This window comes from Phoca vitulina, unplaced genomic scaffold (genome assembly GCF_004348235.1).
Source record: "Phoca vitulina isolate PV1807 unplaced genomic scaffold, GSC_HSeal_1.0 scaffold2, whole genome shotgun sequence".
Classification (NCBI taxonomy): domain Eukaryota; kingdom Metazoa; phylum Chordata; class Mammalia; order Carnivora; family Phocidae; genus Phoca; species Phoca vitulina.
Window position 1 is genome coordinate 94,391,443 of NW_022589705.1, and position 70,446 is coordinate 94,461,888.

Below are 70,446 nucleotides of genomic sequence, written 5' to 3' on the forward strand. Positions count from 1 at the left end.
TGGTTGGTGGCCCTGCGGCCGCCTTCCCCACGTGCAGCACCTGAGAACAGGGGGCTCAGGGGGTTCCAGTCTCCTGAGTGAGGGCCGCGTCTCAGGCACGCCCCTAGAAGACGAATCCCAGCACACAGGAGGTCTGCAAGTGTTAGAGGAACAGGCTTGGCGGGTGGGCCCGTGGCCCCGGCTTTCACGGTGGCTGAGCCTCCGGCCCCCCTGACGTACTGTGGGTCTCTCGTGCGAGGGCCACGCTGAACCCTGGCTCTGCGCCTCCTTCCCGGAAAGCAGGGTTTGTCATCCTGGTTAACAGAGGAGGAAACGGGGCTCACGGGGGTCAAATCAGCCCCATTGCTCGGCAGCCGAACAGCAGGGCCCGGATTTGAACCCATATCTTTCTGACTCCAGTGGCCAACTCTTCACCTCCCAACGTGCTGTCTCCTCCCAGGCGTCTTGCAAAGGCCAAGGACAGTGGGGATCCCGTGTCCTCGCTCCCGACACCCTGCTGAGGGGGCAGAAATGTGCCCCAGGCAGCGGGGGGCATCACCCGCTGCTGGGCCCGGCCTCGGCCCGAAAGGAGATTGGTGTTGGCAGCTTGGCGTCTGAGAGCAGGAGCGGGTGGTGTGGGCAGAGCCGGCAGACGCTGGCCTCCGGCTGACGCGAAACCCATGGCCACGTGGCCTGGGGACCTGCTACCGATCCAGTCACTGACAGGGTCGGCAAGCACCTACTGGGCGCCAACCGTGTACCAGGCAGCGGGGGCCACAGCAAGGAGGAGTCGGCCCTTGCGGGGCTGATGGGGCGGGTGCCAGGTGACAGGTCACAGCTTGGTGTGGAAAGGGAGGCCCCGGCCACCCCGTTCCCGGCCGGGCCCCCGACGTGCATTGCTGTTTGTAGAATGAATGACTTTGGGGGTGAGCTGGTTTGGCAGCGGGGCTGACCCCCTTCCTGGGGAGCCCGCACACCACAGCCAGACCTGGCATGAGAAGCTCCTTGATGAGCCCCTCCGCCCAGGAAGTGATGCTCAGACTGGCCCCCCAAAGCACCCTCAGCCACCTCCAGTGGGAATACTTTTGAAGTCTTGTGTTTTATACTGAAAAGGGATGGAATTTTGCTTTTTGCCCAGGGTGGGTTGTTTTAGCATAAAAATATTATTTTTGTTCAATTCTTGCAGCAGGTTGTTTTTTTTTTTTTCCCCTAGGATTTGGTGTTTCATTGGTCCCATGTCTTCAGGTCTTCCCAACTCTGGAGGTGACCCAGTCTGAGAAGCTGGGACCAATCTGGGAAAATGTCCATGCTCCTTGGCTGGCTTCAGGGTCTGAGGGCCTGGCCTGTCACCTCTGCTGTCCGCATGCACCGCCGGGATGATCTTCTCCGGGAGCACAGGACTGCATGCGCCTCCCCCCCCAGTTCAGGCTGCTTGAGGCCCCCTGCCTAGAGTTCCCTGGGTGGCCCCCCACCTCCTCTCCAGGCCCATGTCCACTCATCCTTCAAGACTCAGCTCAGCACCCCCTCCTCCAGGAAGCCCTCCTAACGCCCAGGTAGGGCTCAGGGTACTGCCTGTGTCCCCCGTGATGCCCTCTAGTATCGGGCTTCTAATTTCATTTTAGAATGATGTTTCCAATCTGTCCACACTGCATTATGCAGGACTCTTTGATTGCAAATGACAAAAGTCCAATCCGATTAGTTTAAGCTGGAAAAAAGGTGAGATCGGGAGGCTCACAAAACTGGCAAAGGCATGGGAGGAACAAGCCTCCGGGCGACAGGGATGTTAGGACCCCTCTATGCCGCTTGTCTAGCTGGCTTCTCTCCCTGGGCCAGGGGCCCTGGCTGCCCGCTCCCCAGGCAAACACACAAACAGCTCCTAGTCACAGGAGAAAACACTCCGTTTCCAACCAGCTCCAGGTAGAAAAATTCCAGGGACGGTCTATCAGCCCAGGGTCCAGGCTTTGGGTGCACACGCCTTCGGGTAATTTGAGCAGAGCCGTGAAAGCAGCTCTGTAGGAAGGTCTGGGCCCATCGTGGAAACCTTGGGGGGCTGGGCAGGCCTGGGCTGTGGGTCGGGGAGGACGGCTGTTCCCACCCCCCGGGCCTGAAGGGGAGAGACACACGGGAGACGATGCTGCACCAGCACGGGGACCTTCCTTCAAGGACGTGGCCGTCCTTCGCAGCTGGGGTGATGAATGACCCACCCCACTCTTGTCCTGTGAATGGACCCGGCTGGAGCCAGAGATGCAGCCTGAGCAGACCAACCGCTCAGGGCCTAGGCTGGGTCGGGGGAGGCCGGGAGGCCGCTGGAGGCGGGAGCAAACAGATGGAGGGTGGGCGAGCAGAAGACACCTTGCTGCATCAGCCTCCCCCCTGGTGGGCCCAGCCTCCGGCACCTGCCCTCCCTCTGGAACGGGTGTGAAGGGGTGCTGGGAAGGTCGACGCCACAGTCCCGCAGCCCCTCAGCGCACGCTGGGCCGCTGGGATCAGGGCCTGCAGGGGGGCCTCCTTTCTTCAGGGTTTGGCACAGATAAATACACAGCGGATGAGGCTACAGCAAAGCCGGGCAGAGCTGAGCGCCGACGTGGCCGGTTGCCTGGTGGGAGGCCTTTCTGCAGGGTGTGGGGGCAGGCTGAGGTGTCCTGAAGTCAGGCCCGGGGGTCGCTCTGCTGGGCTGAGCTGGGCCGAGCCATCTGGGGGACCTGCCTGCCGGAGGGGAGCTGCTGAGTGAACCCCAGGATGGGCGCGGGAAGACAGCGCGGCCTGCAGCCCGCTGAGGGAGAAGGGAGGGCAACACAGGAGTCCCTTGTCGGGACGAAGGAAGCCTGTTTCTGGAAGAGTCACCTGAGCGCTGGTTCTCGGGAAGCTCTCCACCCAGGGGCCCTCGGTCGTGGCCTTCAGAGGGGAGGCCGCAGCCCAGCCCACAGCTGCCTCCGTGTTCCCTGAGGTCCTGCCCAGGGGGCTTCCCGCCTCAGGGGACCGGCCGTCCGAGCCGGGAATGTCGCCCCGTTCCAGAGACAGCAGCTACACCTCCTCGGTCCTGGCCCCCTCTGCTGCGTCTTGGGGTTTGTGAAAATCCTCCCTGGCAACGCCCGGGGTCCCAAACCCCAACGTCTGCAAGGATCAAACCCTGGCCAAGAAGGGGGAAGGTGCGGAGGCCTTGTGTTGGAGGCACCGAGGGTAATCTTAGCAGTTTGCTGCGGGGGAGCCGTGTCTGTGTTGGAGACCGGAGGCCACTCCCGGGTGTCTCCCCGGTCACTCTGCTCTCGGCACTGGTGGGTGTCAGGGCAGGCCGCCCGCGGCACTGGGCCTGTAAACACGGCCCTTGGTCTGGGTGTCTCGGGGGATGACGGCTTCTGAAATAACTTTATAATTAGCAAACCTTTCGGGTGGCTGTTTCCTTCTCTGGCACGCGGAATAACTGCTGAAATTATTATTTCTATTAACCAGACTGCCCTGATTTCTAAGGACCGACAGGCACCGAGTGAGACGTGTAAAGCTTTCCACAGGTGATGGATCCATGTGGGTCTGGGGCCATCGTGTTCTTGGGGAGTGACCCACCGGGCTGGCACAACACCCCAGGGATGAGCCACACCCCCCATCCCCATCCAGCCATCTGTTCAGAGACGGGCCCTACCCAAAGCCCCATAAGGAACGACGGGGCAGGAATCTGACGAGGAGAGGGAGTGTGGGGCTCGCCTTGAAGCTACATCCACGCACGACTTGACAAAGTCTGAAAACATCTCAACTCACCACATCCAAGAGAGGGTGCGGGGGGAGGCTGACGATGGGGTCGGGGGAGTGAGAGGGTTCTCCAGGCACCTCCCGGTGGATCCACCGCGATGACCCACGCTGGACACACCAAAGCTGTCCCCGGGCTCCGGGGCAGAGCCATGAGCCCCACACCCTCTCTCCCTCTGGAGTCTCAGGCCGTCCAGACGCTGTGAGCTGCAGGGGGCCACCTTCCCTCGCAGGAAACCTGTCTGCCCACACAGTACAATTGGCCAGGTTAGACCCAAGACACCCAGGTAAATTAGAATTTCAAATAAACAACAAATAATGCTTTAGTATTCTATGTCCCCAATGCTGCATGGGCCATATGTCTACTAAAATTGTATTTTCGTTCTTTATCTGAAATTCCAATTTGCCTGCATGTCCTGTAGATGTCCCTGCTGACTCTGACGACCCTAATGAAAGCGAGCTGAACTCGGTCGGCTTATTGGCGACATGGCCTGACTTCCCCGGATCTGGGGCCTTCCACGGACAGGAGCCGGGCACTTCCTTGTTCTTTTGGATCGAGTCTGAGTTGGGTTTCTGTCACTTGCAACCAAAGGAGTCCGGGTCGAAGTAGCCCGTGATGGCCGCAATTCGGGGGAAAAAAGTAACCTGGGAGTCCAAGGGCTTGAAAACCCAAAGAGTAGCACCAGGGGCTCAAGAGCACTTGCAGGAGGATTTCTGGGGCTGGTTCCCTGGCCTGCAGCCTGGCAGGTGACCCCAGCTGACCTGCAGCTTTCCCTCCTCCTCCTGCCTTCAAACTCTCCCCTCCTTTTCTTCCTGGGCCGTTGATGATTGCTGTGGTTATCACTGCTGTCCTATCGGAGTCTGTTGTCCGATTACAAAATAATTCATGTTTACTGGGTCATTTTAAACCCCACATTTCCATACATTTAAAAGAATTTTGCTGTATAAAAACCTCTCGTTACAGCATTATCTCCAGAGGGCAAATGCTAGAAATAACACCCATATTCAGTGACAGGGATAGGAACGTTCATTAGGACGCTTCCGTTCCATGGGCTGTAATGCACGTGTGGAAACCAACTATGGAGACATGAGGAAACATGGAGAATGTTCGTGAAAACATGTACATACCATAAAGCAGCATAAAGAAGCCTGGGATGGCAAAGATAAAGTGTCCTGGGGGGGAATCCTTGAACCCGAGAACAACAGGTAGAGTGGCGGGCAGGCATTGTGGATAATTTTTCCCATTTCACGGGTTTTTATGGTATTTTTGATACATAATTAGAAATCCAAAGGGTAGAAAATTCACCTTTATGAATTGCTTTCCCTCTTGGTTCGAAGTGGGAAGGGAAGAGCCCTCAGCTTTGCAGCCCTCGTAGTTGAATTAACGGAGGGGCTAAATGAGGAGGAAGTGACAGCGGTGAAAACAGGAGTCACCCTCCTGCCCGGCCCCTGCTTTGCTCTCAAGGTCAGTGGCCAAGTCCCCCTGAGTTTGGTGCAGCCAGCAGGTCTTGGTGACAAGGGTCCCCACCTGCTACCTCCCTGGCTTAATGACATTCTCTGCTGTGATCAGCTGGAACAAGCTCTTGGGAAGAGTAAGTGAGAGCCGGCCAGAGTGGAGCCCCTCTCTCAGCTGGAGCCCGGGGCCGGGGGTCTGAGGGAGGCTGGGGAAGTGCAGATGGCCCGGCCGCGGGCTGGCCACTGGCTGAGAGCTGCTGGTTTACCCAATGGCAGCGTCTTCCTTCCCCGGAGCACCTGCTCCTGAGATGACTCCCTAGTTAAGGGGGTTGACTCGGGTCGGACAGACCTTAGGGGCTTTGCCACTTGTTAGCTGTGACCTTGGGCAAGTTAGGGAACCCCTTGTTGCCTTGGTTACTCATCAGCGAAACGAGGTCTTTTACCCGAGCTTCGTTAGCTGCTGCTGCGGTGACAGTGGCCTCTTACTGTGGCCGCGAGCTCCGAGCCGTGGCCGTGGCCAGTAGGAGGTCACTAGTGACCTTCAAGGGCACGTCTAATGGAGCAGCGCAGGTGGACGTAGCTAGGAGGCCACTAAGAAATCTGCTAGTGCGGAGGGCATTCCTGCAAAACAGTCTTGGCGTTGGAACGGTGAGAACTGCAGAAGGAGGGGGACGTGCTTCCTGAAGACGGGGTGTGAACCCCAAATAAAGGAGAGAGGGAGGACTCGAGAGAACGAGAAGCACAGGCTCCGTGATGGCAGGGTCTTTGGTCCCTGCGGGGTGCCCCGGGCTGGAACAGAGCCTGGCCTTGGGCCAGCAGCTGCTCAATATCTAAACCAAGCACCCCTTCTCTGGGGCCTGGCCCCCTAAGGCTGGGCGGTGCAGGGCTGTGGGGGCAGCTTGCGCCCCCCGAAAGTGCAGGTGGAGGGATGCATGCAGCCAGCACACGGTGGAGCCCCGGCCTCGGAGAGAGCGGGCACAGAGAGGGAGGGTGCACATTCAGGAGACAAAGGAGATGCAGTTAAGCCTCCGTGTTCCCGGACGGGAGAAGGGGAGTTTGGGTGTCCGAAGTGTGATGCGGTTTGGCAAGGAGCCCACAGGAGGCAACATCAGACAGAGAGTCAACTGGGAGAAACAATTAGGGACCCTGGACAACAGCAGGATAAAAAGCATAGAGCTACCAAAATCCAGAGCCCGGAGGGGGGGGGGTGGCAGGTGACGGGAAGCTGTGTGAGAGCCGATGTCTCTACCTTTCGAAGTCAGCAGACCCCCAAATTGAAATTGGGGCGTGGAGTTAAAAAGCCACGTTAAAAACCAGTGAGGACTCCAGCCTCTTAATGTTTTCAGACACTTCTCATGTTCAAGAGACCTTTTTGGATACAGTATGTCTTGTGTGACCAAGTATTTATGTCTTCAATTTCAAGTAAAATTATTAATGCACTAATGAAATTGAAATTACCTTCAAGAGAAGGATCCTAACTTTACAAAATATTTTTAATCTCTTCTATCTGTATCCATGTCTTGCAAGAAGTTCACCTAATGCCACTGTTGCTCATTTCCAGGGGATTGAACCGCAGGGAATTTTATTATTATTATTATTATTATTATTATTATTATTATTATTATTTTACATTTTGTTTGTGTACTTTTGGGCGCTGTTAGAATTCAGTTGTAGCAAGAATGTGTTATTTTTATAAAAACATGTGTGATTTTGTTTTTCTCCCAAAAAAAGCCAATATGCAAAAATCTTACAGTGGTTAATGCTGAGTGGAGGTGATCTGTGTGGATGAGTGTTCTTACCTTTGCTTTTCTGTATCATTTTTTCTTTCAGTTAAAAATAAATGCAGAGAGGCAGGGAGGGTGTGACCGGTAGCATGAGCCTAGTTCTGTGGTTTGACCTCTTCAAACAAAAAATATGATGACAGTGTCCACGAGGCCCAGTGGGGGCGTCACGCCTGCCAATGTCCACAGCCGCACTGTCCTCCTGGCCTTGCTCTCTCCACCTGCAGCAAGCAGCAAAGTCCCAAGCGTGGGGGGCAGACCTTGACCCCCTTGTCATGCCCCCCGTCACCCCAATATAAGTGCTGGCCCCCGTTGCAGCCACTCCAGCCCACTGTCAACGTGGGAGACGCAGTGTCCCCTGGAGATGATGACACGTGCCACTCTCCCCTCGGCCATGCCCGCCTCGTCCCCTACCCACTGGCCTCTCGCATCGGCTGCCCTGGCTTCGAGAAGCTCTGCCGACCGCGCCCTGTGGAAGCCTCGCGGTCCCAGGCGCCAGCCCTGTTCTCTCCTCACCCACAGACACCTGCCTCGGGGCCCACAGCAGACCTTCCTGAACCTCTCTTGGCGACTCACCCCCAGGCCCCTGCTGGGGTGGCCCTGCTCAGTAGCTGCCGATTCTCGCCCTGCTTTCATGATCACCCTCCAGCCATTCATGTAGACATTTACTGCCCCGCAGACGCCCGGAGCCTCTGTGGTCTTGGTCCTCGGCGGACAGCTGGGCAGATGGGGGAGAGAACAGAGGGCAGCCAGGGGTGCCCAGCCACGCCGACCCCTTCTGCTGGGGGCCCGGCAGGCAAGCGGACGCCCTCCAGGGCTCTGGCTGTGGTTCCGCAGAGCTGGGAGGAGACTCAGGAAAGGACATTTAGGCCAGCACTTCCTGAGCTTGTCCACCAAGAGCTCCTGCGACTATCTGCCCATCCCTGCCTTCTGCCCTTCTGACTCGCTTTGCCAAAACTTGGGTCAATCAGGAAAAATGGCCCAGATGAAGCAATAACCAACAGCCAACGCGGTATAGCACTGGGCCAGCTGGCACTGTGGGGCCTCCCCGGGCTGATGAAAGCCTGGCCCCAGCCAGAGAGATCTGGCCCCGATTGGCCCCAGCCACCTCCCGGGTCAGCGTTGGGTTTCTGCTGGGCTTCCTGAAACACCCAACAACCCCCGAGCTGCAAGGCCTCTTGTGCACTCCCCGCCACGCGTGACAGCCGTTTTCACGAACTGAAGCACACGCAAATGAACAGTCAGTAGGCAGAATCCCGGCATGACTGGAACCTGGGGAGGGCTGCTTGGCTCTGCTCTCTGCCGGGTCCCTCACTCTCAGGCTCCCCGTGGTGGGCAGAGGGACGCTGCCAGCTCCAGGGCAACCCGCCCTCAGGTTGGGGGCCAGAGACATGGGGGAGCTTCGGCCCGCATCCTTGAGTTCACTCTGATTTCACCAACTTGGACCACAGGTCCCCCTGAACCAGTCGCTGCAGCTGCGGGCATTGGGTGTCTTGACCCACCAGGACCCCTGAACACAAGTACATGGAGGTTCCCCAAGGCGGGGGCAGGGGCAGGGACCCGTGACTCTCCAGTGCTGCCTTCAGACGTTCGCGGGGCCCCGACGTCTCGAGTGTTGGTAGGCGGGGAGCCTGCCTCCCCAGGTTTCTGTAAGGACACCACCACCGTCCCGGCAGAGCGAGAAACCCACACTGGTTTCTCCCCCAGCCCTGGGCCGCCTCCTCCAGGAAGCCTGTCCTCCGTGTGCTTCCCAGGCAGAGACAGCCAAGGGCTGACTGCAGCCTCTGGTTTCCAGCCTTCTTTACTGCCCACGGGCCTTCCCTTCTTCCCCTGGGGACTCTGGGTGTGTGTCTGCCCCCCGTGCCTCTTGGTCCCTGGGGACATCGCCCCTTCCGGACGAGCCTGTGGTTCCTGTCGCTGCCTTGTGAGGTCACCACTCTGCTTGGGTCCCACAACCAGCAAATCTCTGGCTCCTCTACCCCCTGTGGTTCTGCAGTTTTATTTGACTGCCCCCAAAATCTTCACGTTCCTGGGAACACGACCCAGGTGGGAGGCGAGAATCGGGCAGAGGGCACGAGGCCAACTAGGGCATGAGGCCCCGCGGCTTTCAGAGATGCTCCCTCCTGGTGTCTCCCTCTGGCCAAGGGCTTCCCCAGCTGGTGGGCTGCCAGCAATGCTGGGGGGACGGCTGAGGGACATGAAGTCCGGTCGCCTGGCCCACCGCGGTCTCTCCCGGGAGGCCTGTGGGCCTCACGCAGATGGCATGTGGCTGGTTTGCCCAGACACCCGTGTGTGTGCAGTGGGACGTTCGCGGGTCCTCCCTTCGGGACCTCACTGTCCCTTCCCCTCCGCCAAGCTCCACACACGGCACAACGACCAGGTCCGTAACCCACGCACCCCGTCTCCCAGAAGAAAAAGGAGAACACGGACTTTGGCAAAACAATTTTATTGTTTAAAAAATAAATGTTACATTTGACATACAAAAAGTCATTTTAAAAACTCTGTTCTGAATGTGTCTCACTGTCTGAGACATCGTTAAGTGTCCGCCGCTTCCATAAAAACCAGGGGCAGTTTCTCTTTGTGCAAGAAGACAAGGCACATCACTGTCACTTGGCAGAGAGGGGGTTCACACCTATGGTCTCCCCACCGCACCGCACAAAGGACACAGGCCCTCCGAGAAAGGAGCTTACCTGCCACTCTGCTCGCTGGGCAGAAGCCCAGTACGGAGTGTCCCAGCAAGGGACGGAGACCGCCCGGACACGGTCCCGACTGCAACACACCCTGGCTTCCACGCTGGCCCCACACCCCATCTAGGTCTCTTGCTGGCTCTGGATCAGCTCGGCCTTCCTGGCTGGGGACGAGGCCCTGCACTCGACCCTTGCTTGCGGGACCAGGAGGAGGAGACCGTACAGGTCACACCTCGGAGAGCTGGATGCGCTCTGGACCCTCGATCGGAGCTAACCCAGGGTCCTGTCCTTTCCTAGTTAAGTATCTCACGACGTTTTATAACTGACCTTTCTAGACTTCTGTAGCGCTACAGCTGAAGGCCCAAACCGACAAATTTATGTAGCGTCTGTTTACACTTCCACTTTCAAAGCGAACTACTAGCCATCCAAATATGCTCCCCTGGGCTCTCAGCAAATGAAAACGTGTTTGCCTGGCCCTGCACCAGAGGGACAGAAAAGATGCAGAGACTTCCTGCAAAACACCCCAGAGCAGGGCAAGGGGTTGGGACAAAGACCATCCTAGGGAATCAACATGATTCCCCTAGACCCCCGCCCTGTCCGCCTTTGGGTCACACACAGACATGGCCCCCAGGGGTCTGCTTTGCAAACAGGAGCTCCCGGAGCTGCCCGGGGAGGAAGCTTCCCCGAAGGGATCGCTAGAATTTCGGGAATGCCTCCTCCAATCTCTTGCTGTTTCTGTCTCGTGCTGGCGACAGCACTCGTGAGTTGGCACCTCGCTTAGCCACGAGCCGTGGAGGCCGCGCTCACAGCCCACCCCTGGAGGCCACCGAGCGCCGCCTCTGGAGAAGACCTCTGCCACCGCACATCCCCAGAAACACATGCTGGGCTGGGTCCCCGCTCACTCCAGCCGGTGAAGACCCGTGTGGCGGGAAGACGGCTCTGAACGGGGGTGGCGCTCTGCCCTAGTGCTGACAGGGCACGAAGGGACTGTCACTTCGTACGGAGCCTGCACAGGGTGTGACACAGGCCAGCCCCGCCGCACGCTAGCGCCCCCCTCAGGCCCCGGGCCGAAACACCAGACGGAAGCTGGACAGAGCCGGCGGCGCGGGAGAGCCTCCGGTCTGCGGAGGGAAACAAGGGCAGGCAGGGCGCACAGGGGGAGAAGCCCACACTTGTAACAGGCAACCCCAGCTGTGTGCACAGAGCCTCTGGGCGCCGGGCGGACCAACTGAGCCGTCCCCCCCGCCCCCGCTGTGATCCGCCCTCCCAAGGCCCTCGGCCCTCGGGGTTTGTCTTTCAAGGGGGCAGGCGGGCGGGATGGCGCTGGCCGGCCACCACGGGCACCCCGGGCCCTGTGCCCTGTGCGTTCTCGAACACGCCGCCAGGCAGCTTTTCCACAAGTGGCCTAAGGTCTGCAGGGTCCTGTCTGCCTTGGATAAAAATCTAACCGGATAAAACTGAGAGTGTGCTTATGTGAGGCTGCATGTATCTTTGTTGAAAATAAAGTTTTTTGTTGTTCCTGAAACTAAACTGCGGGAAACCACCCCTTAAGGTCTTGTGGAAGCTTCTGCCCGCCTTGCTCTGTCACACTGCCCTCAGCTCTCTGCACGAACGGGGAAAGCAGGGTGCGAGGCAAAGCAGGAGCGAGCTCTGGGCCCGGGGACAGCAGGCCTGTGCCTCCGGGGAGACGACCCTGGGGGAGCGCTCTGCACCGCGGGGCCGCTAACCTGGAGGCCCCAGGTGGGAATAAAGCTCTGTCGGCAGAGAAACAAGAAGCAGGGAAGGTCAACGCGACTATTTTAACTTGTGGTTAGCAGAGAACTATGCTCCCAGATCAAACTCAGAACCTAGTTTACAACAACCTGGAAAGTCCCTCCCCTCTCTCCCCACAACAAATGGTAAGGTGCTCGCTCTAGAGATGCTAAATCGCTGGGGGGGGGGGGGGCCCCCCGCTTCTCCCAGGTCCATGAGGGCACACGGGCTCCCGCCCGCTGCTCCGTGACAGCCCCTCTGGGCACCGAGAGCTCCCTGGGAAGGAGGGGGCACCACGGGGCTGGCACCCTGGCCTGTTGTCGTCGGACAACCTCAGTTCCAGCGTCAAAGTCATCTGTAAACAAGGACGCCTCCACTTTCCTCACAGGGTGCTTGAGAGAGTAAGGAGACCAAGCAGCGTGTCGCATCGACCTCATCGACCCCGTGAGGAAGGGAGCCGAGCACCCACCCCAGGGGCCACGGCAGCCTCGCTGTGCCAGGTGGGCCCGCGGCACAAAGCTGCAGGAATGGAAAGCCCAGGTTCCCGTCCCAACGTGCTCCCTGGTGGCCCCTGTGTGAGCTGGACACACGTGCTGCCTTCTGCACCTCGGGCCCTCGGCTCAGACGCGGGGTGAAGTTGGACTGGAGCAGCATTTTTCGAACCATGTATCAATCTAGTAGGTTCTAGGCAGCATTTCCCAAACATGAAATAGAAACTGGAGGGTATCTCACGTTCTAAGGGAAGAATTCCTTCATGGAACTTGTGCGTGAGGCAGACTCACACGAATGTGATGACGGATCCCTGAGGTAAGGTGTGCTTCTGGCCATGGATCGTGGTCCACAAAGGTGGAACACCATCCGTCTCGGTGGCCCGGTTCTGAGACCCTCCTTCCCAGGATGGGACACAGGGGACTCCTGTGGTGTGACTTCAGGGCAGCACTTGGCACCTCTGCCCCACCCCGGCCCCTGACGTACGCTCCACCGATGAAGGCTGGGTTCTGAGGCAAGGTCCTCCTCTCAGACGGGCGGTCCTGGGCTCAGGCCCACACTGATTCACTATTATTCAGAAATGGTGACATCAGGGCCTGCTGGCCCACATCCTGGACTGATTCTTGGGCGCGTGGAGGTCCCTTTCTGTCAGTGTTGCAACCACAGAGGATGAAGTTCCTGAAGAACACATGGGGGAGAGCTCAAGGCCAGGGGCTGGTGCAGGGAGGGCCGGGATGGTGCAAGAGCGCCCCCACGTGGCCACACAACCACCCGTGTCCCCTCATGAGCGCCGGCCCCCAGAAGCAAAAAAAGAAAAAAGCTAAAACGCAGACCCCCAGAGAGAGAGACTTCCCGACCGGGCACTGGGGTTCTGCTTTGCCGAGGTTAGCTCTCTCGGTGTAAGGAGAGATGTCCTGTCCAGACGCGTCGTGGGAGGCCAGGGGACGTTCAACAGGAGAGCCTTTCACATAGAGAACCCTCAGCTCAGGCCCCAGAATGCTTTTAAATCCACAGCCTTGAAGAAAGTGTAAACACTCAGAAGCAGAGAAATACATTTGGCGATGCTCCCCCTCACCAAGGAAAGCCCTCAGGGTGACATCAACACCTGATACGAGGTGTCACGCAGTCACACAGGAAAAATCGGTCTCATTCCTTTACAGTCCTGTCTCGGGCGCACGACGACGTGGGAAGTTGAAATACTAATTATGTGTGTGAGAATATTTTTTACAAGAATTTCAGAGAGACAGCCCCCCCCCACACTATTACTGGCCCGGCGCTAATCAAGAACAGAGCACCCAACCTCCTCTGAACAGGAGCTACCTGTTGTTTTCCCCGGGGGTCAGTGTGTCCGCGGTGACAGGCCAGGCCAGCACACAGCAAGCAGGTGGGCTCCATGCCCCCGAGAGGTAGTGTGAGGAGGGCGGGGGCCGGCCAGGTCCCTGAGAAGCTCGTGGGCAGCCAGTGCTGCCTGGGAGCTGCAGCTGCCCGCGGAGGAGGCCTGGCTCCTGTCTGGTCAGATCAGAGCACCTGCAGGGTCTGGACCATTTCCATCACAGCTCTCCCCACAAATGACGTGTCCGCATCACAGAAAGGCTTAACCAGATCTTTCCTGGGAAAGCAACAGGGTCTACTGAGAGTGGAAATGCCCACTGGAAGTCCCCTGAGGTGTAAAGGACCCTCTGGAGTGAGGGATCCCTGGAATGGCCGAATCATCTATGCCCACTGTGTATCACGAAGGGGGTTGGCTAGAGAAGGGAGAGTGGGCGGGGGGCCTCCCCCCACGCAGAGAAGTCCATCTACTGCGAAAGGGAGCTCCAAACAACAGCTGCAAGATTTCTGGGACCTTCTTAGTGTTTGTTGCTGTGTTCCTGCTACCATCCTTCATCTGTCTGGGGGACAGCAGGGAGACAGAGGGGAAGGGAACCCAGAGAGGGCGGAGGAGGCAGCCACAAAGAGGCCAGGACAGTAGGCTAAATGTCAGAGGCTCAGGAAGAAGGGGAGGGATGGAAGAAACGGCCAACTCAAGGTCTCTGGACAGCTTCTAGCACCTGCTTCGTGTGGGCTCTGTACCTGATGGAACCCGTGCTCCCTTCTCTCTACTATCCATAGTCTTCTTTTCCACAGGAGCCAGTTCAAGGTTCACCCCCTCCAGGAAGCCTTCCCTGATTAACCCTAGCCATTGCATTTCTACTGAAGGTGGGAGCTCTCACACCGTCCTGTTTTGTGCTGGCTGGTGTTATTGTGTAACTGCTGCTGGTATGTTCTTAAGGCGGATATTTCTCTCCTGACGTGGACTGGAAGCTTCTCAAGAGCAGACTCCATTTCCTCCTTGTGTCTGTGTCTGCCCACCACAACTAGATACGGACTGTCAAAGGGATTGGGATAAGGCCTCGTCCTTTCCTCTCTGGGGGCTTAATCTTGAGGCATCAGGTTCCAGAGAGCTAGGACAGGTGGCAGGACTAAGGGGAAGGGGAAAGTACAGGGGAAAGCAAGCATGGGAGCAAGCAAAGGCCAAAGGCACCATCATCCCAGAAAAGCCTCATAGTCCATATACCAAACCAGCTGGCCAGAACTAGGCAGGACACCTGAAATGGGCCACTTCTTGGGCTCATGGCCCACACGGCTCACCAGCATGGTGATCTCACGCTTCAGCCTGCCCATGACCAGGACCGCCACCTTGTGGGCACGGTTGATGAGGGGCAGGCTCAGGCTCATGCGCTGGTGCGGCTTGGAGGGGCTCCTGGTCAGCACCACCGGCTGCGTGCCCTCCAGGCCGGCGGGCGACTGCGGGAACAGGGACGCCGTGTGCCCGTCCGTGCCCATGCCCAGCAGCACCAGGTCGAAGCTGCTGTTGGTCACCAGGGCCGAGATCTCGCTGGCGTACATCTGGGCGCCCCGGTCCTCCTCGGCGCAGAGGCGCTGGTGCAGATGCACGGGCATGGGGTGGACATTGTAGTGGGGGACCCTCACGTGCTGCAGGAGGTGGGCCTGCAGGCCCTGGAAGTTGGACTCAGGGTCCCGAAGCGGGACGCAGCGCTCGTCCACCAGCCACAGGTGCGTGTGGGCCCAGGGGAAGCCGTAGTGCTGGGTGGCCAGCTGCTGCAACAGGGGCACGGGGCTGGAGCCGCCGGACAGCGCCAGGTGGAACTCGCCGGAGCGCCGCACCGCCCACACAGCTGCGGCCTCGATGTCGTCGGCCAGCTGCGCGATCAGCTCCTCAGGCCAGGCCGAGATCAGCGGGCTCTCCCGGTACTTGGCCCGGAGAACCTGGAAGTCGCTGGGCTTTGGAGCGGAACCTGGGCCCGGCACCAGCTGCTCCAGCTGCTGCTGGGAAAAGCGCAACTGGGTGCCACTGAACTCGAAGTCCAACAGGTGCCCGCTCTCGGCTCCTCCTGGGTAGAGGCGCGGGACCTCGTGGGCCAGGCTGTCCAGCAAGGGGGTCCAGAAAACCCAGGAGGCCAGCAAGTTCTCCGTGGTGATGAAGGAGCCCTTGCGGCCATGGAAGATGTGAGATATGAGGACAGAATAGGCGTCCTGCTCCCTCACGGGGCTGTAGGCATAGTAATCCGACAGAGGGCGGCCGAAAAGGTGGAGCCCGGGCCGGCCCTCCACTTCCTTCCAGCTCTCAGAGGGCAGAGAGGGCCTGAACAGGTTCCGACTGACCAGCACAGCAGGGCTGCCCAGCTCCCCGTGTCCGATGTAGAAGACGATCTGCCGAGGCAGGCACGGGCTCTGGTCTGCCGCCCAGCGCTTCTCGTTCTGGGCACAGTAAGCCTGGTTCCGGAACAAGATCCGCACATAGCCCACTCTCTCATCCAGGGCTTTGCCAGACACCAGGAAGAAAGGGACGCCCTCCCAGCGAAGGTTGTCTACGTGAACGAGGATGCCTGAGGTGACAGGGGACAGCGGAGGTGACACTCGGGCACAGAGAACCCAGGACTTCCCAGTGCACCCGCCTTCCCTTCCTTCCCTCCACACCAGCCCTTCTCTCTGAGCCCCTCCTCTGGGCAGCCCACTGCCTCTGAAGCACCCCCGGCCTTGCTATGCTCAGCCTTTCTAGCATCTTCTCCCCCAAATCAGTGCTTGAAATGCAGCCTCTGGGCCACCTCAGACACCCACCTCCATGAGGCGCCTTAGAGTCCTGGCCTTCGCCTGCCCCAAGCAAAGAGAACTGAAGTCTCATGGTGGGGAGGGAGGCATGCTTCCCTCCCGCTCGTAGAGCACCCAGATGTGCCTGAGGCAAGGCCAGACAGCGGAGAAGGGGTGGGGCTGGGGCTCTGAGCCAACAGCAGGGTGGTGTGCCGCTAAGGGGGCCTGCGGCGGGAGGGCGCACGTGTGGTAGGAACCAAGGGCTGAGTGCACTGCTGACTCGAGTTCCAAGCCTGGTCTTCCCATGTACGATCTCTGCATGACCTTGAGCAAGTTTCTGAACTTGATGGAGCCTCTGGTTTCCTGACCTCTGAATGGGGGTAGTAATCACGCCTGTGCCACGGGTTTGTGCTCCCGAGGGTTACGTGAGGGAGCGTATATCAAGTGCCTAGCACGTCACAAGTGCCCCATAAACAGCCGCTGCTCTTGTAGTGGAATTTATTACCTGCAGCCTTAGGGGGCCGGCCCTCTCCAGGAACACTCTGGGCCCTGGGAACTGTCCATAGCATGGCTTGAGAGGACATCTGTCTGAGCTGCAGGGAGACTGCCTGCCGGAGGTGCCCTGGGCTGTGGCCGGACAGATCTGTAGCCTCACTGGGGGCGGGGGGGGGGGGGGGTGGCTATAGGTGGGAGCCAGGTGTGAATCCGGCTCAGAGAGCTCTGGAAGTGTGTGTGGATGCGGACTGAACTGAGACCACCATTGGGGTACCCTTCACCCAGAACGACCCAACGGGTGAGCCTCCAAAGACAGTGGAAGGCCAGAGAAGCGAAGGACCTTCCTCCCTGGCGACGAGCACCCTTGTGAATGTCCCACCTGAGGTCTCTTCCAACCCAAACCAAAGGGCGTCTGGACTTGGAAAGCTGCTTCCGGTGGGGGGCAGCCCCTGCGCGGCCCCAGGGCCCACCTGCGAAGGTCGGCGTCAGGCTGTGGAAGCTGTCTGGCTTCTGCTGCTCTCTGCGCACCTGCTCGCCGTATGCCTGGTACTGGCCCAGGACGGCACTGCCCTTCTGCAGGCCCCGCAGAGCCCGGAAGGCCTGAAGCTTGCGCTGCAGCACGGCCTCTGGGCTGCTGACGTTGCTGGGCAGCTCCATGGCCACGAGGGTGAGGACCTCCGTCAGGTGGTTCTGGAGCACGTCGCGAATGACGCCGTACTCCTCATAGAAGCTGGTGCGGCCTACACGGGAGGAGGAGGGGAAGCAGGGGCTGTAAAGAATCGGCAAGATGCCCCACCTCCCGGAGGTGCACCTGACCCCCTCCCCGGCACCCCTGCCCTGCACGCCCACCCTGCAGCCGGCGTCCTCAGCCCCCAGGCCAGAGAGCTTACAAACACGACTTATGCCAGAGCACAAACAAGAGAAGGAAGGAGGGTGTCCCTGAGCATTCTAAGCGAAGCTGTCAAACTCCCTGGGCCTTCCCAGGAATCTGCGTGGGGAAGGGTCTGGTGCCAGCAAAGGCCAGAGGACATTTATTTGCAGATGTGTGGCCGGACTCCGGCCCCTCCCCAGGCATCTGTCAGCAGGTGTCTGAGTGCCGCTTAGTACTGTGTGATCCTGGGCGTCCCTGACATCTGGGTCTGTTTCTGCACCCTGCCATTAAACGGGGCTGACGACGGCCACCGCATCACCAAGGGCACAGCTGTGCGGACAGCGAGCAGGTGTGGAGGTCCCTGCCCTCGGCTTTTGGTGGGAAGGAAGGAAAACACAGTAAGTCAGTAAAGAAATTACAGGGGCGCCTGGGGGGCTCAATCGGCTGGGTGTCTGACCTGTGGTCTCAGATCAGATCTTGATCTCAGGGTCATGAGTTCAAGCTCCACACTGGGCTCCATGCTGGATGTGGAGCCTACTTAAAAAAATAAAAAAGAGGGGCGCCTGGGTGGCTCAGTCAGTTAAGCGGCTGCCTTCAGTGCAGGTCATGATCCCAGGGTCCTGGGACCGAGCCCTCGTTGTGCTCCCTGCTCAGCGGGGAGTCTGCCTCTCCCTCTCCCTCTGCTGCTACCCTGCTTGTGCTCTTTGTCTCTCTCTGTCAAATAAATAAAATCTTTTAGAAAAACTAAGTACAGAGAGAGAGAAGAGGGCCCTCTGAGGGCTGAAGAGTCAGCACTGCAAAAAGCCAGGGGAAGACTGTGCTGAAGGGGCCTCAGGTGCAGACACCCCGAGACAGGAAAGAGCTCGGCTGTGGGGGTCTACGGGAGGGTGAGCAAGACGGAGAGGCCAGGAGGGCAGGGGCTGGTGGCACCAGGTTCTACGTTCAGGGAAGCGAGTGGAGAATCTGAGGCAGGAAAAGACAAGATCTGGTGTATATTCCCGCTGGGGGAAGAACGGATGCAGAAGCAACGAGCCCAAGGAGGCGGCTATGCGGTGCCCCGAGGAGGCTATGTGGCACCCCGAGGACGAGGCTCCGCGGTGGCCAGTGGCCCCGAGGGAAGGCAACCGGGCTGGAGCTGAAGGGGCAGCAGAGGAGCCGGAGGGAGTGGACGATCTGTTGTGGAATCGGAAGTCACTGGCTGCTGCCCGCTGGTGACAAGCCTGAGCCCAGGGGAGGGGCTAGAATTGGGGCCTACGCAAAGGATGGGCAGTGGGGGGGACCCCGAGAGAGGACCAGTCTGAGGGGAACCATGAGTTCCGTTCTGTGTGTGTCTAAGCTGAAGACAGCAGGTTGGCGGGTGGACAGGGTCCCTGTGCGGGTAAGGGAGAATAACACCGAGGACACGGGGCACAGAGCCCCACGGTGGCAGCCCGGTGCTCACCGCACCCCTCCCGCTCGCCCTCCCAGGATCCCGCGGGGTAGCTCCCACCACCACGCCTGCTCCAGCCCGGACGGCAGAGTCGAATGTCTCAGGCCAGCACAGGCCAAGTCAGGAGCGGGGCCAGCACTTGCGACAGCACTCTGCGTCCCCCAGAACTCAGCATGAGGCCTGATCGGCAGTGACTCAAATACGTACAATCCCACAGTCTCACAGCTTACGCTTCAAATGCACAATAGGGCACAGGGCATGGTTCATACTCGGCCAGCTTGCCGACACCCAGGCCAACTCAGAGCGTCACGGAGAGAGCCGGACATCATGGCAGGAGGAGTCATCATCTGTCAAAGGCCTTGTGTGATCAGCTGGAACTCGGGCCTGGTTCCTTCACCCAGTAACTCCTGCCTGTCCCTCAGGTCTCGGCTTCTAGAGGCTGTCACGGACCCCTTGGCCTGCGCTCCTGGGGGCCCTGTCTCCCGCAAGCCCGGCTGACTGACTCGGTGTCCGTCTGTCCTCTCCCTGCCACATCCGAAGCTCCAGCAGAGTGGGGGCTCACCGGTCTGCCACCACTGTGCGCCTGGCACCTGACGCAGCCGCACGGCCACGCCACGGGACACCGGACGGCAGAGAGCAGGAACGTCCACACTCGCAAAATCGTAATGTGGACAGAAAGAAACATGCTCGGTTTGATAACATAAAAACTAATTTTGAAAACAGGATATAAGAGGACTGGTGTACATAGAACTTCGATAAATGAAAAATGCAATTGGAAATTAGAAATTCAGTGGATGGGTTTATGGATTAGAAACAGGTAAAAAGAGTCAGTCATTGGAAGACAGATCTGAAGAGGTTATCCTAAATGCAGGATAAAGGAACAAAAAGATCCACACTCTCTCTCTCTCTCTCTCTCTCTCACACACACATGCACACATACAGTATGTGTCGTCTTCAAAATTAAACAACATATTGTCTAGGAAATCAGACCTACATAGAAACAATAAAGAGAAGCAAGGGAGTGACCTACCCAAAATCTGGAATAGTAAAGGAGAGAAAATAGGATAAGATTTGGGGAAGGACACAATAAAGCTCTTTTTAAAAAATGGCTTGGTGGGTACACTGGTGTTTGTTATATCGTACTTTTTCATGCTACACATATTTAGTAAGAATTCTTTTTTATCTAGTCAATATTTAATTCAAAGGAGCAGAAAGAAGCGGCCCCTAGTTTAGACCTGCTTGGGCCTGCACACTCCCCTACAGGGGCCACCCAGGGTCCTCGGCACCAGTCCTGAGCCACCTGCCCCAACCAGGCCCGTGGTGCTCACTCATGCCAGCTGGATGGCAAGGAGGACCAGCCGTGACTGGCAGAACGTGCCCTGAATGCAGCCCAATATGATGTCATACCTGATGGAGCACCTGGGTCGTGGGGCAAGAAATGAAGCCAGGAGCCCGCTTGTAGGAAGGCACCGTTGTCCTCAGTAGTAGGAGTCTGACTCTTTTGTTCTCAGCCAGAACCTGAGGGTGCAGCTCTGGCCAGCCATGCTAAACCCTGAAAGAGCAGGACAATCCAGCCCAATGGTGCCAGCCCAAATGCCCAAAGCACCCCCTACTGAAACAATGACTGGGCTCCCCCAGCCCCACAGGGTTCTGGTCTTCAGAGTTCTTACAGTATGGTTGAGAAGCATCTGAAGCAGACTCTGCATTGAGCACAGAGCCCGACGCGGGGCTCGATCCCACAACCTCGAGATCATGACCTGAGCCGAAACCAAAACCAGATGCTTAACTGACTGAGCCACCCAGGTGCCCCAGAAATCTCGTGATTTTTAAGTGTGCACAAATAATTGATTTTTTTTTTAAATACTGTGTATCTCAAAGAAATACATATGTGAGCAGACTCTGCCCTGGGCCACATCCTAGCTGGGGTGCTTATCATGAACCAGAGGACAGAGACCCCAACACACAGTTCGTCTGACAATGGTAAGCCCGGCCTGGCAGAAGCAGCGAGTCTGTGATTCAGAAGAGCAGAAATCAAGAACGGATGGAAAGGGCCTTAGAAACTAGGCTGAGAAGTCCGAGGGGCTGTTAAAAGTTCTTGACCTCAGTTAAACAGAATTACCGTGTGATCCAGCAATTTCACTCCTACGTGCACGTGCAACAGAAATGAAAACATACGTGCACGCGGACACACGTACACGAACTACTCCCAACGGCCGAGGAGTAGAAACAACCCAAGTGTCCGTCAGCTGACGAATGGATGAATAAAATGTGGTCTATCCAATATTCTGTTGAATATTACTCACAAGAAAGAAAGAAGGTCTGGTGTGCACGGCCACAGGGATGCACCTGACACCATGCGCTCAGCGAGAGGAGCTGAACACAAAAGGCCACCCACTGCGTGAGGTCACTTAGACGATGTGGCAGGAATCCACAGACAGAGAAAGTGGGTCGGCGGCTGCGTGGGGCTGGGAGGGAATGTGGACGAGGATAAGGGGTACAGGGCTTCTTTTGAGGATGATAAAAACCTTCTAAGATTGACTGTGGTGGATGCACGGCTGTGAATGCTCTAAAATCCCCTGGATTATATGCTTTAAATGGGTAAATTGTCTGATAGGGGAACTGTATTTCGAATAAGACTTTTTAAAGCAAGTGTTAGAGCAGGAAGGGGAACCACGCCAGAGGTGCCGTGGGAAGAGGCCATCTCCAATCTACCTGCAAGACGGGCTTACAGCAAGGGGGCCGGTGGTGATGTAACCAGCAAGACAGCATTCGGGGCAAATGCGGGAAGTAACAAGGGCCACAGCAAATGAAGTAACGGCGAAAACGCAGTCATTAGTCAGGGGATGAGGAAAGGCTGTGTGGGGCCTGGCTGGATCTGAGAGGCCGTTCGGAGTCGTGACCTGGAGTGCGGTCTCTGGAGCCAGGGTGCAGGGTTCAAGTACCCGCTCTGCCGCCTTTCAGCTCTGCAGCCCCACGTGAGCAGCCCTAACTCACACGTAAATGGGGGCTAGTGGCACCCCTCCCTTGTAGGGCTGCCGTGAGCATGAATGAGTTAACACATCTACAGGGCTTGGAACGGTGCCTGGCACACAGGAGTGGCTGGTAGATCCCGGCTAGCATCTGTATTATTATAGGAGCTGCAAGAGAGGGGCTCCGTCATCATCTGGAAATAAAGAAGTCAGAAAACGTAGCTGGTGTTTCCTGAGAGAAATTCAATGACGGTTTATCTTCGAAATTTGCTGAGTCTGCAGTGGTGACATCCAGTGACAATATCGAGAAGGCCGGCTAGAGGTAGAAGACTCGAGCTTGTATAGGCAACGAATGCCAGGGATACACTGGATTTCATCAGATCCAAAATGCCCACGATGGCGAAAGCATCACTGTTTTACAACCACCAAGAAATGGACAGGCCGCTGGCCACGTCGACCACGGCGCCCCATCAGTGGTACACGCAACTTCGGAGATGTTCAAATGTAAAAAAAAAAAAAAAAAAAGTATGTCCTGGAATCAGTGAATTACAGGTTTGAGAGTATAAATGGGATAGTTAAAGCTTTAAGAACAGATGAATTTTTAAAAAAATTTTATTATGTTATGTTAGTCACCATACATCATTAGTTTTTGATATGGTGATCCACGATCCATTGTTTTCATAAAACACCCAGTGCTCCATGCAGTACGTGCCCTCCTTAGTACCCATCACCAGGCTAACCAATCCCCCCTCCCCACTCCCCTCTAAAACCCTGTTTGTCTCTCAGAGTCCATAGTCTTTCACGGTTCATCTCTCCCTCCAATTCTCCCCCCCATTTTTCCCTTCCTTCTCCTAATGTCCTCCATGCTATTCCTTATGTTCCACAAATAATGAAACCATATGATAATTGACTTTCTCTGCTTGACTTATTTCACTTAGCAGAATCTCCTCCAGTCCCATCCATGTTGATGTAAAAGTTGGGTATTCATCCTTTCTGATGGCTGAGTAATAGTCCATTGTATATATGGACCACATCTTTATCCATTCATCTGTTGAAGGGCATCTCGGCTCTTTCCACAGTTTGGCTATTGCAGACATTGCTGCTATGAACATTGGGGTGCATATGGCCCTTCTTTTCACTACATCTGTGTCTTTGGGGTAAATACCCAGTAGTGCAATTGCTGGGTCATAGGGTAGCTCTATTTTTAAATTTTTGAGGCACCTCCACACTGTTTTCCAAAGTGGCTGTACCAACTTGCATTCCCACCAACAGTGTAAGAGGGTTCCCCTTTCTCCACAACCTCTCCAAATGAAAACCACATTGAGATACCACCTTACACCAGTTAGAATAAGAACAGATGAATTTTTGAGGGAGAGAACACAGCAGAGTCCTTAAAAGCCCTGTTATCTGTTTGCTATTCATTAGTTTAGCAAACCCCTCAGTAGCCCTCTTCCTATTTTTATCCTCTCTCAATCCATGGGGAGACTGCATTTCACAGGTTTGCTACCCGCTGTGTAAAAGAGAGCTTCCTCTATTCCTTAATTGCAAGCTTCAGGGGGCGCCCGTGTTTAGCACAGCCTTCCATCCCTTCCCGGTTCCTTCTGCCTTTTCACCCCTCCGGGAGAAGCCACGCGGCCAGCCACAGGCAGGACGTCGAGTCGGGGCCGGCTCTCCTGACCATGCCAACCACTCCATTTTTCCCTAGTGACCACCAATTATCGTGGACTGATTTTTCCTGAAAATGAGCTATTTTGACTCCTGGTATCCTTTCCCAGATTGAAAGTTGAGGGTGAAAAACTCAATGATGTATAAACAAGGGCAGAAAAAAGCTCGACCAGGTTGGACAACTGGAAGCAAGACCCCCATAAACCTGGCTTCCCAATGGCTCAAGTCCAGCGCTACCCAAGATCACAAGATCACAGGATCACCAGCATGAAGACCCACCGGTTTGCCCCTCGCTGTGCTGCCCCTCAAACCTTCATCGGGTAGCATCCCATGGAAGGCGAGAGAAGCTGTGTCCCGCGTCCTTGAAGAAGGCTCCCACGGGGTGCCCGGCTGGCTCAGCCAGTAGAACGTGCAACTCTTGATCTCGGGGTTATGAGTTTGAGCCCCACGTTGGGTGTAGAGATTACTTAAAATCTTAAAAAAAAAAAAGAGGACTCCCACAAACCCCCCAAACAGGCAAGGACAGGAGGGACAGCAGCACCCGGTTCCGGCAAAGCTATAGGAAAACTAGGTATGGACACACTGTTGCAGATGTTCTAGAAAACAGTCTAATAAGATGTAACAGGAGCTATAAAGTCATCTCCACCTTGTGGCCTAGTAACCCCACTTCATAACCATCTTCAAAGGAAAAATATTTTTTTAAATGCTCATAAATGTTCTAGAATGATAGTGGTTGAACACCTTTGTGAATGTGTTAACAACTACTGAATTGTACACTTTAAAAGGGTAAATTTTATGGTACGTGAATTACAACCTAATTTTTTAAAAGCTTGCAACGTACTATTTAAAATAGCAAAAAGTGAAGGGCGCCTGGGTGGCTCAGTTGGTTAAGCGACTGCCTTCGGCTCAGGTCATGATCCTGGAGTCCCAGGATCGAGTCCCGCATCGGGCTCCCTGCTCGGCAGGGAGTCTGCTTCTCCCTCTGACCCTCCTCCTTCTCATGCTCTCTGTCTCTCTCATTCTCTCTCTCAAATAAATAAATAAAATCTTTAAAAAAAAAAAAAAATAAATAAATAAATAAATAAAATAGCAAAAAGTGAAAACAGCCAAAATGCCTCATAATAGGGCAACTCATTTTCCGTGATACAAACAAAACTGAACAGAAATGCAGAACTTATACACTGAACAGACTATTGAAACACGGAAGTTTAAATACATGTTCACGCACATCTATGACAGAGAGACGATACTGGGTGAGGAACGGACGGACACAAAGGGTGTTTCGGACCAACTCGGGGTCTATTCATCCGCCAGCACGGGTCACAGAGAAGTCACGGGGACGGCGCGAACACTGCCACTTCCCCTCCTTGCTGACTTGGAAGAACAGCATTTCCATTTGTAAAGCATTTCCATGTATGTGATTTCATTTAATCCTTAAAACAACCCCGAGAGAGAGAGAGAGAGAGAAAGAGTAATGGGGGTCAGCACCATTATCCAGAGATGTGCTGAGGATGCACCCCTCACAACTGGGACCAGAAACCCCCTCCCCATTGCCTCCATGCCGTGGGAGATCCGGGTTTTCCCAGGAACACATGGAGTTAAGAACAACAAAACTGAAAGCTCGCTGTGCTCCCTCCCAATACCTTTGGGGATAACTAAAAATAAAAAGCGGGGAGGGCCGAGGAGAGAGCAGGCCGGCCGGAGGCTGGGCAGCCTGCCCTGAGCTCACCTTGCAGACAGCCCCGCAGGAGGGGACACGCCAGGCTGGACGGCGGGACAGGTGGCGCGCACCTGGGAGGACCCAGGCTGCCTTGGTCCCTGTGTGAGAGGCACGACCCGGCCATTCCGACCCTCAGGGGTCAGCATGCACCACGCTCCTTCCCCAGTGTGGGAACAGGGACCCTCCCAGGCAGGGACAGCTACACCACCCTCGGGAAGTCTCCCTCTTTCTTCCTGCCAAAAGAAAAAAAAAAAAAGCCTTCCCCCCAGAGGGGAAAGTAGGGCAGCAAAGAGATGCAGAGACGCTCCGAGCACACCCTGGCAGGAAGCCAACCACCAAGGGTCCGTACAGACCCCGCGGCCACAGGCGCAGTGGTCAGAGGCTGGGGTTTGGAGGGGCCACAGACCTTGGATCACATTCCCGCGCCCCCAGAAGAGAGGGCAGCCCAGCCCGGACGGCTGCCCCTCAGGCCACTCGTGACACAGCCCTCCTTCCCGCGGGGCCTCCCAGCGGCCACAATGAGGGCCAGCAGGGGTCATCTCTACCCCGCGGCTGAGTGGCCCAGCCAAGGTCACTCCTCGTACAGCCCAGGGTGCTGCAGCTTCAGGAGACCCCGGCCCCCCAGGGTTTCTGTGACTCTGAGAGCGGTGCCCCAGACGAGACTGAGGGGAGCGGGGGGGAGGTGCCCTGGGACCAGGGAAGGATGCTCTCCCCTCCCTGCTGTCTCTATCCTGCTGTGCGCGCCGGGACACTGCAGCAGACTCGCCCGGGCTCACACGGCCGCGGAGGGGGGGCAGCCAGCCTCACCCACTCGGAAGTTTGGGGGGTGACCTTGCGGCTCAGAAGTCCCCTTCCCGGGGCCTGCAGCAGCTCGGGGCCAGGAGCACTCCGTTCCCCAGGCCTGGCGTGCCACCAGGAGCCGGGCCACTCCGGAGCCTCCCTACACAGGAGTCTGCAAGGGCTGCGCAGACCCTGGCAGCGGTGGGGGATCCGGTGAGGGGATCGGCCCTTCTGAAGCTTCCTGTCAGACTGCTGAGCTCTAAATCCCGCCTCAGAAACATCCAGGCCACGTCCAGCCTCACTGCCGCAGCTGGCCCGCTAAGCACACGGAACCACCGCAAGGCGCCGTGACCCCCCGCAGGAGGGCAGGCCTTCCTCCCGCCCACTTCCCACCCCCAGTCCCAGGAGAAGGCACAGCCCAGGCCTGATGTGCCGGTCACAGGGCTCCCTGGCCATGGGGGGTGGCTGCAGGGCCCACATCTCCTGTCCTCTCTCTCCAGCCTGAACTAACGTCTGTCTATAAGGGGCCCCCTGAGGGACGGGCTCCAAAGCATCACCCCGAGGGGACAGTGAGGATCAGTGTTTGGGCCTCCAGAGCTGCACCAGGCTACTTTCTCGGCATGCAGAGAATGCTCATCCTTCTGGGTCCCCAAGGCCCAGGCGACAGGGAGAACTCACTGTTGCCAGAGGCCCCAGTTGCTATGGGGATGAGCACAGTAGCAGGAAGTCAGCCCTTGTTACCCTGGTCTGGGCCCGAGCATGCAACTGGCAGGCAAACAGGCCGACCAAGGAGATCCAACCCCCAGGACAGCTGCAGTCCCACCGGCCATCTCCGACAAGGACAGGCAGCTGACCCAGCCGGCTGGCCACACCCTTACTGGTCCCAAGCCCCTCAGGGGCCAGTGGGTCCCCTGCCGCCTGCCTGCTCTGGGTCTCTCTGTGCCTCCGGGTTGAACTGAAAAAAGTCTTGTGCTCTGGGTCATGGCAGCAGTGAGACCTTCCCCTCAGAACCCACACCCTGCAGGCAGCTGGGCCTCTGCTCTGGTCCCACCCAGCAGCCCTGAAGGCAGAGCCACTGTGCCCTCCCTCCTGGACCTCAGCTGTCTCCCGCTATCCAAACCTGAGCTTCCCCCTGCCTCAGGCCAGGCCTTGGCCAATAGACCTGCCCAGGCCACTGCCTGCCTTTCTGTCGTGACTTCTCCTTTCCTTTCTCCAAAATCCAAAAGTACCTTTGCTGGGATAAGCAGGCCTGCAATTTGCCTGGCCCCTGGCTCCGTAGGGATCCCGCCGAACAACAACAACAACAACAACAACAACAACAACAACAACAAAACCTACAAATGACATCAGAAACCAAAAGGGAAATGGCGTGGGAGGGTTGGAAGGAATAAAGGGCAACAGTACAACTGGTAACTCCAGACATCACAGCTCTTCCCCAGCCCAGGGTGGGCACAGGAACTACTTGCCAGAAACGGGGGCGGCAGGGGAGGTCCCGGTGTCCCAGCCCTGCCGGTGGCTGAGCCAAGTCCAGGCAGAGACTGGAGCCGGCCTACAGAAGGGTGACAGCGGCACCTTCCCATCCCGCCCCACGCTCTCAGCGCCAGATCTGAAGTTCACCTCTCTGCAGATGAAGCAAGAGCAAGGCCCAGCGCTCACCCCCACAAGGACACAGGCACGAGGAGGAAACCCTCCCCTGAGCCCCTGCTGAGGACAGGAGGGAAATATGGAAGGGTCAGGGCAGGTTCCTGAGACCCACAAAGGCTCAGTGCAGTGGGGAGAGGGCCTCTGTTCTGGTATGGGCTCCGGATTGGAGAAAGCGAGCGCCCCTCAAGGACAGCAATGCCCTCAGGCCTGGCTCACGGAGCCCGGCCCCAGGCCCCCACCCCCCACTGCCTGCCTGTGTCACTCATTTTGGAGTCTGTACCAAGATACCCTCTCCCAGTGAACCTCACACCCTCACACAGAGCCTCCAGCACTGGATACACACTTGAAGAGGAAGGGAGAGAAGCTGGAGAGAGCAACCAAGGGAAGGAGAAAGAAGAAGAGGAAAAGGCAAATAGAAGGAGACAGACCTCCCAGACCCCCATCTGGGTCTGAAGGCCCAGGGGCACACTGTGGGGTGGGGACAGTGGCCCCGGGCACTCCAGCTCAGACTGCAGAGAGCAGCGAGCGGGACGGACTGGGTGCAGAGCCAGACCATACCCCGAGGACCTGGCCCCACCACTTCCTGCCCCGGGACCTTGGGCACATCACCAAACCACATCTGTAGGTGGGAGCTAACAATAGGACCCAGCTCATTCGGCCACTGGGGGGACTGACATAAGAAGAATTAGCTTTTACTGTCTTGGGTAAGAACGGACGCCTTGACCATAACAACACGCTCCCAACAGGTGGGGAGCCCCGGGGAGCCTCAGGGGCTGCTGCTGGCATCGACATGCCACCTCACCGATGAGCAAGTGATGGGTTGAGGCCACCCGGCAGGGACAGGCCCCACGCCCCCAGGTCACCACTGCTCATTCGTTCGGTGTTTATTCGGACGTCTGACGTGGTGCCGGGAGCCAGAGAGGGGCCCGGCGCCCAGGGTCTGGTGAGAGAGGCGCACTGGGCCCAGAGGAGACCCAGGAAAGCCTGGAGGGCGGAGAAGGGAGGCACGTGGCGCTCTGAGGGCCTGAGGGGAGTGGACCTTGTCGAGCAGGCCCCTGAGCAAAGCTCCCCGAGAGAGCGGCAGCCGAGCTAGGAACCGACAAACAGGAGGGATGGAGGTGAGGAGCAGGTGAGGAGAAGCCTCGAGGCAGACGGTGCCACCTGCACAAAGTCTGAGGAGCCCTCACGCAGCTCGGAGGGTCTGCACCACGTCCACGTAAGACTCAGGTTACCTGCCAGGTCTGTGTTCCCTGAAGGCAGGGAGCACCACGCGGGGCTCTGCCTGCAGACCCCCCAGGGGTTAGCACGGTCCAGACCTGGGCACACGGCAGGCCCTGGAGGGAGACCACACGCCAGCACAAACCTCCCTCTGAGAAGCACCAGCCAAGGCGCAGACGCTGGGCAGAGATCCTCCAGCCCTGCCTGACCCAACACCTCACCAGGCGCAGGGCAGGTGGGGGCCTCGGAGCGGGGGGACCACTCACGCACCCTCTGCATCCACGGTCTCCTTCATGACGATCTCCACCCGCTCCACGTGGTGCCGGTTCCAGAGGCCGTCCAAGGCCTTGCGGTTCTGGTCTCGGAAAGGCAGGATCTGAGCAACGGCCTGCCAGGGAAGGAGACCGGTTATGCTGCCGGTTCTCAGGGTGAAGAAGGAATCCTGACCCTAAGGAAAGGCCCCAACTTCTCTAACCCTGCTCAGAGAAGATGCTTTCAGGCGCCATTGTCCCTGGGCCTTAGGACTTCACAGCTCCATACAGACTCCAAAAACTGTTAAGTGACCTCCACAAGGGTATCCAGCTTTTTATTTTGCAAGGAAAAAAAAATATTTAAGATTACTTACCTTCTATTACCGTCAACTTTTCATGAAAGATATTTTAACACCAAAAATGGAGCAAGAAAAACTTCAGACTGGATACATTCAGGAAGTGTTCTCTTCTCATTTTCCCAGAAACAAGAGAACACCTCACCAGGTCAGATGCAGGTCTGAGGCACACTCTGGGAACCTTGCAGCTCCAAACAGGGCTGGCTAGAAGGTGATGCCTCTGTCCTGGAAGACTATGAGGTGCCCACCCACAGGGTCCTGGGTTCACCAGCCTGGTCCACACCAGAGAAGACCGCGCAGTATGCCCTCTGCTGCGGTTTCTAGGAAAAGATGTTCCGGAGGCACTCGGAGGGCATGCTCAGAGTGAAGTGGCCAGCCGGCCCGCATCACCCAGGAGCTCAGCCCCAGGCTCCACAGAACCTGGCTGGGAAGAATGGACTTAGGGTCCCTGCTCACTGTAGGATCTTGTTACCAGCCTTCTGGCTCAAAACAAAACTCAGGAAGACAGAGATACTGAAAAAGGGCAGATGGGTGTGAAGTTAGTTCCCACACCACGACCCACTGGAAGCCAGGCCGACACCTGCACAGAGGACTCAGGGCAATGAGAAACAAAGCTCTGGCTGCGTGCACAAGGGCCACGCATCCTGCCCTTGCTGCTCGGCTTTTCCTTCAGCCTCTCACCACTTGCCCACCTTTAGGACAACCACGGGAGCTCCGATTTCACAATGGCTCGGGGCCTCATCCCACAAGCACCAGTGTGGCTCTGTCCATGGGGTCCACCCACGTCCAGCTCACTCCAACCCTGGCAAGCTCCCCGCTGAAGCTCACCTGCTTGCCCAGGTAATGGTCCACCCGGTACATCTCCTCCTCTTGGAAAAAGCTCCCAAGTTCCGTGGCCAGCTGCTGGGCTGAGAGGCGGTCGTGGCCAAAGGGCTTCTCCAGGACAACCCGCAGCCAGGCACCCGGGCCCGGGCGGCAGCTGCTGTTGATGCTGCGAGCAATATCCGCATAGGCGAAGGGTGGCACCGAGAAGTAGAAAACCCTGCCGGCCTCCCGGAGGCCTTTGTGTTCGAGCTGTGCTTCAATGTCCTTGCTCAGGGCCATGTAGTCTTCACTCGTCCTCAGATGGCGGTATTGGCTCAGCTGCTGGAACTGGCCCCTGAGTTGGGCACAGCGCCCGGGCACCATGTCCTCGGGGCAGGAGAGGGACTCCAGGACCTTGGTGATGAACTCCTGGCCCTGCTTGGTGGACGTGAGGGCAGCCCCATGGAAGCTGAAACTGTAGCCCTTCCCCACCTCATCCAGGTACAGCTGGAACAGTCCCTGCCATAAGTATTTTTTGGCCAGGTCCCCAGTCGCTCCCAGCAGGATAACGGAGACATGTCCCTGGAGCTCCTGGGCCTGCAGGCAAGCCACAAAGGCCATGCACATCGCCACTGTGAGCATCTTCCAACAGCCAGGGCGCCTGGGCAGAGGTAAGACAGACAAGGAACAAGGAAGGATCAGACATGGTTCAGGTGGCTGGGATGTGGAGGTAAACACATCTCTAGGCTATCAAACATTTCCTGCCTGGCAAAAAACCACCACGTGTTTTTTCTCAGAAAAATGTTATAATCCCATAGCTTGCCCCTCCCTCCGCAGCAGCTTGGCTTCTGTGCCAGGAAGCTGGTGGGTAGCCTACCCTGTAAACAGGGACTATGGCCGGGAAGGTGGTAGGCCACTTGCTAGAGACGGGCCACTGTGCTGCAGGAAGCACCAGGGAGGCCCGCAGGGCGGCCACGGGATTGGAGCTGTCCACTCTCTGACCACGGCCAGTCTCGTCCATGAGCGCAGGGCACCAGGACCATCGGGGCAGCTCAGGAATAGGCAGCAGGCCCTCCGGTGATGGCTGGAACTACGAGAAGATATGCTCAGCCCCTCTCACTCCTCCCTTTGCTTTTCCCATGTCCACTGGGCTCCAAGCACAAAACAATGACTAGTAACTGCTACAGTGTAGTGATCAAAAACATAGACGCTGGGGGCGCCTGGGTGGCTCAGTCAGTTAAGAGTCCGTCCAACTCTTGGTCTCAGCTCAGGTCTTGGTCTCAGGGACATGAGCTCAGGCCCCACACTGGGCTCCATGCTGGGTGTGAGTCCTACTTTAAATTAACTAATTAATTAAAATAAAATAATAAAATAAAAACATAGTCTCTGGAACCGACTGAGGTTGAATCCCAGCTCAACTCCTTACTGTTGGACCTTGGACAATTACTTAGCCTCTCCATACCTCAGTTTCCTCATCTGAAGTGGGGGTAACAGTGACCTACGCCATACGGTTAGTATAAGGACAAATGAGTTAGTATTTATAAATGCTCAGGACACCGCCTACCACCCAGGAAGGACTACAGAAGCAATGTGGTCTGCAAATGACAACATCAACACTGAACTAAGTCCTTATGCGCAGAAGATCTAGTGCGTCCAGAGAAAAGCTCTGAAAAAACACCAGTGGAGTGGATACTATGATCGCTTCCCTTCTGCAGGGAGCAAAGCTGAGGCTCGGGTGGTGAAGGGGCCCGGGAGAGGAAGCGGGGAGCCGGAAAGGCACCAGGCTCTCTGGCCCCCACGCTGCCACCCCGCAAGCGCATGCCGCAGCCTCCCCGAGGGGAGCCTCACATCTTGGCTGGTTTCCAGCCTCATTTAAAGCAGCTGACACGTATGAAAGGGCAGAGGCCTCGGACCTGCCACAAATGCACCAGAGGCCTTGCTTTCACTTGCCTTCTGTTCTGACCAAGGCTGTGGGGCTTAATGTGCCCCATTCTTACTCTGCGGCTCTCCTGTTCCAGTTTCCCAGCAAGGCCCGTGCTTTGAGGGAAAGGGAGAAGTGGTGACGGGGAAAGTAATCATGGTCAGCAACTCGGCTCTCAGAAATAGTGGGACAATGGAGCCCAGCCTGGGGCGCTGGAGCAGGGAAGGAGGATTCAAGATTACTGACAGCAGGCGTTTCCAGATGAAGGAGTAACGCGACCCTCAACGATGAGGCTCTAATCTGTTGTTCGGGTAGGGAAACTGAGGTTTAGAGAGATACCTGGCCAGCCTACCTTCCTGCATCCCTATACTGTCCTCCATCTTGAGGGACCGGAGCTGCCCTCTGACTGACAGCAGCACCCCGCACCCCACTTCTCCCTCTGCTTCTTCCTCATCTCTCTCAGTCAGCAGCCAAACCAAGGTGAGGGTCCAACAGCAGTATCTGCATACCAGACATTTCCACTACTGGGGCTTTAACCGGAGGATCCAGGGACCAGCTGCGTGGCCTCCCAGGCTTCCCCGTCCACTCCCTTCACCTGCACACTCACTCCCAAATCAGATGGGCCACAGGACCACTCTACTTTCTTCTCCTGCTTCCCAATCCCCGTCCTTGGCCCTTCATGCATTTCTTCCTGAACTGGCAATCGCCCCTGTCTGGAGGGAAGAAAAAGCTGCAAGGTCAGTGCGGGAAAGAGGCAACGAGAAATCTGAAGCCCAGAGAACAGCCTGGAGAAGGAGGAGCCTCCAGCTGGCAAGCTGCATCTCAGAGCTCCTGATCCGGTACGGGCAGCCAGGGCCCTGGACGTGCCGGGCACAAGAGGAGGAGCTCAGGAACCTCAGAGCCCGGACAGGCAGGCGAGAGAGCCCCAAGGGCCAGTACCTCGACCCCCACCCCGGAAGACTGCAGAATCGGCATGTCCCAAAGCCGGAGCCCCCAGTCACTGTGCTCAGCAGCTTCCTCAGTCAAATGGGGGAACGTGGCACTTGGGGCAGAGGACCAGGCTCAAGACCTCCTCCCAGCTGTGGGATCTACTTAAGTCACCTACTCAGTTTGGGCCCACATTTCCTAACTATGAAACAGGGCCAATAGCACCGAACTAAAAGGGGGGTTGGAAGGATGAGCTGTGGTGACCCGGGTGACAACTCCCTATGCAGATGTTAACCACCTTTGCTAAACGGAAGGCCCCTCGTGGCTCCGAAGGGCACAAGGCCACTGCTGTCGGGAGAACCTGCGCACGCCCCTGCTCTCGGGGGCTGCAGGAGGCAGCGCGGAGGAGCAAACTGGCTCTCACGTCCCACTCCCAGCCCGGGCCCGACGCCCTGCCCTGAGGGGGGGCAGACAGCAACGGGTACAGCTGTCCTCCCCGCTGCCCCGACAGGGACACAAACAGGCTCAGAGAAGCCGCCCACCCAAGTCAAGAACGGGGCCCCAGGGGCGCCTGGGTGGCTCAGTCGGTTAAGGGGCTGCCTTCGGCTCAGGTCATGATCTCAGGGTCCTGGGATCGAGCCCCGCATCGGGCTCCCTGCTCGGCGGGGAGCCTGCTTCTCCCTCTCCCACTCCCCCTGCTTGTGTTCCTGCTCTCGCTGTCTCTGTCAAATAAATAAAAATCTTAAAAAAAAAAAAAGAAAAAAGAACGGGGCCCCAGCCCACGAGCAGGGGTGAGGCAACAGGGAAAGCAGATGGCTCGCACGCATCCCCCGGGGCCGTCTGCGGCATGGCCTCCCACCTCTGCACCGGCTCCCGGAGGACCGGCCCAAGGACGCCTCCTAAAGTTACACGCTGAAGTGAGCCCCGAGCACGGAGGTGGCCTTCCAACAGCTGGCACTGCCGTGAACGGCTTCTGTTTTTAATGAGTAAGTAAATAAGAAAACCACTGGTGAAAAGTTTGAGGAGCTCCGGCCTAGGCCTTGGTTCCTCGTCTGCGACAGAAGAGGCTTCGCTGGAGGACAGCCCCTTCGCTGCCCCCAGATCGCGTGCTCCCCATGGAGGGGGACAAGCCCTCTATTATCAGGGAGATGCCAGCGCTCCGCCTTTGCAAGGGGCAGTTCAGGGCTCAGCACCTTAGACCTGGGCGGGCGGCAGGGCCAGGGAAAGAGGACTCAACAGGAAATGAGGGGCTGATAACTACGTGTCACTCAGAAGCTCAGACAAAACTCTCTGTAGCCCTAACTTAAGCGTGTGGAGGGTGCAATTTCATTTACAACAATTCTTATTGAAGGTACTTGCCAGAAACACACTACACCCCGGAAGCGCAGGTGCCGTGGGGGCCGCCTCCGGGGAGGAGAAAAGACCTTCTTCGGACAGGCTCATCTTGGCGGCAGGCCTGACGGGGCACATGGCCACAGCCCTGGGCAGCTTTCAGGCCCCCAACCCAGCCGGAGGGGTGCCCGTCAGGCATCCTGGGGGACTCACCTTTTAAAGTACAGCTCTGCCAACATTCCCAAAGCTGGGAGCGCTGACCTGGCCAGCCGGAGGGTTTGGATCAGAATCAGGGTTCCAGTCTTTGTTTCCGGGGAGCACCCCTGCAGCCGGGCCTGACCCGTCCTAGCACGGACGCAGCGTGTGCTGGGGCTCCGGGGGCAGGGCGGTGTCTGGTAAACCACAGGAGGAAACAGCTCTGGTCCTCTCTTCCCAGCACACAAGGGGCGGGAGAAAGGAGCGGGGAGCTAAAGGTCAGTGGCTGCTGCAGCCCTGTTCCCTTTCCCCATGCCACACTGACACCTCTGACCTCTACCTTCTGTTTGCCAAGCAGGAAGGAGGGAAGTTTTCTTCAAATCACAGCCTGGGAGTTTGGAACTGTCGAAAGAACATGTGGGAGTAAACAAGAGTTCAAACTGAAGATCATTTCTAACCAAAGCGGGAGGGGATGTGCCCAGTCCCCTCTATAATCACTCACTCAAGCGTTTTTCCTGCACTCTCCTTGTTCGGGCCCATGGGCACCAAACACGGCCATGCAAGCCAAGCCCTTCAGCTGCTGTGAGACCTGTACCCCTTCCCTACTTGTTCCCCTTGGGGCTAGACTGGGGACAAGAGTTGCAAGATCAGACTCTGGGGCCCCTTTCCCTCCCTGATCTCAGAGAATCCTTAGACCCATCACCTCTTTAGGTGCCTCGGGTCCCTGTGACCCCGGGGGGTGCTGCAGCCGCCTTGTACCGCACACAAGATTCAACTGCTGCATTTGCAGGAATTTTTCAAGCCAGCTATTAAACACAGCCATTATTAAAAACCAAATCGCACAAGTTTATAACCAAATAAATTGTATTAAAAACAAAAGCAATAAATACTTATTATTGCTCATCATTTCCTAATTATTTGACTACATTTTACTCTCCACCTGTGCTCTTGACATTATTGACATCTACTGTATCTGTAAGATGAAGATATTCTGTACTGGGGTGTTTGCAATGGCCAGCGCAGGAATATTGCACCACAGATACTGGCAAATGCTGTAAATCAGGCTTCCTCCCCATCACCAACCCCCACCCTCCGGAGTCGTTACACATTTACCAGCACACACCACCAGGTCTTCATCTCCATTCCAGGCTTTCTGCCCCTCAACTCCAGGCTCAGCCAATCCGCTGCTACTCTGACACCGTTAGCTGGATGCCCACGAGACTCACTATGTTCAAAATGGAACGGACTTCTCCGCCAACCTGCTCCAGATGCAGATTTCCCCAGCCTCAGTAAATGGCAACTCTAACCTTCCAGGTGCTGAGGGCAGAAACTTGGGGGGGGGGTGTCATCCAATCTGTTAGGAAATCCTGTAATTTCTATCATCAAAAAAAACAACTACTCACCACCTTCCACAACTGCACTCTGCTTCTAACCACCATCGCCTCTGTCTGGATTACTGTAGGAACCACCTAATTGGCCTCCCGTTTCTGCTCTTCCCTGAACAAGACGCTCAGTGGCCTTTTTATGGCCTCCTACCCATTACCTCCTTGATCTCTTCTGCCAGTTGCCCCTCTCTGGGCTCCAGCCTCCCATCCTCCTACCTCAGGGCCTTTGTACTTGCTGTTTGCTCTGCCTGGCCTACTTTTCCCTGCCGATGTCCACGCGGTTCACTCCCTCACTGACTTGAATTCTTTGTTGAAATGTCACCTTCTCCGTGAGGCTTCCTCAGCCGACTCCGTAAAACCGCAAACCTCCCACCTCCATCTCACTCCCTGCTTTCTCTCCGCAGTACGTATCAGTCTCTAATATACTGTCTGTGGAAAGTGTATTTGTTGGGTTTATTCTCTGTTGCCCCTCCCCTCAAGAATGTGAGTGCCGACCAGGGCAGGGGGTTTTGTGCTTATCTTCAGTATCCAAAACAGGGCCCGGCACACAGAAGGTGCACTCTAAGTATGTGCTGAACGAACAAATAAACCCCATCTGTAGAAGACCCCTGTCACCTGTGCAGGTGCTCTCTGCATCGGAATGGTGGCATGAAGGAAGACACGCCTCCTGCTGACCTCGAGTGCTGTGACATAGTACACAGCTTCCTGTCACACTATTAATAATAAAAGAGACATTTACAAGTATTTCACTATACACCGGATACGAGAGCTTCACATTTATCCCTGGAGTTAAATTCTTGCCAAAACCTATGAGACAGGTACCACTATTATGCCCATTTTTAGAATGAGTACAGAGGAAACCAAGGTGGCACAGGGGAAAATGACTGAAGGACGGGCAGCTCAGAGGTGATCAGATGTGAATGCGGGCAGTCTGGCTTCAGCACTGACCTCCCACCTACCAGGAAAACGCGGACCACAACCCCAAGCGGTGAAATTTAAAACACTGTATTGGTGTGGACACCGATTCTGCTCCTCTAAGAGACTGGAACAACGGTGGTGTATATAGTCTACTTCTCTCACGTGTTGCAACCACAGAGTAGGAAAACAAGTCGATAAGAAGCGCAAAATGAGGCAATCCATATAAAGCACGTGGCAGATACTTGGCATACAGCAAGCGCCCGAGAAATGTTAGCTTCTATCATTATTAAACCAACAGCATCATGGGTAAAGGTACTTTTCTTGCTAGCTTCTTGGAACTGCTACAAGATTAATTAAGCAGCCCACAACAGAAAAAATGCCAAGGAACAGCTCATCAACAGCTTCATGACCTTCCAATCATACTGATGAAAAATCAAAGAAATATCATGCTAAAAAGGTTCAAAGTCCCCACTCCAGCCCTTGAGGGATTTATAATCTGGCCTAAAGAATAGGGGCATAAACCCCTTCACTCTGTAGCCATAGGCCTTTCACCTAACTACCCAGGGCCTCTTCTCCAGTTGTGAAATGGGGATCCATCTGCCTCATTTCAACACTGGGCCAAAAAAACCCAGATCATGGCTGTGAAAATACTTTAGGGGGCAATAGTGTTAAGAGCTCTCCCAGACAGAGAGCCACCTGGCTCCCAACTCAAGGAAGCAAAAAGCAAAACGAGACTTCCTGCTCTGCCCCTGGGTTAGGGTCTGGTAGAAATCACGGGGAAATCTGGCATCAATGACATCTTACCTTGTTCAAATTCCATGAATAAAGTGAGAAGTGGCTAGGCCACTGATGACCAAAGGTGCCTCTTGGCTTCCCTTTTAGATGACCTAAAACCATCTGACTGTAAGAGTAACTTAGTGAACCCCAGTATTTGGATAAAAATAACTTGAATGTTTGCCTAGAGTGGTTATTTGTGGGGCAGTCATGTACCTCAAAGAAAAGTTTCACAAAGTACTCTGAGAAATGAGCTCTGTTCATGCCAAACAAGGAGCATTTTTATCTCAGGTGGTCCTAAAACTTACCAAAAGATTAGCCTCATAAGCTCAAAAAGTCTAAGCACCAGCCATCACTGCAGAGAATGTAGAAAATAATTTAAAATATGCCCACTCTACACCAGTCTCCCCTAATTTGTTCCCTTTCATGAGCCACAGGCCCCGTTGGGAGGACAGGGGGTTGGGTGGGCAAAGAATTTAGGTCTATGTTCTTTCCAGAAGTTCTCATTTCCGACTACATTCAAGTTTAAGTGAGCTGATTTTCAGGGATGCAGATAGATCCACTTCTGGAAAACTATTCACTGGATCGGTGTCTTGCAAACGCTGATTGGAACCTGAGGGCTAATGCCAAAGATGAAGCTGATCCCAGGGGAAAAAAAGCACCGGGAGTTCCTCCTCTCACTGAACCAACTTCCAGAAAGCCTAGGAAAAGGAACGCCGCTGGCCCTTCTAACTAGCCTCGAGGGGCCTGGCTGCCCCCTGCAGCCAAGGGATCTGCAGGGGAGGAAGTGAACGATATTTTGAGGGCGCGGGGCTGGGAGGGAACTCGGGCGGGCTGTGGCCCCCGCCGGAGCCGGAGTCCGAGCACAGACGCGAGATGATTCCCGGCAAAAGGCCCGAGGAGCTCCCGCCGCGCGCGCCCAGCCTCCCGGGCCGCGGGGCCCAGCGATCTCGGGCTCGGCCCCGCGCGGGCGCGCAGCCGCCGGCCGCCTACCAACAACGCCCGCGGCCGAAGCAGCCGGAGACCCAGCGGGGGAGGCAGCTTACTTCATCTCGCCCGTCAGAGCCGGCCGCTTCTCCGGGAAATGTCGGCGGCGGCGCGGGGCGCGCGGCGCGACGGGCCGGGCTCGGGCCAGGCTGGGGCCCCGCGCATCCTCTTCCGCAGGCGCGGCCCGCCCCGACAGGTGCGCGTCACGCGGCCCCGCGTCGGACGCGCGCTCGGGTTTCGCCGAGAGGAGCCGGGGGCGACGGGGGCGGAGGGCGCGGGGCCAAGTCCGCCCGGCCGCCCCTTCCCTGCCCGACCCGAGCCTCGTCAGGCCCGGCAGCGCGGGGGGTCCCCAGACCACCGCGGCCTCGGCGCGCGCGCGCGCAGTCGGCTCCCGGGCGAGGGGCGCGGGGCGGAGGCGCACGCGAAACCACGCCCCCTAGCTCGGGGTCGCCCGGAGGGTGGGGGGAGGCGGGGCCTCCCGAACGGTTTCTTGGTTAGCGTGGATAGGGCGGGACTTCAGAGCCAAGTGGGCGGGCAAGCGGCTCTCCGCGGTCCGGTCGGCCGCGCTGGGTGCTGCGGGGCTTCCGAGGGGCTCCCTGTGAGACGCTCGAGTGGCCGGGGGAAGTGGTTGTGTCATGGAGGAAGCCGGGCGGCCGGGTGGCTGGGTCCTCCCCAGCATCTGGCCTGAGCTGTGGGACCTGGAACAGGTTACCTGACCTCCTCAGGCCTTGCTTTTCTCCGTCTGTACAACGAGCCGCTGGGTTCATCCCACTTCCAGCGCCCCGAAGTGGGGACTTAGGGGTCGCAGAGCGCGCTGTGGCCGTCTCTGCTTCCACCCCTGTGACCTTGAAGACCCAACCCTGTACAATAGGGACCAGGAGACGGTGTGCCTCAGCGGTGACCCGGCCTGCGACAAGTACTCAGTAAATGGGAGCTTGCACCCGTGTGGCTTTATTTGCAAGACAGTAAATGGGACTAGGCCTTCCCTGTAGGCTGGTGGCGGGGTGTGTACATGAGATGACGTGGTCAGCTGCTTCTTTCAGCACTCAGTGGGTGGTACGCGCCACCCTCTACCCCTGTCCTCACCAATGTCGTGCAGTATCTGACCCTCACCCCGCAGCAACCTCGCGCCTGCTTTGCTCCCAGCCCCACTGGGCTCTCAGCGCCCCGAGTGGCACCCCGCCATGAGAGAAGCAGCTCCTCCTTCCTGAGTGAAGATCCTGAGTGGCCTCGGGTTAATGAAGGCAGAGCCACCCAGGACCACTTCCTGGATGTAGACCCCCTAACCCCCGTCCCTACTCCTGGAGCATCTTAGCTCTGTCCCTTCTCCAGACCCACCTTCCTCCCAACACAGGGACAGGAGGATGCATGGTCACTTCTGCTGAAGAGTGCAGACCACCCAGGAGAGGGATTCTGATTGGAGAAGAAAAGCTTGTAGCAGCTTTTTATTTCATGAAGGTTCCATTAGAGGTAGAGCATTGAGAACTGGCAGAGGGAACTTGGCAGTGGCCAGCAAAACTGAGTGGGGCCAAAGGGCATGATTACCACACACGATATTGGGCAAGAGGGTTCCAGGAAGGCTGGGAAGCTGAAGGGGGCAGGGCCCCACTTCACCAAGGCCAGGGGCCCATCTGGGGGCCTGCCGGGAGCTGCCAGGCCTCAGGAAGAATTAAGGCCATACTGGGTGGGACCTGGGTGGAGGGTCAAGGAGCCAGGTACCCACTGGGCTGGAAGTAGGCAGGAGGGTCTGGGGCAGGGGCCAGCCAAACCAGTCTGGATGATGCTAGGACTGTTAGCCGAGAGCCCTTCCCATGTTCTGTAACCCTGGGTGCACTGTGCCTGGTACAACTGTGTAAACTTGAGAGAAGGAGGTGCTCAAAAACTGAGATGAGCCCAGGGGATGTTTCCCAGGTTCTAATACAGCCATCACAAGGATGATCTGTGGGTACCTTGAGGGCATCTTCAAAAATATCCCATGGGGGCACCTGGGTGGCTCAGTTGGTTAAGCGTTTGCCTTCGACTCAGGTCGTGATCCCAGGGTCCTGGGATCGAGCCCCGCATCAGGCTCCCTGCTCCGCGGGAAGCCTGCTTCTCCCTCTCCCACTCCCCCTGCTTGTGCTCTCTCTCTCTCAAATAAATAAATAAAATCTTTAATAAATAAATAAATAATATCTCATAGCCAAGTCAATCGTAAGCAGCTTTTTAAAAATGATTTATTAATTTATCTTAGAGAGAGAGTGCATGCACATACAAGCAGAAGGAGGAGCAGAGGGAGTGGGAGAGAGAATCCTCAAGCAGACTCCCCACTGAGTGTGGACCGCCCCGCCCCCCCGGCCCAAATACACAAGGGGCTTGATCCAACCATTCCAAGATCACGGCCTGAGCTGAAAGCAAGAGTCGGCCGCTTAACCAACTGAGCCACCCAGGTGCCCCAGTTGTAAGCAGCTTACTAAGAAAATGCGTGTGTCCTCTTAAGTCAGTGGGACAGGGTCTGCAGAGTGATGGGAAATGAGCCTAAGATGTCCCAACTGATCTATCTGCTGGTCCTTCCACTCCCACACATCCCTGAGACGTTTTCATTTCTCTACCCTCCTCCCTCACTTTCAAAGTCCTTATCTCAGGCTTGTCCTGACTCTGTACCTTCTAGTCTGATCTGGACCATTGCTTTGCTTTCTTTCCATCATGAAAACAATTTGGTCTCATCCAGGTGCAAGACTATTGCCCCCCCCCCGGCAAACGCACAAATTTAAAACCTTTTCCATTTGGGCCTGTGACTGGCTTCTGCACATTTGCCTCCCTGGAGCTTTTCTCATTTCTGTGCTAGCAGCAGCTACAAGACACTCCAGCCTACACCACGGGGGACCAGCTGTGCCCCAAATCCTCTAAAGGAAGTCAGAAGAAAGGAGCAATGCCCCGTGGGGCCTCCTGAGACCCAGACCGCGTCTGTGGCTTCCCACTTCTCAAGGAACACCCTACGGCTCTCTTCGTAAAGCTGATTTTTTCATCTTCCTAAACTGTGGGGTAGGCAGAAGTCAGGGTTAACTCAGCCTGCTTCACAGACATGGAAAGTGAGACCCAGAAAGATGAATGACTCACAAGAGATGTCTGTGGAGTTAGAAATAAAATCACGTTGCAGTTTCTATTTTCAGAACCACTCACTAAGTCAGCTCCTCTCGTTCACTTGGTGTTTTGCACCAGGTGGGGAGGGGGGAGAACAGGTGTTGTGGATTTTCAGCTACAAGTAGATCTTTTCATCCCCAGACATGAGAAAGCTCAGCACTTTTTTTCCACCTAAAGATTGGCTTCATAAAGTCCACATGAAGTAGCTCCGTATTGTGTTTCTACTGCTGCTATGACAATTTACCACCATTTAGTGACTTAAACAACACAAACGTGTTATCTCACAGCCCTGTAGATCAGAAGTCCAGCAAGGGTCTCAGTGGACTAACACCCTGGGGCTGCAAGGCTGTGTTTCTTCCTAGGAAGCCCTTTCCTTGCTCATGTGGATGCTGCCAGAACTCAGTTCCTTGTGGCTTAGGACTGAGATCCCTGTTCCCTTGCTGGCTGTCAGCTGAGGGCCACTCCCAGCTTCTAGAAGCTACCACATTCCCTGGCTTATGGTCCCCTTCCTCAGTCTTCAAAGCCAGCCACAGAAGGTTGAGTGCTTTGATCTTTCCTCCTTTTTTGGGCTCATCTCTCTGACCCTTCTGAGAAAGGCCTCTGCTTTTTTTTTTTTTTTTTAAGATTTATTTATTTATTTGGTAGAGAGAACAGGGGGAGGGGCAGAGGGAGAGGGAGAGAGAGAGAGAGAGAGAAGCAGACTCCCTGCTGAGCATGGAGCCCCGGGCTTGAACCCATGACCCTGAGATCACGACCTGAGCTGAAATCAAGAGTCAGACGCTTAACCAACCGCACCATCCAGGCACCCCATTTTTTTTAAGTCCTCTTCCTTTAAGAACTCACATGATTAGACTGGGCACACTCGAATAAACCAGGATAATATCCCATTTTCAGAGTCCATATCCTTAGTCACATCTGCAAAGTCCCTTTTGCCACATAAGGTGACATTTTTACAAGGTCCAGACATTAGGGCCTGGACATCTTCAGGGAGTCATTATTCTGCCTACCACAAATGATCACTTTCTAGCCTCTCAACCCTCCTGATTGTCCAGGATCTTGAGGACTTTTTACTAATAGCTTTACTAAAATATAATTCACATACTATCTAATTCACCCATTTAAAGTGTAAAATCCAGGGTACCTGGGTGGCTCAGTCGGCTAAGCGTCTGCCTTTAGCTCAGGTTCTGATTCCAGGTCCTGGGATCGAGTCCCATGTCGGGATCCCTGCTCAGTGGGGAGTCTGCTTCTCCCTCTCCCTCCCCGCTCCTGCTCTCTGTCTCTCTCTCTCTGTCTCAAATAAATAAATAAATAAAAACTTTAAAAAAAAAGTGTAAAATTCATTGGTTTCTAGTGCGTTCACTGGGTGATGCGACGATCACCAATATCAATTTAGAACATTATTATCACCCCAACAAGAAACCATGTACTTATTAGCACTCACTCCCCATTTCTCCCCAACCATCTCAGCCCTAGGCAGCCTCTAATCTACTCTCTATCTCTGTGATTTGCCAATTCTGGACATTTCATATACATGGAATCATATAACATGTGACCTTTTGTGTATATATACATTAGATACACACGCATATAATGTGTGCCTACATAATGTTTTCAAGGTTCATCGTGTTGTAGTGTGTATCAGTGCTTCATTCCTTTTATTGCTATATAGTATTTGATTGGATGGAGAGACAACATTTTGTTTATCCATTCATCAGTTCATGGACATCTGTGTTATGGGTTATTTCTGCTTTGGGGGTATTATGAATAATGCTGCTATGAATACATGCATACATGTTTTTCTGTGAACACTCTTATTTCTCTTGGATATACACCCAGGAGTGGGATTGGCCAGTCTTATGGTAACTCTACAATTAACTTTTTGAGAAACAGCCAGATTCTTTGCCCCAGTGGCTGTGCCAATCTATGTTCCCACCAACAATGTCCACGCTTTCCTATTTCTCCACATTCTTGCCAACACTTGTTATTAGCTGACTTCTTGATTCTAGCCATCCTCATGGGTGTGAATCGGGATCTAACTGTGGTTTTGATTTACATCTTCTTGATGGCTTTTAACACTGAATATCTTTTCATGGGCTTATTGACCACTTGTTTATCTTCTTTGGAAAAATGTCGAGTCGGGTTCTTTGCCCATTTTCCAATTGGGTTGTCTTTTCCTTATTGAGTTGTTACAATTCTTTATCTATTCTAGATAGAAGTTCCTTCCCAGGTGGCTGGTTTGCAAAACTGTTCTCCCATTCCGTAGGCTGTCTTTTCACTTGCTTGATGGTGTCCTTTGAAGCATAAGAGTAATTCTGTAATGATGTCCAGCTGATCAATTTTTTTCTTTTGTTGCTTGTGCTTTTGGTGTCATATTCTAGGGGGCTTTGACTCATCCAACATCATGGACATTTATGCTTACATCTTCTTCTATGAGTTCAAGAGTTTTAGCTCTTACATTTAGGCTTTTGGTCCATTTTGCATTGATTTTTGTATATGATGCGAGAGGAAGCAGGTCTAACTTCATTCTTTTGCACGTGGCTATCCGGTTGTCCCAGGGCTTTTTGTTGGACCGTCTACATAATGCGCTCTGGAAACATCTGTTTGGATAGCTTACACAACACTGACATGACCAAAGTCCCTGCCCAATCCAGTGAGACAGACCCTAGCAGACCGATGCCTGGAAAATACTGGACCTTAAAAAGTGCTGACAAATGAATGTCGTGGAAGGTGGGGAGCCAGGGGTACCAGGCTCAGGTGTGGGAGTCCCCCTTGCTTTGCACGTGGCTGTGAATCACTCCGAGAGTGTTTTCTCTAAGCGACCACTTGGCAGCAGTCTGAGGAGGCGCACTGGTGCCCTTGGGCAGGAGAGGAAAACCAGCAATGCCACTAATGTGTGAGCCAGATCTCAGGGGGGAAAAATCCCAAATTTTGTTCTCAGGCTGCCCCAGGAGGTCAGGAGTCAAGGGAAAAGAAGAGAGAAGATTGGGGAGCAGCTGGTCTGGAATGTGAACCAGGAGAGGGGACCTTGAGTAACCAAGCAAGAGGTTCCCGTAGTCAAGGTCAATGTTTCTTGCCTTAAGCTTCAAGAGTCAAAAGCAGGGGAAAGCTCTGGGCTGGCAGATGAAATGAAAAGATAAAAGTGCTGGCAGCCGCCCCAGACATCTCTGCACCAGCAAAAGCTGCATCGCATCCTTCGGGCCAAGTGGAGACGCAGCTTGGGGACAGCCAAGCTTCTGGAGCAGACGACAGATGAGCCTGGGGTCTGGGGAAGGACAGGGCACCCTTGCAGGGGAACTGGGCCGGTCAGCAGGACCTCACGAGGCGGAGGCTGGCTTGCCTTTGGCTTCCCCAGGAAGCAGGCACAGTCTGCCTCTCCCAGCCCTGACGCTGCAGTAGGCTGGTCTGGGGCCGGGAGTTGGGGAGCCTCTGGTGAACCAGCAGCCCCCAGGTGGCTGCGGGGTCATCAGCCCCCTCCACCCCTCCCCTCTTCAGTCGTGGAAGTACAGGTAAGGTGCCCCTCATTCACGACTTCAGTGCTCCACGCCGGGCCGCGTCGGCTTGGGGGACACAACTGTGGACAAGGCCCCTGTTCGCAAGGAGCTTCCATTCGACTCCAAGTGGAGGGGTGCGGTGGGGAGATGTGAAAGAATGAGTACAGAGTGACAAGCGCAACGACCACAGCGAAACAGAATGAGGGGGTGGAATGTCCCCGAGGCGGGAAAGCACGATGGACTGAGAGGAGGCCGGTGGGGCCGGAGCGCGGAGCCAGAAGTGGCCCAAGACGGCTTGTAGGCGGCGGTGAGGAGTGTGGCTTTTATTCTAACTTACACTGGAAGGCTCTGGGGGATTATAAGTAAGAGAGCAACACAATCAGTTTTCATTTTGGGAGGGTCCCAGGGGTCCTGGGCCACAGGCTGATAGGAGAAGCACATTGAGAGGGTGAGGGTGGGGCGGTTATCAAAGGGCCCAGACAGGCGGGGCGGGGGGGCACAGCTCCAGGGTGTTTTAAAATGTGTTATTATTATTTGGGTACGGCGAGGCCAACAGATGAGGAGACACTGTCATTGGAAAGGTGGTTTGTGACCGTTCCCAGGAAGGAGGACTCACCACGCCAACCACACGGGGCCATGTGGGGAAGCCCCAGGGTCAGCCAGAAGGTAGAGGGAGCCAGGGAAATTGTGCCCAAGGCCCTCTATTGTGGTTTCCATGGGAAAGCATGGGCAAGGCAGGGTAAGAAGGCTTAGGATTCGTTAATTTGGATAGTTTCAGCAGGCTCTTGGGCACGGGAGCTGCCCCCTAGTTGTCTGTACCTGGTTCTGGGTGATTTGGGCAGGTGGCCCTGAGTGGGACAGCCTCATCGAGGAGGTGGTTGGGAGTGTGGGCTCTGGATTGGTTGGTTTGTGTATGAAATGCACACTCCAGGGGAAATCATTTATAATCTCTAGGAACTGGAGGGCAGTCCCTCCGGAGCCAGCAGATGTCAGAGCTCCCAGGGGGGTCCTGTATTTTGTGGAGAGAAGCTTGGGAGAGGATATTGACAGGACTGGCTGATGGGTCAGACAGAGGGAGAAGGGATGAGGAATCACCAGGAGGCCGCCTAGGTTTGGTTTAAGCAACTGGGTCCCTCGTTCTCAAAGCAAGTCTTTAGGGGGTCAGGAGACATAGCTCTCCCCAGGGAGCTTCAACTCTTGTAGGGGAGACCAGCCGCAAGTAGGGAAGGTTGGCAAGTCAAGTCAGTGGCATCAGGCTCCCCGAAGTGTGAGTGGACCTTGCCTGAAATCACAGAAATATTGCTAAAAAGTATTGCATAATACAAACATTCATAGTAACCCTTTAGAAGTCCTATTTCTCCGTGGACTTAACATTCATTTCAGAAACCGTGACTTCCATGATGAAGAGCTCTGCTGACATAGCCCAGGAATGTGATGCTTCCCCTAAGCCCTCCTTATCTGTCTTAGAAAATCTCTTCCTAGGAATTTAAGATGAAGACTTTCAAAAATATACTCTTTTAGGGGCGCCTGGGTGGCTCAGTCGGGTAAGTGTCTGCCTTTGGCTCAGGTCATGATCCGGGGACACAGGATCGAGCCCCGCATCAGGCTCCCTGCTCAGTGGGCAGTCTGCTCCTCCCTCTGCCCTTCACCTCGCCCATGCTCTCTCTCTCTCCCAAATAAATAAGTAAAATCTTTAAAAAAAATAAAAATAATAAAAATATAAAATATATATATACTCTTTTACTCCATGTAAATAATTGCTTTTTAACTTTCTTGTTTTGTAAGATCTTATTTCATTAAATCCAATTACATATAACAGTAAATAACTTCTATTATTACTTTGAATCAAGATTTCAGCAACAGCACCCATGACATAAAATAATTTCTGTGTGATTCAATTGGATGGCATAGGCTCAACAAGACCTGAGACTGCTGGATAGATTTATATCGGTCACAAAGCTATAAAGAAGTCTCTCCCTGGAATATAACGTTGACCTGGTAAGGGACCAGATGAGCAGGGGATGTTATAACGCCTAAGTTAACATTCTCCAGTGCTTGCTAATTTAGATGTCGCACCACGTCTGCTGTAAGGGTGGAAATGTTGATTGCTGGTGAGAAATTTGATTGTGTGGTTTGGGGCAGGGGACGAAGGGCTTGAGAGCTTTCCCTGACCAGCCTCCCTTGATGTTGGAACACTCCCATCACATCGATTGGAATTCACACATTTGAAATGATCATACAGCACCTGCAAATATCTATTGTTATTGTGTTTTGGCCTCTGTTTTACGGGAAAGTGTCTTGTCAACTACACTATGAGCACTTTGAAAGTGAACTGTCTGGTGACAACAGTATCTTATGAACACAAATCTCTCTGCAACACCCAGCACCAAACTCTCCTTAGCACATACTTGGGTTTTTTTAGATTTTATTTACTTATTTGAGAGAGAGAGAGAGAGAGAAATCACGAGTGGGGGGGGGGGGGGGGGAAGGAGGCCCCCCCCCGGGCAGGACCCCCCCCCCCCGCCCCCCGGCAACACTCAGCTTGATCCCAGGACCCTGGGATCATGACCTGAGCAGAAGGCAGATGCTTATGACTGAGCCACCCAGGCGCCCCTCCTTAGCACATACTTGTGTTAAATACTCTCTATAATACATGTATATACGTATTAATTAATTAGGTGAATTAATTAACATAACATAGCTGTCCTCTGGCAGATCTTTGTCAGACCAACTTTTTTTTTTTTTAACATATGCAAAAAGTCAATTTCGTTGTGCATCAAAAGACACTATCGAGGGCGCCTGGGTGGCTCAGTTGGTTAAGCGACTGCTTTCGGCTCAGGTCATGATCCTGGAGTCCCTGGATCGAGTCCCGCATCGGGCTCCCTGCTCGGCGGGGAGTCTGCTTCTCCCTCTGACCTTCCCCTCTCTCATGTGCTCTCTCTCATTCTCTCTCTCTCAAATAAATAAATAAAATCTTTAAAAAAAAAAAAAAAGACACTATCGAGAGAATTGAAAAGACAACCTGCAGAATGGGACAAGATTCTGCAAATCATATGTCTGATATGGGATCAATATTCAGAAGATAGAAAGAACTCTTACAACTCAACAAAAAGCCAAACAACCCAATTCAAAAATGAGCAAAGGATTATGAACAGACATTTCAAAAGAAGACAGACAATAAGGTATACAATGGCCAACAAGCACATGAAAAGATGCTCAACATCATTAGTCTTTAGGGAAATGCAAATCAAAACCACAGTGAGAGCCCACTCACACCCACTAAGAAGGCTATCATTGAACAAACCAACCAAAAAAAGGGAAAACAAGTGTTGGTAAGGATGTAGAGAAAACGGAACTCTCCTGCACCTCTCATATGGATATAAAATGGAACAGCTGCTGCAGAAAACAGTTTAGAGGTTCCTCAAAAAGTTCAACAGAGAATTACCATATGACGGGGCGCCTGGTTGGCTCAGTGGGTTAAGCTTCTGCCTTCAGCTCAGGTCATGATCCTGGGGTCCTGGGATCGAGTCCCACACCGGGCTCCCTACTCCGCAGGGAGCCCACTTCTCCCTCTCCTTCTGCTTGTGCTCTCTCTCTCTGACAAATAAATAAATAAAATCTTAAAAAAAAAAAAAAGGAATTACCATATGACCCAGCAATTCCATTTCTAGGTAAATACCCCAAAGAATTGAAAGCATAGATTCAGATACTTGTACACCAACATTCATGGCAGTGTTATTCACAATAGTCAAAAGGTAGAAACAACCCAAGTGTCAGTCAACAGATGAACTGATCAATGAAATGTGGTCCGTCCACACAATGAAATGGTATTCGGACACAAGAAGGAATGACGTTCTGACACCTGCTACAATGCGGATGAATGCTGAAGATTTTATGTTTATTGAAAGAAGCCAGACACAAAATGACAAATATTGTATGATTCTACTTACATGTGATACCTAAAACAGGCACATTCAAGGGGACGGAAAGTAGAATGATGGTTGCCAGGACCAGGAGAGGGGGAGATGGGGAGGTAGCGTTTAATCGGGACAGAGTTTCTATTTGGGAACACGAAAAAAGTTTTGGAGATGGATGGTGGTGAGCATTCCTCAACATCATGAATGTTTAATTCCACTGAACTGTACGCTCAACAATGATTAAAATGGTAAATATTATGTATACTTTGTCACAATTTTTAAAAATCACCAAAAAGAAACACCAAAAAACACCAAAAAATCACCAAAAAGAAAAATCTTTAAAAACAAAAAACAAAAAGGCACATGAAACTCAAACACATGCCAGGGGCTCTGAAACATGACATTCTCAGAACCCGTGCAATCGGGTAAGACGACAATGATGCTCTCCTAATTCTCCTAGAATTAAGCACCATGTGGATGAGGCCCCGCCCCCAAAATGAGTTTATCTGTATTAAGTTCCAGGACGTTAGGTAATGTTAGAGCGAGGCTCTCAGGTACTTGATGAAATCCAAATTGCAAAGAGAACCCTAATGAGTGCAGCTCCACGTAAACAGGTATTTAGAGGTGAGGCAGGACACGTAAATGGAGCCCTACTTAATGCACGTGCTAATTGTGTTTCCCTGCAATTGGGACATCAACCCGGACATGTCTTAAAGCTTTTGTGTGTGGCTGGTGAACAGCGGGACTCGCAGAGTGCAAAAGAAAACAACTTCCTGTTGCCGACCTGCTGGGAGGCTCTAACTCCACCTGGAATGGAATCTAAGGATGAGACCTGACTTTCCTGGCCTCTCCAGAAAGATCCTTCCAGTCAGCTGGAGGGAAGGGGAAAACAACCCTTACTCCTCCACCAGAGGGCGATACTCACAAGACCCTGACCACGGAAAACATTCTTTCCCTGACCTCAGATACGCTGCCTGCTTTTTCTCCCTCAAAGTGGTGGGTGCAAAGTGGTCCAGCTGTCCACACCTCACTCTGGAATGGGGAAACGTGGCCTCTAAAGACCGAGGGGAGCCGGGGTCCCATTTACCATCCCTCTACACGCGCTTTTCATGACCAAAGATGGAAGGCAAAGCAAGGCTTTCTTTCTTTCATCTTTTAGGAGTTTTGCTTAATACTAAATCTAAAAGGTGAAAAATTCTCAGCAGAACTTCAGGGACCCATGCGAATCATTGAGTGACTTTGTGGGGGGGCCCCCAGAAAATTGCTCCAAAACACCAGTCACGGGTAAGAGCTTTAGCAGCTCGTGAAGGTCTTCACGGCCCATGCAGGGCATCGGCAAATTGGAATTCTCCTCCGATGGATGAGTTTTGTCAGGAATATTAATAATATTCCTGCGCCTCCTTCCCAGGTACTGAAACACAGATGCAACCTAATTAGAATGCAACCCAGGCACCCTCCCGGCCCATTTCACACACATTTACCAACTCCGGGAGCAGGCACTCCAAAGGCGGGCCCCCCTCACCCATCATTCTATCCCCCCCCATCCTAGCACCCTGCCTAGCGCATGGTAAGATCTAGACACAGCCCCAGTGGAATTGTAGTCTAAGGATGGGAAATGGGGAGATCCACAGAGACCAGGTATTTATTCTTCAAGGAGTTTACTCTTTTCCTTAAAAACATGCTTTTTAAATTAGATTTTAGATATAAAAAAAGTCAATCTGCTGCTTTATTTTATTACTCTTCTGATATATTAAATTGTGCCCTTGGTGGCTTAGAACTGTAACCAGAAAAGTGTATAAAACAAAACAGTAGGCATGTTAAAAATGCCCATATTTTTAAAAAGTGGGCCCTTCACATCCTCCTGCAGAAAAGGCCAGGTGCCCTAATGAATGAGGAAAGAGGACACAGTGTTCAGTGTTCTACTGAGCCTATTTGCCTGTCCAGTATCCCTTCTCCCTTTCTTCTGGTAACAGACCCTTGATTTTATTCAGTGTGGCAACGTCCACAGTTATCACTGCATTTATAAGTTTCTCTTGCAGCTAAATATGGCCACATGTCTAAGTTCTGGCCTATGAGATGTAAGCAGAAGTTGTCAGAACTGATGAAGAGGGGGACAGACTGCTGGCATGTGCTTTTTTCATATTCTTCCTCCACCAGGTCCTTGCTTCTTGCCTGGAATGCTGATGTGACGACAGGAGCTTCAGCAACTCTTTTGGCTCATGAGGCAACTGTGAGACTGGAAGGCAAGAGTGGAAGAGAAAGGTAAGAGGAGCTCAGGTCCCTGGTCACCCAGTAGGGCCAAGATATCCCAGAACCTTTGACCTCTGGAATTTTTTTTTATGTGAAAAAGAAATTTCCATTTTATTTGTCTCTTTATTTACAGCTTCTGTCATTTACACAGTTCTTATCTGTCACATCTGTCATAAAGGATCACTTAAGCACCAGTCTTTTTATTTTTACCCATTTTGGAAGAAAATCTTTCCAGAATGCGTCGCACACTCTCTTGCCTTTTTAAACCAAGCAGGTAGTGAACATATAGGGTTGCTAGATAAAATACAGGACACCCAGGAAATTTGAATTTCAGATAAGCAACAAATAACTTTTTGGTATAAGCACATCCCAAATATTGCCAGGACCCAACTCCTACTAAAAAAATAATTCGTTGTTTATCTGAAATTCAAATTTAACTGGGAGTCCTGCATTTTTATTTGCTAACTCTGCCAGAGCTAATGGAACAGACTTTTTTCCTGCTGTTACTCATGATGATGTGTATAGTGATGCTTTAGGGGCCCACTGAGGCATGTAGGGCTATTAGCCCTTCTGTGAAATGGACCCAGATGGCTGTGCTTTTCATTCTTATTCCAGTCTTCATAACGTTTCCTTGTCTTCTTTGGTTGTCTGTCTGTCGGTAGCCCTGTCCGTTGCTTTGAGCAGGCCTGTCTGTCCTGCCCCTCTCCCCCTTGATGACGTGCCCTGGTAACCTGCGGGCAAACAGCGTTCAGAGCGTGTGCCCTGCAGCTGGAAGTCTGGGTTCTACCCCAGGTCCCCCCACTTTCAGCCCTACGACCTTGGGCAACTCATCGGACCTGTGTGAGCTTATGCCTGCCTACATAATAGGGGGGTAGTTAGAGCTGCCTCATGGGTTATGTGAGGCTTAAGTGGGAGAAGTGATGGAGCAGTGCCTGGCCCTTAGTACGCCCTCAGCAAATAAACGAATTGCTGTGTGGTGGGCTGAGCAACTGGATTATCAAACTGGAGAAACAAAGATTTAGGGAGAAAGCTTCTATGAGTAAAATATGAGCAACAAGGATGCGGAAGAGGGCGGCTGGGGGCTGAGCGCTGAGGTGACAGGAAAACGTGAGGACACGTGCCCAGCCAGGGTGGGTGGTGCCAGGGGAGAGCGTGGGTGTTGCTGGGGTGTTGTTCCCCCAAATCCACACGCTGAGACCCTGACCTCCAGCACCTCAGCATGTGACTATATTGGGGATGGGGGCTTTCAAGAGGTGATTAAGTTACCAGGAGGTCATTAGGGTGGACGCCGATCCAATCTAACTGGTGGCCTTAGAAGACGAGAGGTTAGGACACAGACTCATACAGAGGGACAACCATGCGAGGACCCAGAGAGAGGTGGGCCATCCGCACACCGAGGAGAGAGGCCTCAGCAGAGACCAGGCCTGCCGACACCTTGATCTCGGACTTCCAGCCTCCAGAACTGAGAAGATAAATTTCTGTTGTTCGAGCGGCGCCGTCCACGGTGCTCTGTTACGGCAGCCCCAGCAAACTAGCAGAGGTGTCAAAGCCGAAGGCCGGGGAATGACAGCGGCAGGCCGAGTGCCTGGACGCAGCAGTTGGTCCCTTTCTCCGATAGGTATTACTGTTACTGCTGTCCTTCCCGACGTCAGGGAGCTCAGCACTGAACACCGTCCTCCCTGTGAGGGGAACAGAAGCCTAAGTGAAGGACAGCCCAGGGTGGCAGGTGCCAGGTTGGGGGACTGTCTGGGAGGGGGAGAGGAGCAGGGACACAGGTGCCGGTTCAGGGAACCGGTTGGAAGAGGCTCCAAGGGTGGGGGGCAGGTGAGAAGGGGCCAGCTGGGGAAAGTTCCAGGTGAGGAAACTGCAAGGGGCATTTTATTTATTTTTATTAAAGATTTTATTTATTCATTTGTCAGAGAGAGAGCACAAGCAGAGGGAGAAGCAGGGTCCCTACTGAGCAGGGAGCCCGACACGGGGCTCGATCCCAGCACGCTGGGATCATGACCTGAGCCGGAGGCAGACGCTTCACCGACTGAGCCACCCAGGCGCCTCTGCAAGGGGCATTTAAAAAAAACCCAAAGGAGGCTGTGCTGCTGGAGCCCAGCATGAAGGAGAACAGCCAAGAGGAGGCCAGGGGTGGGGGAGGTGGGCCTGGGCCCCCGGGCAGTATTCCCATGTACCCTAAGATGAGAGGCATCTCAGAACGGCTGTACCCGGAGAGGAGAGCTCCTCCCGGCCTCGCTGGGAACGGCAGGGGTGACTCCCAAGGGCATGATCCGAGCAGCCAGAATTCGGGATCCTGGGGAGCCAATGTTCACTTACGCAGGAACACCGGAAGTCCCCAAGTGATGGAGGTCACAGATTTGCCTGGAATTGATGAAGAATTCCACCAGGCACGGATGGAAAAAGATATGTCTGCCGCCTCTCCTGCATGCGGGGCGCTGCTCTGGGGCTGAGGACATGGCAGTCAGGGGACAGCCAACTTCCCTGCTTTGGGGGAGGTGGCATTCCAGTGCAATGTGATTACAGATCAATAAGAGTACGGTGCCAGGCGCAATATACCAGCTCAGAAGAGAAGTAATGCGGGGCAAGGAACAGAGTGAGCAGGTGGGCTAGTGTGCTGTTTGGAAGAAGGGAAGGACCCTCCAATAGGGAACATTTGGGCACAGACCAAAAGATGTGGGTTCCATAACCAGGGTGGTTACCCCAGGAATGCTTCCTAGCACCGGAAATATTTTTCATCTGGCTTCCAGGGCCTGCAAATGCCCCTATCAGCCCTCTGCAGCTCTGGTCTTCATTCTCCTGTTCAACACAGACACCCCTGGGAAGGATCTCGGCCTCAGCCAGTGAACTTCCAGCAGCATTAGGTTAACGATCTGTGCCGTGCAAGCTCACCCTAAGCCCAGGGTGGACAGAAGTTGTGTCTCTTCACTGTTCTGCACACAGTGGGTGCTCAACAAACACTTTTTAAATGAACAAGTGCGAATACCCACAGCGTGCCTCTGTAAGCCGGCAGATCTGATATTCGAGCATTTATGATTCTGTTCAAACACACCCAGAGGCGGATTGGGAGGCTAGGAGGTTGCCATAGGATCGCTGACAACGAAGAAGCAGGAGGCAGAGACAATGTCCCTATTTGGGGTGGAAGGGTCGGTGCTAATCAGAAGAAGAGACCATCTTCGGCTTTGTCATCCCTGCGCCCTCACACGGCACGGCTCGGGACGGATGAACTCCACACAGCACGGTTATCAGCATACACGGGGTAAGAGAGTCAAGGTGGAAAAAGTCTTTATCTCCCGTGGAAAACAGAAGCCGCCCTTTCATTACCCTCTCCCTGGTGATGGTGGTTTTGTTTCGGGAAAGAAAGGGCCTAAGCACATGGAAGTCATCACAGAAGGCTTTACTCATCTGGAAAGAAAAACCACTGTGGTGCATTCGACATCCCTGGTCCCAACCCAGATGTTTGGCTATCCAAAGGTCGAGGGACTTTTTATGAGTTAAGACGTAGGGAATCTCCTGTGTCAGATAGCAATCTGGAGCTTATCTCCAGCTAGCCCCACTCCCGGCCCTTCACGGGTTCTACCTCATCCCTAAAAAGGGAAAGACCCTGAAATCAACTCTCGAGTAATTTTTTAGAACAACGGCTGGTTAGAACACTTTCCCTAGGTGTCACCCAGTCTTCTCCTGTTGTTACAGGACATAAAAGAGAGCTATTGCGTATTAACCTCACATGAGGCGGCCAGTGAAGAAAACGGGCTGCATCAGCCTTCCACCCCCGTGCGTGCACACCATTCAAGGCCAGCGTGGGAGACCCAACAAGGACCTGCACGTATTTTTTTCCCAAGGTCTCAGTCGACAGGGTCATTTGTATGCCAAAGATACGAGGACTTAGGGGCTAAGGAGAAATCTATTTTGTGTTAGAGCGTGTTCTTGAAAAAAGGGAAAGAATTAGAGGATTTGCTAAAACAGCATTGGAAAGACGAGGTAAAACGCGGGACCCATAATGTTGGCAGTTCCAAAAAATTACCGTGGTTCCTAAGTTTCTTCTTTCCTATTGATTTAATTTTTTTTAAGATTTTTTAATTTACTTACTTGAAAGAGAGAGAGAGAGCGCATGAGTAGGGGGAGCAGCAGAGGGAGAGGAAGAGGGAGAAGCTGGCTCTGAGCAGGAAGCCTGACGCGGGGCTGGATCCCAGGACCCTGAGATCATGACCTGAGCCGAAGGCCGATGCTTAACCGACTGAGCCACCCAGGTGCTCCTTTCCTATTGATTTAAAAATGAACGCACGTTTCATGTTAGTTATTGACCTGGCAGGTGTTTTGCTCATCACTAGAGACAAAGTGAGATGTGCAGAGTCATCACCCCTCCGTTCTTAGGATGACCCCGCACGCTCCTCGGCACAGTTGCGTGTGTGGAAAGGCTGCAGCGGCCACCCTAGGTAGGGACGGCAAAGAATGCTGTCCGACGGTAGATCAGCACAGAGCACACAGCCAAAAATGCCCAATAAGTATCTGCAAAAGAAACAAGTCCGAGATGTGGGCTGGTTAGAAAATCAATGGCGTCAGGTTGAGAGAGAGGGGTCTGCAGCCCCAGCACCAGTAAGAAGTGGGGTTAAGAGCACACGTTCTGCAGGCAGATGGCCTACCTCCTGCCACTTAGTACCTGTGTGACCTACACCTCTTTGTGCCTTAGTTTCCCTGACTGTGAAATGGGGGGTGATAATGCAGTACCTGCCTCAGAGGGTTGGTGTAAGAATTAAGGAAGTCAACGAAAGCAGAGCCCTTGGAAAGAGGCCGAACTTTCCGCAGATGTAGCTACTCACTTCTTCTAAGCAAAGGGCCCCACGTTACGGCGTCTTTAAAGACTGAGATGGGATAGGCAGGCATCACATCTCATCACTGTTGGTTCTCATAGGAAAACCTTCATCGGACAAGGTAGTGGGTTCAGTGATGGACCCCCCAAAGATTTGGCCGGCTGGAATCTGTGAAGATTGTAGGTGTAATTAAGGATCTCAGGATGAGATCATGCTGGATTAGGGTGGGCCCTAAAGTCAATGACAAGTGTCCTTATTGGAGGGAAGACAAAAAGAGAAGGGAAGACGCCCAGGGAGGAGGCCGTGTGAAGAAGGAGTTACAGAGATAGGCGTGGTGCGTCTACAAGCCAAGGAATGCCAAGAATTGCGGGCCATCACCAAACGCCAGCAGAGAGGGGCATGCAATGGATACTCTCTCAGAGCCTCCAGAAGGAACCAATCCTGCCAGCATCTTGATTTCAGACTTCAGGCCTCTAGAACTGTGAGACAATACATTTCTATGGCTTTAAGCCATCAATTTTGTGGCAATTTGTTACAGCAGTCCTACGCAGACTAATGCAGATGATATTCTGGGTCTCAAAACTGGAGGATGCTGAACAGAGCTTGCCTTAGTTCCTAAGCCTTATGCGTGGTCTTGCCTCTGGCACCAAGAAAGTGACGGTATTCCCCACCACCGCCACCCACCACCGCCTCAAAGACTTGAAATTCCTTGGCCTAAGTCCACCTATCATCTAGGGAGGGGAAACCGAGGGACAGAGCAGAGAGTAATCCTCAAGGTCACGTGAGGAAGTGGCAGAGGCAGATGGCTCACCTAAGGGAGGGTGATGACAGGTACAGGGGGAGGGTCCCAGGACGAAGAATCTGGAGATCCAGATCCTAATCCAGGTTCTGTACTTTACTAGCCAGGTGACTGTGGGTGAGGCCCCGCCATTTCTTGGGTCTTGGCTTTCCTGTCTGTGAAATGGAAGGATTGGGCTGCGTGCGATCTGGGGGTCCTTTTCCGCTGTGACACTCCGCAACTCAACTCTGCGGCCACCCCCCACGGCTGCCAGGGGTGCAGCATGGAGGATGGTGCCAACAGCCTGACTGCGGCTGGTCCTTGGCTCTGTCCATCAGCACAGCCCTACCTGTCTGCCAAGGGCCTAGCACAAGGAAGGTGGGTGAGGGCAGCAGGCACGACGCGGTGCCCATGGTGGCCGTGGTGCCTTGCAGCAATGTGGCTGGAATGTATCCCAGGCAGGATGCAGGCAGCAGAACCTTCCCTCCCAGTCTGCTGAGACACAAGTCACACACACCGCGTCTTCCTTTAGTAATGAAATGTACATGGACTTGATGATGCACTTGGTCTCTCTGAACTATTTATTTATGAGTCTGAGTTGCCTGCCCCCACTTTCTCCTTTATTGTCCTTTCTCAGACTCTGAGTTGGCATTAAATTCAAAATCTGGGAATACTTACTGCTCCCCGCACCCTCTTCAAGTTCTGGGTTCATCTATCCTGCATTATCTCTTGTGGATTAGACTAGGATGCGCTATTTTAACCGGATCTGCATTTAAAGTGCTTCCCTCTCCTGGAATTTTCCCAGTTAAATCCCTGTCTCAGCCTCCGATGATACTAACTTGCAGAGAGGCAGGAGAAAAACTTTAAGGATCACAGACATGTCAGGACGAAATTTACACTTTGTGGCCATCTTGTACATTTCATGTGAACACAACATTTCTTAAATGGGATTTTCTTGAAGGAAATCAAAAAATAGACATTTCCAAGCTGTTGAAAATTTGCCAGTGGACAGAGAGGAATTTTCCTATTCTTTTTACCCTGGGTCTTCCTCTGTCCTTCTTCAGTAAAGTGATGGTGTAGACTTGTCTGAGGCAAAGCAGACCGTCACTCTGCTCCCTCCCGGGCACCAGACTCCAATTCCCAAACTTCAGAACAAGTCCCACCTTCTCCAAAATGTGGTCCCAGAAAGGAACGAATTAAGGGATTCTGCAGTCCCAGTCTTCTCCTTCTTCCTCTTCTTCTTCTTCTTTTTTTTTTTTTTTTGCAAGAAAAGCATCTTCAGGTGAACAAATGCGGGAGGTGGAGCAAAGCGTGGATCTGATTGTGAGGAAGTGTGGGGAGGGAGGAGGTTCTTTGGAGATGTAGGAGCGGGCATCTTGCAGTGTCAGGGGTTTAAATTAAACGGAGGGGAGGAGGTGAGACCATCCCCGCCGCCTGCAGCATTGACTCGGGGCATCATTTCGGTGCAGGGACCCAGCTGACACTTCTTATTTTGGGTCCTTCCTCCCTGGCAGCAGTCTGCAACTTGCCGGCATCCGGGCAGCACAGCAAAGCTGATGAGCGGAGGAAAGAGGTAACTTTCAGGGAGGGGTGTGTTGGTTTCTTGGTGCTAGATCAGCTCATTTCACAAGCTCCTTAGGCAGCCCGCAGAAAGATCCCCTTTCCTTTGGGTTTTAGAAAGCTTTCTCCTCTGAGAAGCTTCAGCCCTCTCCCTGCACTTTACGGAAACTCTGGGCTCAATGAAGTTCTTCCAGGTCCTTCCCCGCATGGCTTTCCAGCTGAGCAGCGCAGGGAAAGCTGAGTCAGTTGCTCACAGGGGCACATTTTTCAAAATAATTTTAAAATGCTGTTCGAATTATTATTTTTTCATGGGTTTCTTTCTCTTGTTGGTTTCATGTTTGCACCTTGCGTGTTAATTAAGCTGCGAAGAATGTTAAGTTTGTGGAGGAAATTTTGGTGGGGGTTTTATGGTTTAAAAAAAAAAAATTCTACTCCATTGCAGTCCTGCTGCAGTCCCAGCAACCTGGTTTAGCTGCAGAGGCTCTCATGGTGCCGTCTGCCTCTCCTCTTTACCCTTGCTAGAGTCTGAGTCTCTGGTTCCCACCTGCGTGGCTTCTCTAAGCCCCCCGTCCCCCATCTCCTTGCCCACCCACCATCTGCAAAGGACCCCGTAAGTGAGCTGGTGTCCGTGACACTTGGGATTTGAAGGAGAATTTGGGTACTGCAGCTTTAAGAATGCCGTACTGCGAAATCTTTCTCCTTCAAGTGACTGCAGAAGCTCAGCGGCAATGGGAGGAGGCAGCTGGGGTGGGGGGGGCAGGCGGGGGAGGAGGGGGTGAAGAGAAGGGGGCGAGGGAGGGGAAGGGGAAAGAGAAAGGGATACCCACTCTCCGGTCAGCCATGGGTACCTCAGCCTGGGGAGCGCTTGGCCCCAGGGCAAAACCCAAAAGCCCGGTCAGGACCTTACTTTGGGTTGGTTTCCCTCTCCCACATGCTTGGGGCAGGGGACCCCCACAGACTTACTGATGAGTTTAAGCTCAGTCCCCGCCTTGGTGCGCGTTTGTGTCTGGTTAGCTGGCTCCTTAAGTTATGGGGAATCGGGGCTGAGGCATTCGGTCGGTCTCCGTTGTGATGTTTCCCAGCCTGGCTTGAACCCTGGGAACACAGATGCAGCCTTATTCATTGGGGGTGGAGGTTTTCTTCTTTTGGGTAAACTGAGGCGAGCTTTGGAGGGAAACTCGAAATGCAAATCACTATTTGCGATCACAGGAGCCGAGGCTGCAGCCTTTAAGCCCGGATGGCTTCCCCCTGTGTTAGCAGTAGATATTGGATGATGATGCACGGGGCGCCAGGCAGCTGGGGCGGGGGGGCTGTCCATGAGGGGCTCCTCTAGGTGGGAGGGCACAAGCAGCAGCAGAAAGCACACTTTGGACAGTGGCTCTTTCTGGGGAAATGAGCAAGCAGCCTAAGGCCCCTGAGCTCTGGTCTCTGAGACCGGACTCCCCCCCCACTGGCCCAAGGGCCACCCCAAAGCTGGTTGTGCCTCAGTAGGTGCTGACTGGGGGGGCTCCAAGGCTGGCATGGCATTCCCGGACGTGCGGGGCTGGGATCTGGGTCTGCACTGAGAGTGATGTCATGCAGGGCCCTTGCCCGCATCTGCCCAGGTGGTCCCAGGCACTGGAAGGGCTGAGCTCCTCCCGATTCCCCCAAAGCAAAGGGTGTCCTTTTACCAAAGAAGAAAACAAAAAAAGCCAAAAAAAAAAAAAAAAAACCAAACCCACAAAAAAACCACGTTTGGTCTCACGGTAAATCGGCACTAAGGATGCGCAGCAAACGTCTCAGCTATAAACTACCCTGTGAGCCCCTGCAACGCAACTGGCCCGAGGCTGGCGCTGCGCCATGACCTCCGAGGGTTCCTGCGTCGTGTTCTGGTTCTTGCCGTAGACAGGAGCCAGACTGCAAGGCTCGTCCCAAGCTGGGGCTAGAGCTCCTTGGGCCACGACGGGGGCTCCTATGGAATCTTCTGTAGGCATTTGGGGAACTGTGTGCTCGTAGACAAGTACTTTATAGGCTGTTAGACGGCAGAATCACCTAGACTGGAAAAGCGCTGTGCGGTGAAAGCACCCCACCCCCAAGTTAGGAGTGTCCCCCTACTCCTCTACTTCGGCCGTCCCCATTCCGTCCCTCAGAGCCCTCTCTTGTGCTGGAGCCATATTTATACATTCCCTGTATATTTAAAACCATCTCTGGCCATGACTTACAAATCTGGGGCGACGGGGAGGGTGTTTGGAGGACCCCCTGGTGTTATGCAGCAACTTTATCTTTCCAGACAGGCATCCTTGGCGGTGCAAGATTTCGAGCCAAATCAGTCACTGGGGTCCCACGTCCTAGGGCCTTTTGAGGTCAGCTTTGTGTGGAACTGAAGTGCAGCCTCATCGGTGGGGCAGGCAGAGCTTGCCCTCCTCCCCCACCCCCCATCCTGGAAGCTGCTAGAACGTGCCATTTGGACAAACCTTGATGAGTTTTCCCTCTTCGATGGGACAGAGGTGTCTGTGGCTTTGCCACCCTGGGGAGCATGAGAACAGAGCTGGCAAGCTCAGGCCAACTCCTCTCCCATCTGGGACCTCCCCGCCCAGCCCGGATGACAAACGAGCCTCCTTCCATAGCTGCGATTAATTCCTTTCCTTCTGGAATTAGCCAAGAGAAAAGTCTCTAGTCAACGCAAAGCCAGTGCCACTGTGCCCGCCCCCCCCCCCCAGCCTGCCATCCAAGTGTCCTCTCTCTGGTCCCCTCTGGGAGATCAGGGTCGAGACTGGAACTTCACCCCTGCGCTATGAGGGGGAGCGGGGGACCCTGAGCCCAGGCCCTCTGACTCCGTTGGGGTCAGAGTGAACTTCACTCACTGCCAGTGTAAGATGAGTGAGGGGATTCTCCCCACGAGGGGCCCCTCCCTGCAGGCAGGCGCCATCTGGGCTGGAGTGGTCACAGCCACGAAGCAGCGGGGGAAGAAGCAGTCAAGGTGACAGGAGACCCTCAGGGATGGACAGGTGGGGGGCAGGGCCTTAGCCCCTGCAGGGCCCCGGGTGCCCTGGTGTCTGGTCCCTCGGGCAGCAGACAGGGGTGCCAGTTGCTGAGGAGCTGGTAAGGCAAAGAGCTGTGGCCTAGGACAGCAAGGGGCCAGCGCTTCCCAGGCTTCATCAGGCGGAAAAGCCAAGGAACCAGATGGTGATGATCACCGCCCACCCCCAGGACCCCCATGGCAAACCCACTAGCCACGGTCTTGGTGGGAGTGAGGAAAAGACTCTCCCCTGCCCTCCAGCGGGGCAGATCCCCGTGGCCTTGTGCCTGACCCCACAGGGACATCTCAGTGGGTGACATGGGCCTGGACTGCTCTGTAAATAGATGGAAAGCTCTTTCCATCCCCCAGGGTCCTCCGGAGCCGGGCATGCTGAGGTCGGGTCATTGTGGAGGGGGAAACGAGGCCAGAGCTGGTCCCGGAGTTGGGTGGGGGCTGTGCCCGGGGAGGGGGGGGCGTGGTACGTGTGGGTCGGAGGCTCCGGGGCACCTCGCAATGCACCAGTGCTGACTCAGGGCTCCGCTCCCACCCCCACCCCCCCCACCCCGCCGCCCCAGCCTTGGCCAGCCCAGCCCTGGTTGCTGCTTCTCGCAGGGCTCCTTCCGCAGGGGCACTTGGAACCCCGAGCGCTGCAGGCCCTCCCCCCCTCCCCGCCGCCGGGGCCAAGTCAGCAGTGCTGGCTGCAGCCGGCCGGTGCAGAGGCCCTGCACCAGTGCTCGGGCGGCCGGCGCGGCTCTGCCTCGCTCGCGTCCCGACGGCCACCTCCGGGCGGCTGCGCGCAGCCGGCGCCGGGACAGGACCCGGTCCTGATTGGTGCGCCGACTGAGTCTCTGGCTTTATTTATACCACCTTTTCTTCACGACTCGACTTCATCAGAGTTGACGGCTGGGCCAGGAGGCAGGCTTCCCTGGTGGCGAGGAGGATGACAACCAGGGCTCCTGCCCTGATGGGCTCCTTGCATCCTCGGACCAGCCATTTCCACAGACGCTTGGATCCTGCGCACCCACCAAGGGGAGGGGGCCGCGATTTGGAAACCTGCACGGAAGAGCGAGCCGGGCGGCCCCTCGGAAGGATTAGGAGAGAGAAGGCTTTGAGAGGAGCCGGGGGGAGCTGTGATTGGGCCCTTGGCTTTGGACCTCCTGCTCCGAATCGCATTCGCCGGTCTGGAAAGCGAGGCTGCCTTTCCGATTGGGGGGTAAGGAAAGGCTCCCCAACTCAGGCGTCTTCTTGGGTGTGAGCAGAGGGACCTTCTCGGACCACATTCTTGAATGCTTCCACTCAGGATGTCTGGAAAAGCCTGTGGAGACAGACTGAGGCACGGAGACGATGGGAGAAGGCTTTTCTCCCCAGGGTCGCGGAGCTAGGAGCCGAAGGTTCAAGTTGGACACGGAGGAAGTCCAGCTTCTCCTGCAGAGGGATGCCGAGCCAGCAAATGTGGGTGGGGTCCAGGAGCCGCTGACCCTCCTGGGTGATGTGAGGGGCTTAGGTGGCAGAAGCCAGGGGCCTGGGGCCCAGAGAGGGCAGCCCCAGGGGGTTTAGAGAGCACCTTCTGCCCGGAATATCAGCCTCTGGTGCAGGTCGTCCTTTACACCTGCAGCATGAAAGCGCTGCTCTCCGTGTCCCCACGGGCCTGTTCCTGGCAGACGCCCCATCGCCTGGCAAGATGGGAAGTGATGTCACGCTGCGTACAGGAGCCTGCTCTTCGGGGGCTGGTCGTGGTTGTGAGACAGTTCAGAGACGGGTGTCTCTCACGGTCCTGGACCCTGGACTTCCACAAGAAGAGCCCTGGGGCTGGCAGCCACCACTCTCTTCAGTGTCCCCACCTCTGGAGGCTGCCCCAGGAGCCTGCACTGCGCTGGGAGGAGGATGCAGATGGGAGAAGGGGAGGCGGAGGAGATGGCAGGGCTCAGGGGCTCCAGAGCCTGCTCTGTGCTGATGCCATCAGTTTGGGGGGGCCTCTCCAGGCCCATGGCTGCCCCAGCACTGACACCAGGAGCCCTGCTCAGCCTGGGACAGGCACTGCGGCTGCCAGTCTTCCTGCCAAGGACACGGGGACAGGCGGTTCTCCAGGGGACTGCCTGAACCCTCCAGGCAGAGCCAACTGGCCAGCCGAGTCCCTGCGGCTCCCCCAGGGTCTAGGTCTGAGGAAAGGGCATGAGAACGAATGGAGGGCCTGGGTTTCCACTGGAAAGGGGATGCCGGTGGTGTCCGCCTGGCAAGGAAGCAACCCCAGGATCCCAAAGGCGGGGAGTACCAGGGAGGCAGGTGGCAGACGGCAGGAAAAGGCTCCACGGTGCTGCTGGGATCCTGGGGCTAAAGGGCCAGACCCTGACCCCATGGTTGTCCCACTGACCATCTTTTGCTTTCCATCCAATGCAGAGTCAGTGGTCTCTCTGCCGTTCTTATTGCAAATCTGATTAAGGATCAAAACCTGTCTTTCCTTTTGTACAAGTAAACTTTAACCTCGCAAATGGAAGATACTTAGAAATCATCTGGTCCAAGCCCCGGGCTCAGAGATGAGGACGGGGAGCCTCAGAGATCACTCGACTTGCCCAAGGACACAGGAGGCTCAGGGCAGACCTGGGAGTCCCTGGGACACACTTGGACCTGGCATGTGGGACAAGGATGCAATCATCAGCACTGGACCCACCCCAACTCTGGTGAAATAGGACAAGGTAAGGAAAGTGGGGACCGGGAGCTCAGCTCAAGACCTGAGCTCTTGAGGACCATGGGCAAAACTTACTGGCCATCAGGTAGTTCTGCCCTGGGACCTAGATGCTGCCTTTGAGCAAGTTTTGTAGCCCCTGTGGTTTACAATTCTCATGGGGTGAAGTGCCGGGGAGGGGTGGGGTGGGGGCTGGGGAAACATGGGGCTTCTTTATAGTTGGTTCTCTTTTTCAATTTCGGGAAATTGGGCCTCTTGAGTCCAGTGGCTGTTATCAGAGCTGTAACTCAGGCTTCCTCCAGCAGAGGGAGCCCGAGGACGCGGGAAGGAAGCCCAGCCACTCGCCGCTCACTGCGGGGCGGGAGGGTTGCGGAATGGGGTTTTTGGTTTTATTTCGTTCCACGCGGTCAGGCAAAAGAATCGTTCAGGATTCTGTTTCAACTAATAAAAGAAGGGAGGGCTGGCCATCCTCGAATAAGGTGGCAAAGGACAGATGGGACTGCCCGCCAGTAACGCTAAACTGAGCATCCTGGTCCTCTTGCAAGATCTTCAGGCCACCCTTGGGTTTCAGGTCAGGACTTACGCCCACCCCTGCTTGGGGAAGTTACAGAAGGGCCGTAGCAAACCCAGACAGGGGTCCGCATGGATCATCCACTGGGTTTGCTCGTTCTCATCCCATCAGGCCCTTCCTGATGACCCACCTTTCTGTCACTTGGTTGGGGGCTTCTATTCAGAGTCTCAGCTCACTTTTATGTCCTCCCCGAGGTTCCACTTGTTTAGTGCTGATGTGGTGTTGTGAGTAGGACCAATCTGAATACCCTTGAAACTAAAATGCTGTGCACTAATGACCTTCAGCTGCTTGGAGGTGAATTAGTGCAGTTATGTAGAAGACAGCCCGTTTTCCTATGTCGTGAGATTACCTCTCTTCTCTGGGACAGAGTAGATTGTACGGATTGCACGTTATCACACTGACGTGGTAGCTTCTTCGTTCTCCAGCGGAGGGCAGGTCTAAGACTGTTGTGAGTGTTTATGTGCGCACGGCACGTGCTTATGGAGAGAATGGGCCACAGAGCGGGGGAGCTGCGGGCCCCTTGTTAAGATGTCGGTGGTGTTTGCGTCAACATGACAGAGATGGGGACAGTTGGCCAAGCAATTTGACTAGGGCTGTCTCAAATGGCACCAAGAGGCAATGCATAGCTTTGTGACTCTCTGACGGTGTACAATTATCCCGGTGCTCCCCCTTATCCGCGACTTTGCTCTCCGAGGTTTCCCACCGTCAACCGCAATCCCCAAGCAAAAGATCCTCCTTCTAAGGTATCGTCAGAGGGTCAATAGTAGCCTAAGGCTACGCACCACGCCTCGTCATCCACCTCCCTTCATCTGGTCACGTAGGCATTTTACCGTCTCACACTGTCCCAAGAAGGATGAGTACAGTACAATAAGATAGAGAGAGAGAGAGACCACATTCACATACATAATTGTTCTACTTGATTATTAGTTATTACTGTGCCTAATTTATAAATTAAACATTAACACAGGTGCACATGCATAGAGCATATAGGTTTATCCAAGGTTTCAGGCACCCACTGGGGGTCTTGGAACATATCGCCTGCAGATAAGGGAGGACTACTGTGTATCTCCCAAGGAATTCTTGATCATACTTCCTTGATAATATGACTCAACCCAACAAGTATTTATCAGGCATCCACTGATGTAAGAACTGGGGCTATAAATAGGTCCAAATAGAATAAGATATAGTCCCTGCCTTTAAGAATCAATAGCAATTTCACTGTATGACAATATGGTGGCAAAGCACCAAGGGATGGCGTCACTTTTTAGCGATAGAGTTGACAGTTCTGTTTCTGCCTTCTCCTCCCCGAACCAAGTCCTGGTCAGGAATGGACACTTGGACATTGTGCCAGCGTGATAGATCACTTGAGTTCAGAAGCACGGCTAGTGGACCCATCCAGTCCTGGGGCTCAGATTCCAGTGCGTGGGTCAATGCCCATGGCTTGCTTTCTCGGGGTATCTTGCTCTGGGGTTTATCTGCTCTGGGTGGGACATTTGGCCTGGGCTCCATGTTCAAAAGAACCTTCAGATTTTTTTTTTTTTTAATTTTATTTATTTATTTGAGAGAGAGAGAGAGCACGAGCAGGGGAGAGACAGGCAGAGGGAGAAACAGACTCTTTGCTGAGCAGGGAGCCCGAAGCGGGCCTCCATCCAGGACCCTGGGATCATGACCTGAGCCAAAGGCAGACTCTCAACCGACTGAGCCACCCAGGTGCCCCCTTCAGACTTTTTGTATCAGTTCTAGTAAACAGTTCTCTTGTATTGGGGGGAGGGGTGTTAAAAGCATTCTGTTTAAAATATTAAGTGTTTGAAATATGCATTTTTTTAACCCTATTTTGACATTTCTTCCTTTTGCAACCTCCCAGGTCCCCTACAACATGGACGTGACCTGGGTGTCTCGTGTCCCCTGAAAGGGCGGGCCACACGCAAGGCATTGCCGCTCTGTGGTCTAAAGGTCACCTTGCCCCGCAGCCCACATATTGCAAATAGTCCTTTCAAGGTCTCAGAGATATCAGGCTTCCTTCTGTGTCATAAAAATGTGCTTATTTCACAATAGGGAGTAAACAAGGCTCCAGTGTTTTTGTTTGTTTGTTTGTTTTCTTTAAAGTATTAATTTGGTTTTTCTTCTAAACAGGAGGGGTCAGATCAGGCTGGCTCATGATAAAATTGTGAAAAGGGCCAAACTTGCCTTTGATTGCCCCCCCCCCCACTGCCTTCACCCCACTGGCCTACCCCAAAGGGACCCAGGTCACCATGGAGCCTCTCCTTGGTGCCTCTGCTCAGCCTCGCAGCCTGAGCTCCATGCTTGTGTTAGGTCTGACCCATCTCTCTCTCTCTCTCTAACCTTAGAAGTTTGCAAATTCTGTTGGGGACACCAGTGCACATAGGTATCTGGAAGGCACACACACTCTCAGACATTTCCTGGGGACTCAGTGCCTTAACTCAAGGGAAAAGTTCCTCCTGGCAAAAGCACCCTTGGGAGAGAAGGTTGGCGAAGGACACTTGAGCAGACCTGCCAGGTACCCACAGGCTGCCGTTGGTTTGGTCTTCATAACTTCTTTGCTTCTCCAGGTCCCTGAAGGCCAACTGCTCTCCCAAGGCGTTCCTTCCAGGCAAATGGGGAGACAGCTCCAGTAAAGAAGTCCGGTGAGTGCCTTTATCTCTTCCAGCCAGAAGTCCAGATGCTTGCCACACACAGTCTTCTGAGGGCTGTGCTAAGCATTCTGCCTATTTATAGAAAGCCATGGGTGATGCTAATCCACAGCTAACTACGATGGTGGAGGCCATGACCGCAAACACATAAACTTGGCAGGATCCGTCAAAGGACTGAGGATGGGTGTTGGTGTGGCTGAGTCGAGAAAAGGGGGTTCCATTAACGCGTCATTCATGGGAGTCATCCCCATGGTCCTCATGTGGGAAATACTTATATATCCTGGGATGTGGGTGACTTTCTTTCTGGCTTTCTGTTGAGCTGTTATCCTTTAGAGTAGACTTACCTTCGGTGGGCAGCCCATTCCACCAATGACCGTGTCTTTTTACCAGCTGCCTTGTTTCACCAGGGCCCCACCTATGCTCGGCAATTCCCACTCTGCCTTGTCAAGCCCAGGTGTGGGATTCTCTCACCCTGCCCTTCAGTGGATTGGGATGACTCTTTCTCCTATAGAACAATCCACATTTCTCACTGGCATGCGGTCACTCTTTTTTTTTTTTTTTTTCCCTTTTTGATTAATCAGTAGAATAATGTAGTTATCTGCATCAGAAATAAAGTGCTTATGTCACTATTTTCTGAATTAGGAGAGAATTGCCACTTTGTCCCTCCACGGCCCTTTGGCTGTAAGAGATGAGTGTTGTAACCACGGCCCAGGGTGCTCCTTAGTACTGTCACCACTGAGGTCTCGCTGGGGGACCAGGATGGACACGGGCTAACTGGCTACAGCCTCTGGTTCTCATTAGTGATGATGAAGGTGGTGATGGTGTTGGCCGCAGGGCTCTGGTCTGGTTCCTCTGGCCTCCTGGGCAGGGGAGAGGACTTCTTTGTTCCAAGATCAGCGAGGAGGCAGGTATGACTGGAACAGAGTAAGCAAGCGAGAGAGCAGTAAGACATGAGGTCGGGAGTCAGCTGGGGCCAGGTTCATTTGAACTTCTTAGGCCACAGAAGGGACTTTGACTTGACTCTGAGCAAGGTGGGGAGCCACTTTTGAGCAGAGGAGAGATGTGACTAGATTTCATTCTAAATAGGTCACTCCTGGATGCTGTGCTGAAGACGGGCTTCGGGGAGGGAGGGCCCAGTAAAGCTGGATAGGAGGCTGCGACCGTCAGCCAGGCAAGAGCATGACGGTGGCTTGGACAGGGTGGGAGCGATGACTGTGATGAGAAAAGCAGAGAAGGGTCTGGATTCTGGCTGTAGTTTGAACGTGGAACCAGCAGGCATTGCTGATGGACTAGATGCTGGGGGAAGAGAGAGAGAGGGGTCAAAGATGGACCTCAAGGATTTTTGCGGTTCCCCGCTGGAAGCATGGGGTTCCTGTGCATGGAGAAGGGGGAGAGACTTCGGAGAAGCAGCCTAGGGAGGCCAGGTGTGGGTCAGGACTTCAGTTGGGAATGTGTCCCATTTTCAGAGTCCTATTAGACATCCATGAGACTTTGAATTGGCTACTGGCTATCAGAGCCTGGAGGTTGGCAGAAAGGTCACGACTGCAGATAATAGTTTGCGAGTCAGCAGCGTACAGATGAGAGTGATAAGCCATGAGGCTGGATGAGATCACCCAGGGAGGGAGTGTAAGTGGACTGAGTCCTGGGGTCCCCCAACAGAAAGAGGGTGGGGGCTAGCAGAAGAAACTGAAGAGTGGTCAGCGAAGGAGGTGAGGACCAAGAGAGTGGCATCCAAAAATCCAAACGGAAAGGAAGAAAGAGTTTCCAGGATCAGGGAGGGATGAGCTGTGTCAGATGATGCTGATCAGTCAAACAAAATGGGGCAAACTTGGGAGGGGCCAAGGGGTTTAGCAACACAGAGGTCATCGGTGACCTTGACCAGGTATGAGTAGAAAAAAAGCAAGCTTCAGAGCTGCCTCCCTAGACGCAGTTGGCAAGAAAGAGGATCTGTCAGATGCAGGCTCATGGCAGCCTTCAGGTTCTGAGGACGCCACGGGCTCAGGGGAAGCCGGTTCCTTCTGCCCTCGGTCTCAGTAGGGACAGTCGCAGCTGCAGAGCCCAAGAGCTTGTCCTCTTGTCTCCAGTGACTGCAGAGAGACAGCCTCCGGCCCGTTAGCGTGTGGGGCCGCTCACCTCTACTTCTGTTCCTACTCGGAGCTGCCGGGCACGCAGCACCGGGCTGCTCAGCACAAGGGACCCATCAGACCTTGCAAAATATTCTGCCCAAACTCAGTCACCCTGCTACCTTTTAAACACCGTCCCTGTCCTCATAGGCACACAGCTGCGTTATAATCAGAACACACTGCCTGCCTTGATATGGAAAGGCCATCTGCCTTCAACTGATTTAAAGGACTAAAATTTAGTGACCAAAGAGAAGTCACCTTACCATGTTGCATTTGGGGATCCCAGGCCCCAAACGTGGATTGTCACGGAGACTCCTTCTAATACCTATTATGCTTCGTGTAACGAACAGTGTCTTAGAGGAAGCACAGGGAGAGAAAGCCGTGTGCTCGGGCTCTTTCACCGGAGGCCCCTCAGCGTAAGCCAGTGACAGCAAGCCAACCCATTGCCCAGCCCAGCTGTGCCATTTCCTGATGCTCCGGCTTTCTGCAGGATGGGCTCGAGAACTGCGTCGTCCAAGACGGCGGCTGCTAGCCCCGTGCTTCCGCAACAAGGAACTGAACGTTACCTTTTATTTAATTAATTCCGGGGGTCACATGAGGCTCGTGGCTATTGCAGTGGACCGCAGAGACGTGGGACTTTCCCACCAACACAGACCGTTCTACTGGACAGCACCACAGTACTTTTCTTAACTTTTTAAATTGGAGGGGCGGAAGGGCTGGGGGGCAGGCAGCCGAGGGCTTCTGAAATTGTAGGTAAAATTTCCTGCGAGGCAAGTTGTTGGTTTTTTTCCTTGGAAAGAGTTCATAGCTTTCATCAGATTCTCAAAGGATTATGTAACCCCCAAAAGGTTAAGAACCATCAATCTGGAGCCA

General features: G+C 54.4%; 1 protein-coding gene across 1 annotated transcript; it reads right to left on the reverse strand.

The window, feature by feature from the left end:
* Window positions 1-9,310: 9,310 nt before the first annotated feature.
* H6PD (hexose-6-phosphate dehydrogenase/glucose 1-dehydrogenase) lies at window positions 9,311-38,961 on the reverse strand. Its single transcript, XM_032394146.1, has 5 exons — window positions 38,674-38,961; window positions 30,200-30,836; window positions 29,035-29,152; window positions 16,939-17,208; window positions 9,311-15,771 (listed from the first exon to the last, which is right to left on the reverse strand). The coding sequence occupies exons 1-5, from the start codon at window positions 38,676-38,678 to the stop codon at window positions 14,408-14,410; spliced, it is 2,394 nt and encodes a 797-aa protein (XP_032250037.1). The 5' UTR covers window positions 38,679-38,961; the 3' UTR covers window positions 9,311-14,407.
* Between the last annotated feature and the right edge of the window lie 31,485 nt (window positions 38,962-70,446).

Coding starts and splice junctions, on each gene's coding strand:
- H6PD (XM_032394146.1), bottom strand. Junction 17,209..29,034: donor GGAGACCGTGGATGCAGAGG/GTGCGTGAGTGG, acceptor CCTCCCGTGTAG/GCCGCACCAGCTTCTATGAG. Junction 15,772..16,938: donor CCTGACGCCGACCTTCGCAG/GTGGGCCCTGGG, acceptor CTGTCACCTCAG/GCATCCTCGTTCACGTAGAC.